General features: G+C 37.0%; 2 protein-coding genes, 2 long non-coding RNA genes and 4 pseudogenes across 4 annotated transcripts in view; 3 read left to right on the top strand and 5 right to left on the bottom strand.

Annotated features, from left to right (window-relative positions):
- LOC145090814 (cationic amino acid transporter 1 pseudogene) overlaps nt 1-1606 on the top strand; it is a 2394-nt pseudogene extending 788 nt beyond the window's left edge.
- A 6169-nt stretch (nt 1607-7775) lies between these two features.
- On the top strand, nt 7776-11929 carry LOC145090097 (uncharacterized). The gene is made up of 5 exons (XM_079028440.1): nt 7776-8427; nt 10819-10956; nt 11200-11338; nt 11429-11632; nt 11674-11929. The coding sequence occupies exons 1-5, from the start codon at nt 7776-7778 to the stop codon at nt 11927-11929; spliced, it is 1389 nt and encodes a 462-aa protein (XP_078884566.1).
- A 20861-nt stretch (nt 11930-32790) lies between these two features.
- LOC145090095 (receptor-like protein 32) lies at nt 32791-40199 on the bottom strand (annotated as a pseudogene).
- Nucleotides 40200-43406: 3207 nt separating this feature from the next.
- LOC145090094 (receptor-like protein 6) lies at nt 43407-44026 on the bottom strand (annotated as a pseudogene).
- Nucleotides 44027-46007: 1981 nt separating this feature from the next.
- On the bottom strand, nt 46008-46475 carry LOC145090093 (secreted RxLR effector protein 161 pseudogene; annotated as a pseudogene).
- A 7237-nt stretch (nt 46476-53712) lies between these two features.
- On the bottom strand, nt 53713-55104 carry LOC145090092 (receptor-like protein 7). The gene is made up of 2 exons (XM_079028439.1): nt 53902-55104; nt 53713-53781 (listed from the first exon to the last, which is right to left on the bottom strand). Exons 1-2 carry the CDS (start codon nt 55102-55104, stop codon nt 53713-53715), a joined length of 1272 nt encoding a protein of 423 aa, XP_078884565.1.
- A 1226-nt stretch (nt 55105-56330) lies between these two features.
- On the bottom strand, nt 56331-57210 carry LOC145090813 (uncharacterized). The gene is made up of 5 exons (XR_013701768.1): nt 57083-57210; nt 56956-57013; nt 56779-56874; nt 56564-56690; nt 56331-56446 (listed from the first exon to the last, which is right to left on the bottom strand). It is a non-coding gene; the product is annotated as an uncharacterized LOC145090813 (long non-coding RNA).
- Nucleotides 57211-70981: 13771 nt separating this feature from the next.
- Nucleotides 70982-72089, top strand: part of LOC145090812 (uncharacterized) — a 3699-nt gene continuing 2591 nt past the window's right edge. Inside the window, exon 1 of the long non-coding RNA XR_013701767.1 lies at nt 70982-71607. This is a non-coding gene — a long non-coding RNA (uncharacterized LOC145090812). The remainder of the gene's footprint in view (nt 71608-72089) is intronic.

Below are 72089 nucleotides of genomic sequence, written 5' to 3'. Positions count from 1 at the left end.
GCTCGTTTGCCTACCTAAGAGTTGAGCTTGGTGACTTTGTTGCTTATATTGCAGCTGGAAACATCTTATTTGAGTATGTTGTAGCTGGAGCCAGTGTATCGCGTTCTTGGACTTCTTATTTTGCAACTTTATGCAACTATAAGCCTAATGATTTTCGTATACACGTCCCTTCAATGGGAAAAGGTTTTGACTATTTAGACCCAATGGCTGCAGCTGTATCTACCATCATTTGTATCATTGCATCTTTCAGTGTCAAAGGATCATCAAGGTTCAATTCTGTAGCAACCATAATCCATATTGGTGTCCTTCTTTTCATACTTATAGCAGGAGCAACAAAGGCCGATCCAGCCAACTTTGATCCTTTTGCACCTTTTGGTATTCGGGGCATTTTTAAAGCGTCATCTGTGCTTTTCTTTGCATATGTTGGGTTTGATGGAGTGGCAACATTGGGAGAGGAAACCAAGAAGCCAGGGAGAGATATACCAATCGGCTTAGTTGGATCCATGTTAATTGTGATCACCACTTACTCACTTCTTGCCACTGTAATTTGCCTAATGCAACCCTACAATCAAATCGATGTCGATGCTCCGTTCACTATTGCATTTGAAGTTGTGGGAATGAATTGGGCAAAGATTTTAGTCGGGTTAGGCGCGTTAAAAGGAATGACTACTGTTCTTCTGGCAACTATCATAGCAGAATCCCGGTATTTCACTCATATAGCTAGGACCCACATGGCCCCACCCATTCTTGCTGTGATTCACAAAAAGCTAGGGACACCGGTGAATGCTGCCATCATCATGACTGCTGCAAACTGCCTTGTCGCGTTTTTCACAAGCCTTGATGTGTTGGCAAGTCTTCTTTCAATTTCTACCCTCTTCATTTTCTCGTTGGTGGCAATTGGGCTGTTAGTGAGACGATATTACTCAACAGGGGTGACATCTGATGAAGATAGAAACAAGCTGATTGTGTTGTTGATGCTGATTGTGAGTTCAGCGACTGGGATTGCATTACTTTGGGCATGGGGAGTAAACAGTTTGGGGGTGTATCTTATTGTTGTGGGAGTTTGGTTTTGTTCAACATTGGGTATCCGATTGATGGTGAAGCAAGCGAGGAGCCCAAAGCTGTGGGGGGCTCCAATGGTACCATGGCTGCCATCGGGTAGCATTGCATTGAACTTGTTCATGATGGGGTCAATAGATGGAGCTTCTTTCTTGAGGTTCATGGTGTGGACAATGGTCTTGCTTGCATATTATTTTCTAGTGGGATTGCATGCCACCTACGATGCATCAAAAGAGACTATCAAGATGCAGGATGATGACAGTGAAGTTGAAAGTGGAAATGCTGGAAGTAGAGCATCAACAACTTCTGAAGTTGTAGAACTCAACACAATAACAACCAGCCACACCTGAGATCTGATTCTTTTTTTATTTTTTTGTACAAAAAAGTTCTGGAATCAGGTCAGATTGCATCCATATTTTAGGACTTGCACTTGTTTTATCTATATGTTCGGTCGGTTAACAGAAAACACACAAATGTTTTACTTAGGAACAGTTGTACATTCTCCTGATTGTAGTCATCTTTTTGTATTAAAGAAATGATTGTGGAACGAGGCTTTGATCAAAGAAATTCTTTGTTTTTTATTTTTTATTTATTTTTTTTTTTTTTAGTTTTTAATATATGTAATGACATGAATCTATTCCTAAAATTTGGCTAGAAGGAAATAGAAAGAACCAAAGATGGACATGAGTCAAACACATACTTAGCAATATTGATAAATCTAAGGTTATTTTCCAATATGTATGTATCTTACATTTTGCATCCTATGGATCCTGAGCTCTCGTTCATCAACAATGGGATAAAACCACTTTGATCAAAGCGAAGATCAAACTCTATAACTCAACACCTAGACATTGGGGATTCGACCTATGAGGCTGGTTTGGGACAAATTTAGCACTATACGGGACACTACAAGAAATATGCCTTTTAGCAACGGAGCTTTTAGTAGGGACTTCATGCCATCATTAGATGTCCTTATACTCACTAATTATGATAATAAACGTATTGATTTTTATCCACTTTTAGCGAGGACATGTAAAACAAAACGAAGTTTATTATATTTCTGGTTGTCTATAAAGGCTTACAAAATCCTTTTATCTATGTGAGTTAAATTTGACAGATATTGCCAAATTTTAAAAATTAAAATCGACAATATTTTTCCCTAATTAAACTCTTAACTAAAGAAGGGAAAAACATATATTATGCAAATTGATATTCTATCATACAAACAAAATATAAATTATGGAAAATTGATATTCTATAATAAAAACATAATGAAACAAAATAAGGAAAATGGTTAAAATTGGGGAAAGTTGAAACTTAGGGTCTAAATGGGTGTTTTTCGCGACTGATGGACAATCCACCTTCTGACAATATAAAACGCACCTCCAAACTCTTAATGGATCAAAAGTTACGTCCATTTTAAGCTATAATGAAACAAAATAAGGAAAATGGTTGGAATTGAGGAAAGTTGAAACTTAGGGTCTAAAACGGGTGTTTTTTTGCGACCGTTGGACAATCCGCCTTGTGACAATATAAAATGGACCTCCAAACTCTTAATGGATCAAAAGTTAAGTTCATTTTAAGTTATGCCACTTTTGTCTCCTTTTTTATTTCCACCGTTTTCCCATATAGGCTTATCGCCAAATCTTTTATGTGCTCCGCATCATCTCCTTGCGAGTAAGTGGGAAATTATCCCTCCCTCCCTCCACCTAAGATTTGATTCTCTTTTTTCTCAACAAGTTCCAAGACCGCCGCCACCGTTGACAACCGCATCACCGTTGTGTCCTCCCTATCATGTGCCATGTGTCTCTTTCTCTTTAGTGAAAGACTACCAGATCTGCATCATATCGATTCCATAATTGTGTCCTCCCTCTCCCACCGCCATATCTACGCAAAATTTGTTCCACCATTGTCATGTCCTCCCTTCTCCTGGATCTGCTTCGCCATACTCTTTCTCTTTAATTAGTGGCATATTTTAGAGAGGGAAGTTCTGGAAACAAGATTCCACAAGGTGTTTGATGTAATCTCTCAATGAATATGCAATGTTTAAACTATGAATAATGTAAATTAAACTGTGAATGAGTGTATAAATTGATGTATTAAACTATGAATAGTGTTAATTACAATGTATTTTTATTTTATTTTATATATTATGAGTTGTGCATATATTGTGAATGGCATCTTAAATTTCATGAATGTTGAGTATTAAATTGTGAATGAGTGTATGAATACATGTATTAAACTGTGAAAAATAAGGATTTTCCCATTCTTACTAAAAAGGCAAAAAAGGATTTTAATACTTTTAATAGCAACATACTTATATTTTTAGCAATAATAGCAATATGTATATAACACATTATATCAACATACTAACATTTTCTTTAAATATAATAGCAATGCACTTATAGTTATTAACCCATAATAGCAACATGTACATGTAGATGTTGAAAGTAATAAAGGTTTAATCTCATATTTATTAGCTTAAAATGTGAAGTGTTTTGATAATAAAGGGTAAAATATGGTTAATATATATTTTGTGGGTGTTAAGTGAAATTACAGGAGAAACACGTGGGTCAGAAGATGGATCAGTTTGCGGGTTTGGGTTTGCTCCATATCCGAGTATCCGAAGCTTATATACGAAGGAAGTCTCTGTTCATTAGATCTTATCACTTTTCAGATCTAGAGTTAGGGTTTCTTGTTCAGAGTTTTCATCTAATACTCTCGTTTCTTTCTGATCTTGTTTGTTCATCTGTTACACTGAAGAATTGTTGTTCTATGGTTTAGGTATAGTGTTTCAGATGAATAGATTTGTTTTGATTGTTTAGATTAGGATTGAGTGATAAATCGAGAGAGTAGTATAGGTTCTTTGTAGTGAGGTTTCTTTTGTAAGTACCTGAAAACATTCTGTTTCTTAATCCTTAAATAATATAAGAAATGAAGATGTTGGGAGATCTATATTGTCTGTTTTTAACTTGGTTGCAGAGCAGTAAGGCTCGTGTTTCTTGATCATGACGCTTCAATTTGTTGGTTGTTCGTCTTCTTATGATTTCCGCGTTGACGATCTGTCGAAAAGGTATCTGTTGCTTTTTCAGCTTTGTTCATTTTTAGGGTTTTGTTATACTTCCCTACACTCGATCTGAAACTGCGAGTTTTCTTGGTTGATCTTGCAGATTAACAAGTTTTTTGTCCTGGCCGCTGTCTGCTGTTGCGATATTTGGATTAATCGATCAATCCCTCTAATCTGAAATAACTCTCTTGGGGTCGGGTTTCATCACCGATAAACCCTAGAGGGAACGGATTTAGGGAATCGATTCTAATAAACTTCTGTTGCCTATAGCGCTGTGAGGCTTTCTCATTCTCTTTACTCCTTTTTAGTTTTTAGTTGTGGGTGATTCTGGTATCTTGTGTACACCAGTTGTTTTTGGTTGTTTTCTTCAAGATTGTTCTTGTTTTTTAACCTTGTGATTGATTGTCTTGGGCCCCGACATACTGTGGTGACCATCTGGACTAAAAGTCAACACAGGGTTTGCTTCGTTTTTGTTTGTTTCTTTTGTGTTTTTTATGGCTAGTGGTTCACATGAAGTGTCACAACTAGAAATTTTTGTGCCTTGTAACTACAACACTTATGTCAATTATGAATCAAAAACATGAAAGCATGTATGATGCTTACTCTAAGACAACAAAATTTCAATCAAACACTGCAAATAGTCAACAAACAGTTGGAAACATTAGAAATCCTTGTTTAAGTCCATTTTGGATTAGGATTTCCTTATTGGGCCCAATGGACCAATAAGCTTCCAATTGGAATATCATAGGCTCTAATTGGACCCACTTTTAATTATTTTAATATTTTGGGCCATATTGGGCCTAGAATGAAATAAAATATTTAAAAGGACCATATTGGGCCATAACAAAACTAAATAGCCCTAATGGGCCATAAAAATTTATACTTTGATGTATATTGGACCTATATCTTGGATTTAATCACTCAAGGACCAAAACTCTCTCCTCTCTTCTCCATTCTCGGCCCAAGCCCAAAGGAAAAGAGGAGTTGACTTATTAGTGCCACCTCATTTTTACATGGAAGTTATCCATGCAAATAACCCAAATCTCCATGCAACCATCTTATCAATCCTCTCTCTTCTCTCCTCTCTTCTTGCTCTCAGCCGAATCCAAACACACACACACACACACACACACACTTCATTTAAAAATTTTCTCTCAAGAAACTCACTCCATTTCTCTCCAAATTTTCGAGATCTAAGTGGTGTTCAAGGAATTTCTTCCATAAAAATCATCATTCAATGATCTAACTCACTTCTTTCCATCAAAAATCATCTCTTAATCCATTCAAGTTCATGATCTTGCATCTTAGAACCCACCAAGTTCGAGATCCATCCAACGAACTTGCTAGGGCCGAAAATAGCACCAAACTTCCACAAATCTTCTTCAAAACCGAAACCACACCCAAGGTGAGCTTCATACCCCCTTCTTTTCGGTTTTTATGAGTTTTTATGGGGGGAGAATACAAGTAAATGTGTAGATCTATGTGTAAATGTATGCTATGTGTGATTTGATGCATGTATGTGTGTGATATCATGTGTTTGTGATGAATATATTATCCAAAAAGTGTGTAAAAACCGAGATCTAACACATGAGGAAGGAAATAAACATAACTTAAACTATTTTACTCTAATCAAGTCAAGAAAAATAGCTTATATGGTTAGGATGAACATGCTTGAACATAAAACCCATTTTTGGGCTTAAATTGTCAAAAATACAAAACTTAGGGTCCAAATCGACAAATTATAGTTTCTGGAGGGTCAAAAGGGTCCAAACAGTTTCTATAATAATTTTTCTGAACAAAAACACTTTTGAGGGACTTAAAACGTAAATTTAGAACATAATGGGCTAAATTTGGGCTTTTCGGCCCAATAAGCTTCAAAATGCGAGATTTCTAAATTTGAGGGGTTGAAAATGAAATTTTATGTAAAACAGGGGATTTGAAGTGTATTAAAACCATTTCAAAGGTCAAAAACGCTTTTCAAATTCAAAAAGGATCAAAATGTAAAAAATTTCTATTTTGGGCCAAAACTGTAAAAGTTGCGAAACTGGAGGGTTCTAACCGAGAAAACTTCATTCTGGAAGGACTAAAGTTGTTTACAAAATAAAATTGGGTTAAAAATGTCTTTTCAACAAGTTTATGATACAAAAGTGTCAAAATAATGTTTTAAGGACTAAAATGAAATTCTTTTATATAAAGGACTAAAAGTGCTATTATATAAAAGAAAGGTTGTGAAAAAGTAAAATCTTACTTTTAAACAAATTAATTCACTAAGACAAAATACAAGATCCACGACTACCGACGAAATGGAAAAACAAATACACTCTCAACAACAAATATCGTTACAAAACGAATTGATTCGGTCTCGAATCAATAACAAAACAAAAATCAATAAACCAAAGTATTTCAATAAACACGCGACAACTATGATGAGTCAACATACAAAATTTGGGCTTGAAAGTTTCAAATCGTGCTTGTTGGGCTTTGCTAGCCCAATAACATGATCTTTGGACCTGAAGGGAATACGCTTACGTGTTAATGGGCCTTCTATGACCCAATTCCATGTAAAAGGACTTCAATAGCTCTAATGTGTTACTGGGCCCTAATGGTCCATTAGTACTGCTAGTGAGGTCGAGAAGTCAAATGCGAGTTGGGCCAAGTGCTTTTCGCATTCCCGATAGCCTTGAATAACTTATGGAAATAAAGGGGGCTTCGTACCCTCCTTTCTCCTCGGTTGACCGGCTTATGAGAATTCAAGTAAACAGATTCGTGGCGTTAAACAAGAGAAGTCAGGGTGGTTGGATTATGTGAGTAGTACGGATGACGCCTTACGGATCGTTCATAACCTGTAGTTATAAACTAGTCATTTTCATTAATGCGTGATTCTAACAACTCACAACCCTTAATTAATCCAATGTCACCTGGGTAATCAAAAACATTCGTCGTATCGGTATAACAATGAACAAGTCATGTAATTTGCGTATTGGGAAAACATTGGGTTTTCCCGGAAAGTTCAACATTTTCACCTATGTGATGTATACAAGGTTCAACAATTGTACATGTTTTCAAAATCGACAAGCATATTTACGGATCTTCACACTTTTTATAAACAAATACTTTTTTTTCAGAAAATATCGGATTTTCTGGGTTTTTCAAACTTCACAAAAATCATTTTTCCATAACATTACTTATGAACTCACCAACATTTCATATGTTGACGTTTTCCAAAATAACTTGTATTCTCAGATAACAGGTAAGCCGAAGAATAAATATCAAGTTATGTCAGGGTGTTTTGCTTAGATTTCCTATCGTATGGTTTATGTTATGAAATTGTAATGTCTAAAACAATGTACCGTATGTAAACGATATCAGTTGTAACATTTCAATGCATGGTGATGAATTATGTTATGATTCATGTATATTCATTGTGATGGTATTCAATTTGAGTCACAAGAGCCCTCAGACGTTTCCGCCGTCCGGTTCGGGGGTGTGACATGAAGGGAGTGGTGCTCCTGGAGGGAGTAGTACTCCTAAAGATATTCCTGTCGATTTTGATGATCCCCTATATGTACATCCTTCTGATAATTCTGTAACTTCTATTATAACAATTAAGCTGTCTGGTAATGAAAATTATAGGGTGTGGCACAGTGCAATGACTAGGGGTCTAAAAGCTAGAAACAAATTAGGATTTATAGATGGTACTATTACTCTTGAAAGCACCGAAACTTCTAAAGCTTCTAAGTGGGAACGTGTTAATGTTGTTGTGTGTAATTGGATTTTAGGTTCAATTTCTGAAAGTATATATGCTAGTCATGTCTATTCTGATAAAGCTAAAGATATTTGGGATGAGTTGTTTGAAACTTACAATAAGGCTAATGGTTCTATAATCTTTAATATACATCAACAGATTAACACCTTAAAACAAAATGGATCTTCTCTTTCTGATTACTATAATAAACTAGATTCCTTGTGGAAAGAGTTTGATGGTTTGACTAGCCTAACTAAATGTGTTTGTGAAGCTGCAACTAAACTTAGTGATCATTCAAAATTAATGAAGTTAATGCAGTTTCTAAGTGGTCTTGATGATGTTTACAATCAAGTTAAAAGTCACATTCTTTTGATGGAACCTTTGCCTAGTGTTAAGTCAGCCTTCTCTATTCTGTCTAGAGAAGAGTCTCTTCAAAAGAATGGTTCCTTAAGTTCTATTGTCTCTTCTAAACCACAAATTTCAGGGTTTAATAGTAAAGTTAATGATTCTAAAAAAGGAAAAGGTCAAACTAGGTTTAGAAATCAGAATTTACATTGTAAACATTGCAATCTTAAAAGTCACACAATAGAGAGGTGTTATAAGTTGATAGGTTATCTGTAACATCCCGAAATATCAAGAGTAGAGTAGAAGGGCTAAAAGAGTAAATTGGGAAAGGGTGACTCGGCGAGTAGAGTCGCGACTGGGACGCGTGTTAAGTAGCCGACTCGGTGAGTCAGTGAGATGGACTCGGCGAGTAGGCACTGAGTGGAGAAAACCCTACTTCTCGGGGATGAGCCCTATATAAAGAACATGACAGCCCTCTCTCAGCCTCTTTATCACCCCCTTGAGCCCAGAAAACCCTAAAATCATGGAGAAGCCCCATTGTTGAGCAAATTGGAGCTTGAAGAGGTGGTTGTTGAAGAGATTCCAAAGAAGAAGAGGCTTGGATCAAAGGGCTTTACAAGGATTCAGGATAATCTTCTTCTAGAGCTTCCTTTTGAGGTATCTTTCCATTGTTTGAGCTGCTATTGTATAGATTCTTCATTTTGGGGGTGTTGAGATCATATCCTTTGGATGTATTGGGGTTTAGAGGCTAGATCTGAGGTTGCTACCTCAGATCTGGGATGGGGAAGAGTTGGAATGCATGAAAGTCCCTATGTTGAGTGTTGGATGAAGCTATCTTGTCCCAAACCTTAGCCCTAATGTGCAAAATGCATAGATCTCTTTGGATTCACGTAAAGTTTGCCACTTTACGTGATGGATGAGTTGTAGGAGGCTAGATCTATGTTTTGGAGCAATTGCATGGCCTGGAATGCTTCTGAATGGATTCAGATCGGTGGTACTCGGAGAGTCACATGGGTGTACTTGACGAGTTTCTTGAAGAAGAGCTGGAACTCGACGAGTTGGAAGAACAACTCGGCGAGTTGGATGAAGATGGCCTGGAACTCGGCGAGTTGTATGAACAACTCGACGAGTAGGTTGAAGATAGCCTTAGACTCGGCGAGTCTGTTCTTGGGCTCGGCGAGTCTTGTCGAAGAGTCCCAATATATTTTCTGGTCGAGTCGAGAATCGGTGAGTCAAGGGATGACTCGGTGAGTTGTGTGCGAGTGGAATCAGAGTTGTTGAACTCGACGAGTCTCGGGGTGACTCGGCAAGTTAGGCCGCGGATTGAGGGAAGTTCTGAGTATGGGGACTCGGCGAGTCATCGAGTTGACTCGGCGAGTAGAGTCAGTCAGGGGTTGACTTTGACCTTGTCTTTGACCAAGGGTTAACCAGTGACTTCCAGGGGTATTTTGGTAATTGTTGATTATTGTTTTGAGTTCAGTGCATTGGTGGTTGTCCAGTGGTGGTTGTCCAGTGGTGGAGATCGTATCAGTGATCGGAGCAGCTTGGGTTATCTGTTCAGTCGGCGGTTTCGAGGTGAGTTATCCTCACTATATCAACAGGGTCTAAGGCACCAAGGTCGGCCCTTATCGGATTGAGATCCGGGTAGTTGTTCCTATGTTGCTGCTTTGATATGTTTGCATCCTGTGAGTTAGGATGGTTTATGTTAGAGACCTGATAGAGTTCGGTATCCTGAGAGATAGGGAGATGCTATGCTAGTGACCTGTTAGGTCGGTATCCTGGTTAGGATGATGATATGCTATGTGATCTGTTGATCTGCTCATTGACTGTGAATTGTTATATGATTGTATGTATATGTGCACATGGTTGTTTGGAATGGAGTTGGGTTGAGGTGGGTCCTGCTGTGTGCTGTAAGCCAAGATACCCAGGGCGGACCGGTTGTCCCGAAGGCCCAGCGAGCGGTCCGGATAGGCTGTAGGCCCCGAACGGGTGGACCAGACATGCCGAAGGCTCGGAGAGTGGACCAGATAGACTGAAGGCCCGGTGTGGGCGGATCAGTCATACTGTAGACTCAGAGAATGGACCAGGTGGATTGAAGTCCCGGGAACGGGCGGACCAATCACACTGTAGACTCGAGGTATGTGGATAGACTCAGAAGGTGGACCAGGTGGACTGTAGGCCGGTGCGGCGGACCAGTCACACAGTAGACCCGAAGTGCATGGCTGTTCTGTGATCGGATATGTTATGGCATGCTATGCGTGTATGGTATTTGTGGTTGGTATTTTGGGGATATCTCACTATGCTTTCGGGCTTACAGTTGTGGTTTCATGTTTTTCAGGTTCTTCAGGAGACTGTGGCAAGGCAAAGGCGTGATCGTACCGCTCCTCATGATTTTATAGTGATGTGATTATGGGAACACATTAAATGATTTGTATTGAAAACCTTTCTGTAAAGATTTTAATGAAATCGAGCTGTTTTGAAAAATTTAAAATTGGTTGTAGTTTTTGGTCGTTACATTATCCAAAGGATTTTAAGCAAAAGAATGAAAATGTTATTCAAAATAAATATTTTTCTATAAATTATGCTTCTGTTGGTTCTAAAGGTAAAACTGTAACTTCTTCTGAGTCTGTTCATGATGGTGATGCTCACTATCTCACCAGTGAACAATATGCCAAATTTCTTCGTCTCATTAGTGAAAGTTCTACTATTGAGGATGTGTCTGCTACAGCAAATATGGCAGGTACATCTTTATTTTCATGCTACAATTCTGTTGTCAATTCCAGCAGTTTTCAAAGTTGGATTGTTGATTCTGAGGCAAATCAACATATGATAGCCTCTGAGTCGCATCTTCAAGATACACTGGACGTGTCTAGACTTAATCTTCTTGTAAAACATCCTAATGGTTCTTCTACTCCAATTAATAAAATAGGAAACTTACTTTTATCCTCTCACCTTACTTTATTTGATGTATTTGTTGTTTCAGAATTTAACGTGAATCTCTTGTTTGTACATAAACTATGCAAGGATAGTGGTTGTGAAGTTATATTCTCTGAACATAATTGTAAAATCCAGGATTCACTGTCAAAGGAGATGGTGGAAAGTGGTATAGAATCCGGGGGACTGTATTATCTTGATCATGTTCCCTCAGGTAATTCTGCTAGTATAACTAATAACTCTAAATTTTATGTTTCAAAATTAACTTGGCATAGTAGATTTGGTCATCCGGCTGATCAGGCTTTAAGTGTTTTAAAAGATCAGCTGAAACTTGGAAATGATTCTCTTCCTCCTTGTGATGTTTGCCATAGAGCAAAACAAACTAGAAAGTCTTTCTCTCATAGTCAACATGTTTCAACACAACTAGGTGAATTGATTCATTTAGATGTATGGGGACCCTATAGACTTGCTTCTGTTGAGGGGTTTAAATATTTTTTTTGACTATTGTGGATGATTATACTAGGGCAACTTGGGTTTTTCTTTTAAAATCTAAGAGTGAAGTGTTTGATGGTTTCAAGTCTTTTGTGAGTATTTTACTTTATCAGTTTGGTGTTAATATTAAGACTGTATGTTCTGATAATGGCACTGAGTTTGTAAATAATCAAATGAAGTTTTTTTGTATTGAACATGGTGTCATTCATCAAACGTCATGTGCTTATACTCCACAACAAAATGGAGTTGTAGAAAGAAAGCACAGACACATTCTTAATGTGGCATGATCTCTTATTTTTCAGTCAGGAATTCCTATTAGATATTGTCACACCCCAAAACCAAGAACGGCGGAAACGTTTGGGGGCGGAGGATGTCATGTACAGTATCACAACAATGAAAAGTAGTAAACAAGCAACAACATCATCCATTGCATTAATAATATAATTTTTAATACAAGTGTTCTATCAAATTATAATAGACACTAAAGAATAAATCAAAATGAAATATGCGTCTTGAACGAGCACCATCTTCCCTGAACCTTGCATCGGTACCTGTCTATGGTTGACCTGAGGATACAAGTTATTTTGAAAACGAGTATCAGCTTTAAAGCTGGTGAGATCATAAGTATTTTAGTGTCTTAAATTGTATGTAAGTATTTGTATGTATATGAACTGTAAGTATTGAAAATGTATATGAACTATAAATATTAAAAATGTATATGAACTATAAGTATGAAAATGTTTTGTATGATCCTAGGAAGCCCTATGTTTCCTACTAATCGTATCCTTCTACCAAGGCATCTAGTGTCTGTGTATGTGGCTCTTGTAAGAGTGTCTATTTTCCCAAATCTGACTATCATTATCCAAAAATATAGTTTTTACATTACCATGCGTCGTGTGAATGTTCACGAAGTGAATGTAATGTGAAAATGAAATAGTACTATGGTGTAGTGTCGAACTACAACCGTACTAATTACCTTAAGTCTAGGGTAATTCTTATAAGTACTGTAGTATTTGTGATAAATGACTACTTCTGTACTCCTATTGCCTTATTTGAGGGATAAGGCATAATGTGATGGCTAGATCCCAGGCTGGACGCTCCCCTGTCAAAGGGATTTTGGGACCTTTACACGACCCCTGCCTGTATGCAAGCCGTGAACATCCACATTACTATGATCATGTATACCCGCTATAACTATCACAATGTGTTGTGATTCATCGGTATAGTTAGATCCAGAACTTGTTCTATGCTATAGCACCTAGTGATGTCTGTCCTATCAATGTATATGTAACCGCACTCATGTAAACATATATATGTAAACGTACTCATGTAAGCGTAATCATGTAAACATGTCTATGTAATAATATAGTAATGTACTGTAATGTTCTGTGTGTGCTAGCTGTAACGTGTGTTCTCTCTCTATCTAGCATGTATAGTAATGTACTGTGTGTACTAGCTGTAATGTATGTTCTCTTTATCTAGAAAGTATTGACTCATGAATGAACTGACTCATTGTATGATATCGCGTTCTAGTATCTTCCTAAACTACCCATATGGTAGCTTACTAGTAATGTAACTGGTACGTATTAACATGGATGTATACCCTTGCTACCCAAGGGTATTGAATGAACTGGAAGAACCTTTATGATTATATATGTACTGGTGGTTGTCGAGGCCAACAAAATTAATAACCCTAATTATTACACACTAAAATAGTGTATAGTGGTAAAGGGATCGTATCCACGGAGATTGGTCCAACTTTATAACTCTATGAGAAATCTCTTTGTAAAAATACTTGTTAAATGACAATAAAAATAAAATGGGTGGTTTTGGTGTTTTGAAATACTTGAAACAAACTAGAATTAACTATGATTTAAATAGACAATTTCAACAAAAATAAGTGTTTGATGTAAAATTAATAAGGGAAAGATGGTTGACTTTAGACTTTCATTACTTGAACATTTGGTTAAATAATCATGAGAATACCAAGGTGCAATACTTGTGTTTGTAATCTAATTTGACTATAGCAATTTATAAGCATAACTTGCCTCAACTCTTCTTTTTGTGTTAAAATGACTAGAGAAGCTCATAGCACATTTCCTAAATCAAAGTCACAAAACTAATGAAGCATGTAATTTTGTGAAAATCAACTAGCATTGGGTTTTAAGAGTCACCAAATCCAAAGAGTAATCTATTGCTTTCATTACCACTATGGAGAAAATATTTTCTTAGTCAAAATGAAATGAAAACAAACATTTAAACTAATTGTTGCTTGCTAAATTGAAGACCCATTACTTAGTCAAGAATTTAACCAACAAAGATAACATTCATATATCAATATTCATGACTAGAGATATATAAACATGAAGAAAGTTTTCATAGAAAATATAATCATAAATATTCAACACAAGTTCATGGAGTTCTTCAAAATAACCAAAAGATTCAAGCAATTACATCCAAGTCAACCAAATGAAAATCTAGCCAAGCATGGCTAAGATTAAACAAAAACAAGAGGGATTAGAGATACCAAACATTGTCTTAGATTCAAGATGAAAGGAAATTACACTAATCTTCCAAATATTCTTCAAATCTTCCCAAAGCTTCGTAGAGAGAAAAAGTGGAATGTGTTCTTCAAGTTCCTCCTACAAATGAGCCTCCAATCTCCAGCTAAAGAGGGCTAATTTCCGGATTCCAAAAGAGACCAAAAGCTACCCACCAAACTTCCACAAATAGAGTCAACAAGTCAAAACCCGGAAACAACTCAGCACAATTCACGCAGACCGCGTATGGACCCATGCGGACCACGTGGGTTACGCTGAATGTGAAACTTGGGTCATTTAACATGCATTTAAGCCCAATCTTCATTTCTTCAAATTTAGCCCATAATCATAAATCTTTAAGACACATTTTCCATTCCAAAGCCTTCTAATGATTGACCCAATACTCCTCAAATTTCTTGTAGCTCGATTCTGCGCCGTCTCATCATCATCTTTGCCCATAAATTAGATCCAAATTGATTTCTTCTTTTACGCAAGCACCTAGCCCAATCACACCACTTCAAGTCCGCAAGCAAATCACATGCCTCCATGAGTCCCGCATCCTTCTAAGCCTCCAATAACAAATAGTCTTCGGAAAATCCTGCAATTAAGCTCAAAAGACTAGAAAGCACCCGGTGAAGGAGAAAAATGACAAAAAGAGAAAATATGCATGAAGATTGACTAAAATAAGATGAAATGTGCAAAAAAAACTATAAAAAGAAGTAAATAAAATGAAGCTATCAAATCACCCCAAGCTTAAACCTTACTTGTCCTCAAGTAAGATAAGACTAAAATGAACTTGGGACGAACTACCCTAGAAATAAAAAGAATGGATAGAACCATGGAACCTGTTCATCATTAGTCAACATGGTCAGAATTGATCTCGCTGCTATCTCACAACTTTTTCATCCGATGACAATGGAACCATAAACCACAGCCAGGACAACTCCTTTAGGTGAGTAAGGAGGGATGAGCAGTTGCAACCTCAATGAAACATGCATACAATGAAGAACATCTGTAGTAGGGAGAAAGCAACTGGATGGGCTCGGGTGGAGCTATTTTTTGGTGCACACTCTGATCTCACGTCTGCCGGTTTCTATCATGTGTAACTAGGTTTAATCGCTCGGGCACCGTTGTAGGAATCGGTTCACTTAGTGTTGGCCTAAACCTCCCGTAGTATCCGACTCGACAGTCTCCCTAACATCACCAATTCGCGAAAAACAACTCGATCTATATACAATAAAACATACCTAAATAAATGAATATCAAACGTCGGGTGACCAAAATGTTAGAAAATTTAGTTCAATAATTGAATCGGTCACCCTTCTCAGATTTCTGCAGCTGGGAATTTGCTTGCCCAAACTTTTTTTTTTTGAAGTAGAAAATCCCTTTGACTCAAAATTTGGTTCTCCAAGGTGTGTAAGTGGAACCGAAAGGGTAATGATATAATCCGAATGGCCTAAAGGTAAAAATGACCATGTGTGGAGCATAAAGATGTAATGTAAGCTCCTTTTCAAACTTGTGATTTTTTTTTTTTAACATGAAGATGTCCACATGCGGGCTAAAAGACTTCTCTAAAATCCTAAGAAAATCGCAAAAAGATATGGTGATGTAAAAAGACCAGATATGGATTCTAGTCGGGGACAAGCACTAGTGCTTCGTCCTAATGGTTCAAACATGATCAAGTGTGATCCTCTCGGCGGTAGTGACCACAAGGCTAAGAACATCCATTGCTATAGTATATCCTACAGTTGTTAGTATTGTATGCATAATTTTTTATGAAACTACCTGGCCATGATCACTTACCCCTTTAAGCTACCAGCATCTGATCCCAAGTATGAAATCCCAAGCTGCAGCTAGTGGTCCCGGTTCGATGGGTGAGATAGCAACATGTTCCTAGACCAATAATGATACAATAACTGTGAAGCTGTTCCATGGCATCCAAGAGAGGTGAGAATAAACAGACAACAAAAATGCATGAATGTTAATACCCTAAGCTAAATGTCATGCAAAAAATAAGAATAATAATAATAATAAATAAAAAATAAAACGAATAAAATAAAATCTTTTTGGAATTTTATAAAAGTAAAAACTAAAATGAATGAAATTTAAGGCTAAATGCTATGTAACCTAAGCTAAAATGCATGAGAAAGAAAAAAAACAAAAAGGGAATACCCCACCCCAAGCTTAGAAATAAGCATTGTCCTCAATGCTTGGGGCGAGGCGAAAGTACCTAAACCGGCGGATCGGGAGGAGGATACGGGTATTGGGGGTAGGGGTAAGGGTAAGGTGGAGGGGGATAAAGATGGGTGGGTGGGGGTATGGATAGGGAGGCGGAAGTGGGACGTTCTCGAAATGGTTTTGGGATTGGTGCCATCCCCACATATGGTGCGTTTGTTGGGACATGATTTGGTGTGAGACACAAAGCGCATCGAATCACTCGGCAAAATTGGGGGGAAGCGGGTAATACCCGGGAGGGGCTTGAGGCTGGGCGGGCTGTGGACCATGGGTGGGCTCATCGTCGGGCTCGTCATCCATAGGCATCTCGACATCATCTTGATCTTGGAGCACATCCTCATTGACTGACTGAGTGATGGTCCTCGCGAGTCTCCACTGAGTGTGATCGTGGAAGGTGAAGTTGGTGACTCGAGGGTCGGGAAGAACGAGATACCCAACCCCTTGAGGACAAAACCACGTGAAGTTGCTCCTGTTCCTGCGACGGATGTGGTGCATGTTTATGAGGGTGCGCTCATCCAAAAGATTTTTGCTGTCAACAGGCTGGAATTCATCAGGGAGCTCGATGTTAAGACCGCGAGCCAAAAGTGTGACAAATCCCCCAATGCAAATATCACCGGACGTCTTGGATCTCATGTGGGCGCATTTGTGGAAGAAGAATGAAGCAAAGTCCGGGATTGGCGGCCTTTCACGCCTTGTCATACACCAAAGGAAGAAGAGTTCATTTTTGGTGACCTGGCCGGCTTCTTTACAGGCAAAAACCATACACACCAGGATGCGATGGGCAATGCAGAGGCATGGGTGGATGATAGATGTTGCTTTATCCCGACCGGCACATGAGAAGATACCCCCAGTGATTTCCGTCCAAAATGTCTCGTGATTGAACTCAGCAGGTAGGACGTCGAAAATCGTGGATGTGTTTGAAGAAGGCAAGCCCAAGATGTCATTTATCGTTGCAAAATCGATGTACCTTCGGTCCTCTAGAAGCTGGAATGCGGCTTTCTTTTTTTCGCTGTCGTACCCGCTGTCGGCGAGAAACTCTCTAGTGGGGAGCTCGTAAGTGTGCACCATGAGGTTGAGAAGGTTTTCCCACCCAATGTTACGGAACAATTGGGTGACCCCTTCGAGAACCCCAAGTGATATAAGCGTGGGCTTGCACACGAATTTGGTAGATGCAACTTTTCGAGGCAAGCTCTTTGTGTAGTTTTCGGCTGCCTTGGCGTCCCGAAACCTTGGGACATCGGGAGCATCGCTTTGATCTCTTGCCGGGGCTTTGCCTCGGCTAGTAGCCGGACGCTTCCTAGAAGTAGACATGGACTTCCTGCACAAAAAAAATAACCACTACACGAACCACAATTTCAACAAACAATATGTCAACCCCAAATCACCAACTAACTTCCTATGGGCTTCTAAGGCAATTCAATAATCAAAGCAAGAAGGGATTCCTAAATTCATTGGATACAATAGCATATGAACGGACATGCATCTTGATCAATTAAACAAAGGAAAGAAAATACCCGTTTTTGTTGAAAGTTCAAAGTTTGCGCGCAAAAATTCGGGATTTGACAATCTTGCAGCTCTCCACTCCAAGATTTAAGCTTTTGTTTGATATCCCGAGAGAAGCAATTTACCGCGAAAACCCGACGAATCCGGAAATGGCTTGAAATTCCGGCGAAATTTTCCGGTGATCTTTGGGAAATATTTTTGGCGGGGTTTGTATCCTTGCCCGAGAGGAGTACAATGGTGGTGGCGGAATCGCGAGAGGTGGACGGAGTTGGTCGGAAATCGGCCGGAAAGTGGCGGTGGGAGAGTTGTGGCGCCCCGAGATACAGCAACAGATCGGACCGTTGTTTTAGTGGGGCTTGTAGAGCTCTGAATTTGGAGAAGAATGGCGGTGGTCTCGCGAAATTCCGATCGGCGGTTTGACAGGAAAGTGAGTTTTAGTGGTGGAGATGAAGGTTCTCTAATGGAGGTTAGGGAGAAGAAGAAGAAGAAGTGGGGAAGAAGAAAGGGCCGGCTGGGTATAAGGTAGGGTGATTGGCGGTCAAACCTGGTAAAAAAAATAGTCAACGCTGGTCAACAAGTCACGCGGACCGCGTATGTAGGCCAATAGCTATTCTGATTTATCCTTCATGACACGCGATCGAATCTGCCCACAAACGGTCTGTTTTAATAAACACGCGGAGGAGACATCGGGTACACGCGGACCGCGTGAGTTTCACTAGATGTCTTCTGTTTTCGTTTAATGGACGCGGACGATAGAGGGACCACATGCGGACCTCGTTAATAAACACGCGGACAAGGACTCGATCACATGCGGACCGCGTGGGTTGAGCTGAAACTCTTCTGTTTTCCTGATAATGGACGCAGACGATAGAGGGACCACACGCGGTCCTCGTTAATAAACACGCGGACAAGGACTCGATCACACGCGGACTGCGTGGGTTGAGCTGATATATTCCAACATTCTTTTTTCTCTTTCACCATTACGAACACCGGGCTCTTAATTCCAACATTCTTTTATCTCAATAAGGAAGGAGAAAAGATGTTAAATCCAAAAATGAACCAACCACGACATTTATTCGGAACTAGAAAAGTTGAAAACTTTTAGTTTTCCAAAAATGCCCTTCTTTAACGTCTTTGGCGAGACGTGCTCCCTTCTTGATTTCAGTACATCGGGGCATCCAATTGGATGACTTCTAAGATATTCGCATTAAAACCTTCATAGAAAGGTTTCAATCGATGCCCATTGACTTTAAAAACTTGCCCCGTTTCTTCACTTTGAATTTCAACTGCTCCATGTTCAAAAACTTTTAACACAACAAACGGACCTATCCATCTTGACCTCAATTTTCCTGGAAATAACTTCAATCGTGAATGGTAAAGTAAGACCCTATGCCCCGGTTCAAAATTCTTCCGGGTGATGGACTTGTCGTGGAAGAGCTTAGTTTTTTCCTTATAAATCCTTGCGTTTTCATAGGATTCGTTTCTCAATTCTTCTAGCTCTTGGAGTTGAAGTTTCCTATCCCTTCCCGCCTCGTCAATGTTGAAGTTGCATTGCTTGACCGCCCAAAATGCACGGTGCTCTAACTCGACGGGAAGATGACATGGCTTTCCAAAGACCAACCTAAACGGGGACATTCCTATCGGGGTCTTGTACGCAGTCCGATAGGCCCATAAGGCATCGTCAAGTCTAAAACTCCAATCCTCCCTTGTCGGATTCACTGTTTTCTCTAGAATACACTTCACTTCATGATTCGAAACCTCCGCTTGACCATTCGTTTGAGGGTGATAGGTTGTAGAGACACGATGGGTCACGTGGTACTTCTTCAATAGAGTCTCCATCATTTTGTTGCAAAAGTGCGTCCCTCTATCACTAATCAAAGCCCTAGGCACACCAAACCTCGCAAAAACATTAGACTTTAAAAACTCGATAACCGTTTTGGCATCGTCCGATCTTGTGGCTTTGGCTTCAACCCATTTAGAAACATAGTCAACCACGAGTAAAGTATAAACGTTGCCAAATGAGACGGGAAATGGGCCCATGAAATCAATCCCCCATACGTCAAAAATTTCAGAAACAAGGATTGGATTTTGGGGCATTTGGTTCTTATGCGAAATGTTTCCCGTCCTGTGGCACCGCTCACACCTTTTGCAAAACATATAACAATCGTGTGACATGGTTGGCCAAAATAATCCACACTCAAGGACTTTTCTCAAAGTCCGGCTAGGTCCGAAGTGTTCCCCACAAGCGAATTCATGACAAAATTGCAAAATGGATTGGTGCTCTTGTTGGGGTACACATCGCCTAATGATTTGATCGGGACAACGTTTCCACAAATAAGGCTCATCCCACACATAATATTTTGCATCACTTTTGAGCTTGTCTTTTTAAGCACGTGTGAATGTGTCGGGATACCTTTTTGTGACCAAAAAGTTAACGATATCGGCATACCAAGGAATAGATTGAGTAAGGGAAAAGAGATGCTCATCCGGAAACTCGTCCCGCAATGGGAGAGGAGTTTCATTTGAAGTGATCCGGCTTAGATGATCGGCAATGAGGTTCTCGCATCCGCTCTTGTCCCGGATTTCCAAGTCAAATTCTTGTAACAGCAGGATCCATCGAATGAGTCTCGGCTTTGCATCTTTCTTCGTCATCAAGTACTTGAGAGCTGCGTGATCCGAATACACTATGACCTTGGTATCGAGTAGGTATTGTCTGAATTTCTCCAAGGCAAACACTATGGCCCTCCCATTCTTTTGACCCAAAATGGCACCTATCGCATAGTTGCTTGCATCACACATGATCTCAAAGGGGAGATCCCAATTTGGTGCTTGCATGATGGGAGCGGATGTAAGAAACTCTTTGAGCTTGTCAAAAGCTTCTTTGCACACCTCATTGAACTCGAAATCGACCTCCTTTTGCAAGAGTTGGCACATTGGTCTTGTTATCTTTGAAAAATCCTTGATGAACCTTCGGTAGAAACCTGCATGGCCCAAAAAAAAACGAACTTCCCGAACACAAGTCGGGTAAGGTAAGCTTTGAATAACATCAATTTTGGCCTTATCTACCTCAATTCCTTTTTTAGACACAATGTGACCCAAAATGAGACCTTGACTCACCATGAAATGACACTTCTCAAAATTCAAAACCAAGTTTGTTTCAATGCATCTTTTTAAAATTTTTGTGAGATTGGTTAAACATTCTTGAAAAGAGTTGCCATATACCGTGAAATCATCTATAAAAACCTCAATTATGTTTTCAACATATTCCGAAAAGATACTAACCATACAACGTTGGAAAGTGGCCGGGGCATTACATAACCCGAATAGCATTCTTCGATATGCAAAAGTACCAAATGGACATGTAAATGTTGTCTTTTCTTGGTCCTCCGGTGCCACCGGGATTTGGTGAAAACCGGAATACCCGTCGAGACAACAATAATGAGATTTCCCGGCCAACCTTTCTAACATTTGGTCAATGAAAGGCAATGGGATATGATCTTTTCTTGTACTTGCATTGAGTTTGCGGTAGTCAATACATACTCTCCACCCATTTTGCACACGGGTGGGGACCATCATACCTTTGTTGTTCTCGACCACCGTGATTCCTGTCTTCTTTGGAACACTTGCACCGGGCTCACCCACTTGCTATCCGAGATTGGGTAGATCATCCCCGCGTCTAGGAGCTTCAAAATCTCTTTCTTGACCACTTCCATCATTGGCAGATTCAACCTTCTTTGTGCGTCCCGGCTTGGCTTGCATTCATCCTCCATTAGGATCTTGTGCATACAAGTGGAGGGATTCAATCCTTTAATATCCGCAATCGTCCAACCCATTGCTTCTTTATGTTCCCTCAACACCTTTAGGAGTTGTTCCTCTTTGCACTTGGTTAGGTGATTTGTAATGATGACCGGGAAAGTCTCATTGTCTCCCAAGTACGCGTACTTCAAATGTTGAGGGAGGACCTTCAATTCTAATTCGGGCGGTTGGACAAGGGAGGGTGGCAATCTCGTGTGAGCTTGAGGTAATTCAATCTGCTTCACACTAAATTGGGTGGTCTTCTTGATTTCCAAATTGTTGACTAATCTTTCAATTTCGGGGTCTAGTGAGTAAAGCTTCAATTTCTTGGCCAATTTTGCACAGTCAAACCCCTTGCTCAAGATCATCTCCAACATGTCATCATCACACAACTCGAACAACTCTTGGGTTATTGGTTCAATAATATCAACAAAACACAAAGAGGAAACATCACTAGGATATCTCATAGCGTCATAAATGTTGAAACTTATTGTTTCACCATCAAACTCCATTGTCAAGCTTCCCGCATATACATCAATCTTTGTTCTAGCTGTTTTCAAGAATGGTCGCCCAAGTAAGATTATACCTGATTTTGAGGATACTTGTTCATCTAGGTCAATCACATAGAAATCCGCCGGGAAGACCAATTGGTTTACTTGAACTAGGACATCTTCCAAAACACCTCTAGGAAAGACACTTGATTTATCCGCAAGAGATATTATGACACCGGTTTCGCTTAAGGGTCCGACATTCAATGATTCATACACCGAGTAAGGCATGACATTGATAGAGGCACCAAGATCAAGCATAGCACTACTGAAGGTGACATCTCCAATCTTGCAACGGACTGTGAACATTCCGGGATCTTTACACTTGGGTGGAAGCTTCCTTTGTAAAACCGCGGATGTGTTTTTGTTCATCGAGATTTTCTCATTCCCTTTCAACTTTCTCTTTTTGGTGCAAAGCTCCTTCAAGAACTTTGCATATCTCAGAATTTGTTTGATTGCGTCAAGTAAAGGGATGTTTACTTCCACCTTTCGGAAGGTGTCTAAGATCTCTTTCTCCTCCATATTCTTCTTTGAAGTTGCAAATCGGGAGGGGAACGGTGGTTGAGTGGCTATTGGTGTTACTAGAGGGGTAGTCTTCTTTGGGGCTCCCACTTGTGCATCGTTCTTGACTATAGGTACTTCAACGGGAATGATCTTTATTTCTTCCTCTTCTTCCCTTGGCTTCTTCTTTGAACTACTTTCTCCGGTTTGTTTGCCACTTCTCAAGGTCGCCACATTGACATTTGGGTTCTTTTCGGTTTGAGAAGGGAGTTTACCACGGGATTCCAACTTGCTTATGGACGTAACTATATCTCCCATTTGTGCTTCAAGGTTGGAAATACTAGTCCTTGTCTCTTTTTGGAATTGTTGGGTACTAGTGGCCAGAGATTTGACAATGTCTTCAAGAGACATTCCGGAGCTACTTGGTTGAGATTGAGGAGGTTGTTGATGATGATGTGGAGGGTGCGGTTTGGGTTGATAGTGTGGTTGTTGATGTTGGTAATGAGGTTATGGGGGTGGATAGGATGGTCTAACCAATGCATTTTGAGGCAATGGTCTTGGGTTGTAGCTCATGTTGGGATTTGGCTTCCAACTTGAATTATATGCATTTTGGTAACCTGATGGTTTTTTTGGTAGTTTTGGAACTCTCCCGTGGCATTCACATGCTCCGCATCTTCTTGAAGGATGGGACACATATCCGTAGGATTTCCCATTATTGCACATATTCCACAAACCATCACTTGTGGAGTTTGTCCCATGGCTAGCTTTTGGACAACGGAGGTTAGATCTTTGATTTGAGACTCGAGATTTGATGTTCCCACTTCATTTTATTTGTGTTGTGTCTCTTTTCATATCTTGGCGAGGGCCAAAATGTTGTGAATTCACGGCTATGGTGTTGAAAAGTTGTCTTGTTTGTTGTGGGGTTTTACTGAAGACATCTCCACCACTTGAGGCATCAACTAGTCTTCTCTCCATTGGCAACAATCCCTCGTAGAAGTGTTGAATGAGGAGTTGTTCCGGAATTTGGTGTTGTGGGCAACTATAGCACAAGTTGTTGAACCTCTCACAATAATCATGGAAAGTCTCATTTTGACCTTGGCGGATTCCACAAATCTCATTTCTAAGACTTGAGACTCTTGAAGCGGGATAAAACTTATCAAGGAAATCTCTTTCCATGTCGGTCCATGAATTGATCGACCCCGATGGAAGATAGAATAACCAATCTTTTGCTCTATCGGCTAATGAAAAGGGGAATGCCCTTAGCTTGATTTGGTCATCGGTTGACCCTTGTGGCTTCATGCTAGTGCAAATAATGTGGAACATCTTCAAATGCTTATGAGGGTCTTCATTCTCCAATCCATGAAAAGTTGGTAGGTGATGGACTAAATTTGACTTCAACTCCGAACCTCCTTCCAAAACCGGGTAATTGATACCGGTTGGAGTTTGTGTAACATCGGTCTCCATCATTTGCCTCAAGGTTCTCTCGGGAACTTCTCCTCCGTCCGCCATTGCAATTGGTTCAATAATGGGTGGATTTTGTTGTAGGGGTGGTGTTTCGGGAATTTCTTGGCGAGGGTTGGGGCTAGAATCGGGTTCTATATCACTTAATGAAGCGGTTTCAACATCCGGGTCCCCGTGGGGGTTAGAAGTTTGACCACGTTCAACTCGTTTTTCCTTCGCCAAACGCCTTGCTTCTTTTTCGATTTCTGGTTTGTAAATCAAGTCATCTGTACGCTGAGATCTGGGCATAGAGAAACAAATTGATTAAAAATAAACCAGTCCCCGGCAACGGCGCCAAAAATTTGGTGGTTGTCGAGGCCAACAAAATTAATAACCCTAATTATTACACACTAAAATAGTGTATAGTGGTAAAGGGATCGTATCCACGGAGATTGGTCCAACTTTATAACTCTATGACAAAATCTCTTTGTAAAAATACTTGTTAAATGACAATAAAAATAAAATGGGCGGTTTTGGTGTTTTGAAATACTTGAAACAAACTAGAATTAACTATGATTTAAATAGACAATTTCAACAAAAATAAGTGTTTGATGTAAAATCAATAAGGGAAAGATGGTTGACTTTAGACTTTCATTACTTGAACATTTGGTTAAATAATCATGAGAATACCAAGGTGCAATACTTGTGTTTGTAATCTAATTTGGCTATAGCAATTTATAAGCATAACTTGCCTCAACTCTTCTTTTTGTGTTAAAATGACTAGAGAAGCTCATAGCACATTTCCTAAATCAAAGTCACAAAACTAATGAAGCATGTAATTTTGTGAAAATCAACTAGCATTGGGTGTTAAGAGTCACCAAATCCAAAGAGTAATCTATTGCTTTCATTACCACTATGGAGAAAATATTTTCTTAGTCAAAATGAAATGAAAACAAACATTTAAACTAATTGTTGCTTGCTAAATTGAAGACCCATTACTTAGTCAAGAATTTAACCAACAAAGATAACATTCATATATCAATATTCATGACTAGAGATATATAAACATGAAGGAAGTTTTCATAGAAAATATAATCATAAATATTCAACACAAGTTCATGGAGGTCTTCAAAATAACCAAAAGATTCAAGCAATTACATCCAAGTCAACCAAATGAAAATCTAGCCAAGCATGGCTAAGATTAAATAAAAAACAAGAGAATTAGAGATACCAAACATTGTATTAGATTCAAGATGAAAGGAAATTACACTAATCTTCCAAATATTCTTCAAATCTTCCCAAAGCTTCATAGAGAGAAAAAGTGGAATGTGTTCTTCAAGTTCCTCCTACAAATGAGCCTCCAATCTCCAGCTAAAGAGGGCTAATTTCCGGATTCAAAAAGAGACCAAAAGCTACCCACCAAACTTCCACAAATAGAGTCAACAAGTCAAAACCCGGAAACAACTCAACACAATTCACGCGGACCGCGTATGGACCCACGCGGACCGCGTGGGTTACGCTGAATGTGAAACTTGGGCCATTTAACATGCATTTAAGCCCAATCTTCATTTCTTCAACTTTAGCCCACAATCATAAATCTTTAAGACACATTTTCCATTCCAAATCCTTCTAATGATTGACCCAATACTCCTCAAATTTCTTGTAGCTCGATTCTGCGCCGTCTCATCATCATCTTTGCCCATAAATTAGATCCAAATTGATTTCTTCTTTTATGCAAGCACCTAGCCCAATCACACCACTTCAAGTCCGCAAGCAAATCACATGCCTCCATGATTCCCGCATCCTTCTAAGCCTCCAATAACAAATAGTCTTCAGAAAATCCTGCAATTAAGCTCAAAAGACTAGAAAGCACCCGGTGAAGGAGAAAAATGACAAAAAGAGAAAATATGCATGAAGATTGACTAAAATAAGATGGAATGTGATAAAAAAAACTATAAAAATAAGTAAATAAAATGAAGCTATCATGTACACAGGATATATAACTAATATTTAAACGACCTTCGGACGGGTATCCGATATCCCACCAGACCACATCTCAAGCGCGAAAAGGAAATAGGGTGGATAGCCTTCCTAAGTCTTTTAAACATTTCTTATATAACTATACATATATAGGAATGAAATTGATAATATAGAAGCACAAAAAGAGTTTTATAAAACCTTTGAACATAATTATTATCTAAGAAAAGATCGACTTGATGTCAATCTATAGAACGGGTTGAAAGCATGGGTTTGATAAATCAGTTTAAGAATAAAGAAATGGTTGGAGGAAACACAATTGTAAATGAGTTTGAAATGAAACATACAGTGTAAAATAAGGAGTTTTAAACATATAAAACGTTTATGAATAACATGTGAAGAAAACTGTTTGGTAAGACGGCTAATGAGTAGCAAATCATTTAAATACTGCTTATTAATCACATGTGATTGATATAATAACTAGCATGATTCTACTTGTATCCCCCATAAAACATTTAAAACATTTAAATCATTGATTAAGGGGTATGAACTCACCTGTTGCGAGTGGATTGGAAGGAAGTGTCGGATAAGTGCTTGGTGTTAAGTGAAGATTTAGACACACACAAAGATCCTAATTACATATGACGACATATGTATATAAACAATTAGTCTTTAAACCACTAATAAACAAGTTTAAGACACTCTAGGGCATGCTAAACACCTTATACAAGTGTTATAAGTCTCAAGGGTTGCATCTAAGTGTTGTAGGGAAAGGCTAATGTGTTTGGGGTTCAAGGGTAAACTCCCTTGGAGTTTACGGTTTTCATGACCATTACCCAAGGAGTTTATGGCAGTAAACTCAAGGGTTTACGGTCGTAACTCTACACTTTATGACCATTTGTTGTTTTGAAGACTACTAAGCTATTCCAAGCATTCCTACTTCATGATTAAGCCTTAGGAAGTGTTGTGTGGCATCAAAACACTCCTAAATGGAGTTTACGGTCTAAGGACCATTTCTCCATGAGTTTACTACCTTAAACTCATGAGTTTACTACCTTAAACTCATGAGTTTACTACCTTAAACTCATAAGTTTGGTATTTGGGGGTTTTCAAGTCCTTAGCTCAATCATGGCAATAGTCTAGGTTAGATTTAGACATAAGGAACAAATCATGGGACATTTATGGGACTTTTACACATCTTTTGGGGTGTTTACGGTTTTGGGAGATCCCCAAACCGTAAACACCTATAAATGGTTGTTTTCTTGATCTTTTAGGTGATATACACATCAAGGATGGGTCTAGACAAGTCCCTAAGGCATTGTGAAGCATCTAGACACCCTAAAGCACCCTAAGGCACTAAATTTGGTGTTTACGGTTTTGGGAGCCTCCCAAAACCAACCGTGAACACCTTGTTCTTGGTGTTCTTGGGACTTTTCCTTGGTATAAACATGTATAGCAAGCTTTAAATGACTCTAGGATAGAAGTACTTACATTGTGGAGGCTTGAAATGAACCTAAAGTCCAAGAACACTAGTGTGTGTTCTTGGTGTTTTTGGAAAACTAATCAAAACACAAAAATGGATGGATTAAAGGATGTACAATCACTAGATTAAGTGATATACTAACTTGAAAGGGCTAGAAACACTTACTAGATTGAATATCTTGAATAAATTCTAGGATGATACTTGAGAGGATTTTTGGAGTTTACTCTTTTGGTAAATGGGGAGTAAACATGAAATGACTAGTTTGAGGAGTAAACTCATGCTTATGCATGAGTTCATGGTTTTTGGATGATTTTTCAACCCAAACATAAAAGTTTGGTCGTGAACTTCTAATACACGAGGTGTTTGCGGTTTTTAAATTTCAAAACCCGAGACGACACTTGCTTTCACCCGTTCGTTTAAAGAATAATATTAAAATAATCAAACGAACTTTAAATTTTCTAAAAATAAGTAATAATGAAATTGACCTATAAATCGAAGTGATTGACTTTTAGGGTTTGACCGAATGAAAATTTTGAGTTGTCATAGATATTTGGGAGATGTTGTGTTAACTTCTGTGTTTTTGATAAATAGAATGCCTACTTCTGTTTTAAAAGGCTCGTCTCCCTATTAACTTGTTTTTAAAAGGGCATCTAGTTTTGATCACTTAAGAGTTTTTGGTTGTCTTTGTTTTGCTGTTAAACAAAATATTTCTGACAAATTTTCAGAACGTGCTGAGAAATGTGTTTTATTAGGATATTCATCTGATAAAAAGGCTTACAAACTTTTGAGTCTGGATACTAATACTACTTTTGTATCCAGGGATGTGAAATTTTATGAATCTGTATTTTCTTACAAGTTAAAATCAACTATGGTTGATAAGACTACAAATAATTTTGGCCCTAGTGATCCATTTTCCTATGATGTATTTGACACTAATGAATATTTAAATGATTCAGTTAATCCTAATGAGCTGAGAGTAGAGTCTCAGTTGGATGATACTAATGCAGCCATTGGCATGGATGATGTAAACCTTAGTGGGTCTGTCAACCGTAGTGGCGAGGCAGTGGTGCCTCCTACTGCTGACTCAGTTCCTTCATCTTCAGTTGTGTCTAAGGAAAGTAGTTAGTCTTTATTAATCCCCTCTGTAGAACAGTCTTTAGGTGCTTCAATGTCTAGATGTGAGTCACATATGCCAGTTAGATTTGCTGATTATATTGTTGAAGGAAAATATAAATATGGTATAGAAAGATCAGTTAATTATTCTCTGCTTAATATTGAGACAAAATGTTTTATTTCAAATCTGAATAAATCTATTGAACCCAAAGATTACAATGAAGCCTTGTCTGATCCAAATTGGATTAAGGCAATGAATGAAGAAATGGAATCTCTTCATCGTAATCATACTTGGCAAATAACTGAGTTACCTAAAAATAGAAAACCAATTGGTTGTAAGTGGGTGTTCAAAATCAAATATAAATCAAATGGGGAAGTAGAGAGATACAAAGCTAGATTAGTTGCAAAAGGTTATAATCAACGAGAGGGTATTGATTTTGAGGAAACTTTTTCTCCTGTTGTAAAGATTGTTACTGTGCGTATTGTAATTTCATTATCTGTGCATAATTCTTGGCCTTTATATCAATTAGATATAAATAATGCTTTTTTGTATGGTGATCTCTCAAAAGATGTTTATATGTGTCTTCCTCCTGGATATTATTCTGCAAATGATTCTAGAGTTTGTAAACTTACAAAGTCGTTATATGGTTTGAAGCAAGCTCCTAGGAAATGGAATGAAAAACTTTGTGCATATTTGTTTTTATTTGGCTTTAAACAAAGCATAAGTGATTATTCTCTATTTGTTAGAAAATTTGAAAATTCAATAACTGTTTTGCTAGTTTATGTGGATGACATTATATTAACCGGTAATTGTGAGACTGGATTGAAAAAGGTTAAGGATTTTATGAAAACTCAATTTCTAATTAAGGATCTTGGTATTCTTAAGTACTGTTTGGGAATTGAGGTAGTAAGTTTTGATAATGGTTTGTGCTTGAATCAGAGAAAGTATTATTTAGAGTTATTGCATGAGTATGGTATGCTAGGGTGCAAACCTGTTAACACCCCTTTGGAAACAAATTTTATTGTCAATACAGGTGAAAATCAGAAAGGTAATGATTTATTAAACAATAAAACTGAATTTCAAAAACTTATTGGTAAACTCATATATCTTACAATTACTAGGCCTGATATTTCCTATGCAGTTCAGGCTCTTAGTTAGTTTATGCTCAAACCAAGGAAGTCTCATTTGAAAATTGCTTTCAGATTACTAAGATATCTAAAGTGTAGTCCTGGAAAAGGTGTAGCTATAAATAAATCTAATAAGTTTGAACTAAAAGGTTTTGTAGATGCATATTGGGCTAAGTGTTTAACTACAAGAAAGTCCGTATCAGGTTACATGGTGTATTTGAATGATTGTCTAATATCATGGAAGAGTAAGAAACAGTCTACCGTTTCTAGATCTTCTACTGAAGTTGAATATAGAGCACTTGGTTCAATTACTTGTGAAATAATTTGGGTTTTAAAATTTTTGTTAGAATTAGAGATCAAAGTTCTTATTCCAGTTTCTGTGTTCTGTGATAATGATTCAACAATTAAGTTAGCTCTTAATCCTGTGTTTCATGAGAGAACAAAGAATTTTGAGATTGATTTTCATTTTGTTAGGGAAAAAAATTCAAATGGAATTTTAAAATTGGTTAAGATTAGTTCTTCTGATCATAATGCAGATATTCTAACGAAATCTTTAAATAAAAAACAACATAATTTTTTATCTAAGAAAATGGGTCTTATTGATGTGTTTAAGAAGGAAAAATAATTATTTACATTGAGGGGGGATGTTGAAAGTAATAATGGTTCAATCTTATATTTATTAGCTTAAAATGTGAAGTGTTTTGATATTAAAGGGTAAAATATGGTCAATATATTTTTTTTTGGGTGTTAAGTGAAATTGCAGGAGAAACACGCGGGTCAGAAGATGGATCAGTTTGCGGGTTTGGGTTTGCTCCATATCCGACTATTTGAAGCTTATATACGAAGGAAGTCTCTGTTCATTAGATCTTATCACTTTTCAGATCTAGAGTTAGGGTTTCTTGTTCAGGGTTTTCATCTAATACTCTCGTTTCTTTTTAATCTTGTTTGTTCATCTGTTACACTGAAGAATTGTTGTTCTATGGTTTAGGCATAGTGTTTCAGATGAATAGATTTGTTTTGATTGTTTAGATTAGGATTGAGTGATAAATCGAGAGAGTAGTATAGGTTCTTTGTAGCGAGGTTTCTTTTGTAAGTACCTGAAAACCTTCTGTTTCTTAATCCTTAAATGATATAAGAAAGGAAGATGTTAGGAGATCTATATTGTCTATTTTTAACTCTTTACAAATAATAGTGATACATAACAACTAAACTACAATGCATGTGTTTAGGGGTGTAAGCAAGCTGAAATGAAACTAATCGCCACCGACACAATGCGGTGGGCAGAGATTAGTTTCCTTTTGGCGATTAGATTAGGACGCAAATTCCATGTTAGCTCCTTCTTAATTAAATTCTTTAGTAGACTTCACTAAGATCTCTGATTCGATGCCTAGACTTCACTTAAATTTTTTTGGTTTATTCCTTTTTTATTATTTTTGTCCTAATTCATGTGTATTTGTGTAAATGTTATAAATGGACATTTTGAATTGGCTCATATGATTTGGGTTTTAACAAAATTATATAAACACATACATCCATATAATACATCTCCTTGCGATAGCTTTGGCTGCATCTAAAATCCTTTTTTTGTTTTTTTTTTGGTAGTATTGAAGAAAGAAGTTCCTATTTTTGTTGTTTTGTTTTTTGTTATGTTATTTTGGAGTTGGAAACTTCATAAAAATATAGTAAAAAAATGGAACTAAATCAAGGCCTGCTCTCAAGCCCTAAAAATTGGAGCTTATACATATGCAAAAGTATTCACTCAAATTATGGGTCATAACATAAGTTCCCATGGATCAGAATCAATATAATACCATAATTTGACTATGTCCATCTGAACTATCTTCAATCAAGTGACAGCTACTTTTAGTAATGTTCCATATATACTTCATAACAGAGGTCGGCAGATGTATTTCTATATGGATTTTTCCACTTGTTTTGTAGTTATTTAAACTTATTTACTATATAATTGTTTTGTCAATAAAAATAAAAGTACTTTTAAAATTCGTCACTCTCGATCTATCCTTTGTTAAAATTTTCATTTTTCCATCCTTTTTGTGGATAACCATTGAATAAACCCTTACACCACTAGTCCACAAATGAACCCTCGTTTATTGGAATGTTCCTGAAGGAGCTTTTGGGAGATTTTAAGAAAAAAATCAAATTAAAAAAAGTTGTCTGATAAAACAGACTTTTAGTTTTACTTTTGAGTAACTTTTAAGAGTTATCAGTTTTATGAGGTATTAAGAAAAGCCTCACCATCGGCAAAACAATCCTTCACCATATATCATTATGTTTTATGGTGTACATTAAATAAAAAAGTTCAGGTATATGTACAAGGCATGATTATCGTGATAGTGTGCTTTAGGCTATGTTTAATACACAACAACTATCTTATAACTACATTTTCAGAAAACTACTTAGACTAGTGTTTCAACACGTTTATGAAGATTTTTTAAAATTCTTCCAAAATATGCTATTAATAGACAAACTCTATTTAAGATAATTGTATTTTCAACTGATTAATTTGTTTATGAAATGTAAGTCAACGTTTGTAAACATGTGTTTATACATAAATCCACAATCAAATGTATATATAGCCTTGGTGCTTCATCAATAAAAAAACATCATTATCAATATCCATCAAATTTTATTTTCAATAACTATATCTCTATATAATCAAAATCTTATAATACTCCATGCATGCTTTGGGACTGATTAACGTAGGCCGTTCATATATATCATATGTTTACCATTTTTTCATAATCAATACTTAAAGTCAAACTGAAGAAACTATTTTTACTTAATGTATAATTTGCCCCACTTTAAAAATATGAATTTATTAATGTGTTCTTTGAGATTTTCAAAGCTACAATAGTAACTTTTATTTAAGACAACATGACATATGCTATCACGAATCCAAGTAGGGTGCCACATCCATATCCCATCATCACTATTATCATTGTACATCCGCTCTCCTCATCTGCATCAGCTTCAGGTGGTGGAGAAATTGGATGTTCGCAGTGTTGGTGATTTGTTATCATCAATGTTATTTAATTATAATAGGATTACTTTGTTGACTAAAAATGATCTTGATAAATATTAAACAAGTAAGGAAGGTATGGAGTATATACTTTAAATAAGTATTAAAGTATACTGTCATTTAGGGGCGAAGCCCCTGAACGAACGGGGGTCCGGGGGCAGCGCCTCTGGGAGCGAGGTCCAAGGGGCAGAGCCCCTAGCTGGGGTCGAGCTGTATTAAAAATGCATCAGAAAATCCAAATTTTGAATATTTTACCCGGTTTTGACTTTGCATTAATCCTTATACAAAACCCGAATTTATAACAGTTTTTACTGTTGAGAAAAACTGTTATATGACATTTTTGACAGTTTTTCAGATAAGGAAGGTTTATAACCAATTTTTAGTCACTTTTCTAGTACTCACGAAATTACACCATCTCATTCTCTCTTTCTTTTCTCTCTGATTTTATCTGAGTCTTATCCAATTGAGGATTTGGGAGTACCACCCAAATACTTCGATTTGAAGTGATTATCATGATTCTCAGATTTCCAAGTGCCACTAAACCATATTTCTAACAAAAATCGAAGTAAACTGTGATCATGGAAAGTGGTGATTCTGTGAAGGAAATGACAAGTAAGTTTGAAAAACTGAACAAGTTTGAAGGGCAAGATTTTCGTAGATGGCAAAAGAAGATGAAGTTTCTCCTTACCACTCTGAAAGTGGTGTATGTTTTGAGTACACCCATGCCAGTCTTACCAGAATTTGTTGAAGATGAACCTTTGGAGGCAACAAAAAGAAGATCAAAGTGGGAAAATGATGATTACATATGTCGTGGTCATATTCTCAATGGTATGTCTGACTCTCTTTTTGATATCTATCAAAATTTCGAATCTGCAAAAGAACTATGAGATTCTCTTGAATCCAAGTATATGGCTGAAGATGCTTCTAGCAAGAAGTTTCTTGTCAGTAACTTTATGGGTTACAAGATGATTGACTTTAGGCCTGTTATGGAACAATACCATGAAATGTTAAGGATCCTGGGACAGTTTACTCAACACAATCTGAAAATGGATGAAGCCATTGCTGTGGCTGTGATCATTGATAAACTGCCCCCTTCCTGGAAGGATTTTAAACACAATCTGAAACATAACAAAGAAGAATTGAATTTAACTCAACTTGGAAGCCATTTACGGATTGAAGAGTCCTTAAGGACTCAAGAACTTGATAACAATCCAAAAGGCAAGAACCAAGTTGGTTCCTCTTCTATGAACATGGTGGATGGAGAAGGATCAAAGAATCAAAAGAAGTCTAATAGAAAAAGGAAGTTTAAAGGAAAGGATGACAAGTCTTCCAACAAGAAGGCTAAATTGGTGTGTTGGAATTGTAACAAACCGGGTCACTTCAAGAAAGATTGTCGTTTGCGTAAAGTGAACAAGGATGGTGCAGGACCAAGTGGATCCAAGGATCCAGAAAAGCAACAAGGTCAGAATTATGTTTTCATGCAGAAGTCTAACTATATTCAAAATTATATTTCTATGATTTCTGAAGCATTTTATGTGCAGGATGATAATGTTGCATGGTGGGTTGATTCGGGAGCAACAAGTCATGTTTGCAAAGATCAATATTGGTTCAAGGACTTTCAACCAATTGATGACGGATCTGTTGTGAAAATGGGAAATGTTGAAACTGAACCAATCAAGGGCATAGGATCTGTTTTAATTACTTTTACTTCTAGGAAATGTTTGTGTTTGAACAATGTTTTATATGTTCCAGGGATTCGTAAGAATCTCATGTGTGAAATTGTATTAAAGAATTGTGGTTACAAGCAAGTATTAGAAAGTGACAAGTATATCTTGTCAAGATATGCTTCTTTTATGGGATTTGGCTATATATGTAATGGAATGATTAGGCTTAATATTAATTATCCTTCTAGTGATAATTCTGTTTGCATGACTTCTAGTAGTACTAGCAATAATTTTCATAAATCTGAATTATGGCATGCTAGACTAGGACACATTCATTACAAGAGATTAAAAGACATGTCTAAAATGAGTTTAATTCCTGCTTTTGATATGCAACATAATGAAAAATGTAAAACATGCATGCTAACTAAAATCACTAGACAACCTTTCAAAGATGTTGTTAGGGAAAGCAAGGTGTTAGATCTTATACATAGTGATTTATGTGATTTCCATGCAACACCTTCCCTTGGAAACAAGAAGTATGTTATTACTTTTATTGATGATGCATCTAGATATTGTTATATCTATTTGCTACATTCTAAGGATGAAGAACTTGATAAATTTGAAATTTATAAACAACAAGTTGAGCTTCATAAAATTGAATTAATAAAAGTATTGCGTACTGATAGAGGTGGTGAATATTATGATCCAGTTTATTTTGAATCAACTGGAATAATACATCAAACCACAGCTCTATATACACCACAACAAACTGGTGTAGCTAAAAGGAAGAATAGGACTTTGAAAGAAATGGTTAATTCCATGTTGTCATATTCTGGTTTAAGTGAAGGGTTTTGGGGTGAGGCAATGTTAACTGCATGTTACAACTTGAATAGAACTCCAAATAAAAGGAGTACGAATACTCCTTATGAACTTTGGTATAAAAAGGTACCAAATTTGAGTTATCTCAAAGTTTGGGGTTGTAGAGCAATTGTAAGGCTCACTGAACCCAAAAGGAAAACATTAGGTGAAAGAGGTATATATTGTATCTTTATTGGATATGCTGAGCATTCCAAAGCATATAGATTCTATGTTTTAGAATCTAATGACTCTGTGTCTGTAAACACAGTGATAGAGTCAAGAGATGCTATCTTTGATGAAGAAAGATTTACATCTATACCTAGACCAAGGGACATGATTCATCAATCTTCCAGCAAGAGTACTACTCAAGCTGAAGATGTTTCTGGTGGTGCAAGTTCTGTACCTGAACCTAGGAAAAGCACCAGAGCTAGAAAAGCTAAGTCTTTCGGATCTGATTTTCAACTGTATTTAGTTGAAGGAACAAGGAATGAGACTATTTCTCAACATCAATATTGTTTTAATATTGAAGAGGATCCAAAGACTTTCAGTGAAGCTATGGCTTCTAGGGATGTTCATTTCTGGAAAGAGGCAATTCATGATGAGATTGATTCTATCATGCATAACAATACTTAGGTATTGGCTAATTTACCTCCTGGTTGCAAGGTATTAGGATGTAAATGGATCCTCAAAAGAAAAATGAAGGTGGATGGCACAATTGATAAATATAAAGCACGATTGGTTATCCAAGGCTTTAGATAAAAGGAAGGCATTGATTTCTTTGATACTTATGCTCCTGTTCCTAGAATTTCTACTATTAGATTATTATTAGCTCTTGCAGCTATACATAATTTTGTGATTCACCAAATAGATGTGAAAACTGCATTCTTGAATGGTGACTTGGATGAGGAAATATACATGAAACAACCTGAAGGGTTTGTGATTCCTGGAAATGAACACAAAGTGTGCAAGTTGAAGAAATCATTATATGGTTTGAAACAAGCACCAAAACAATGGCATCAAAAGTTTGATGATGTGTCTTGTCTAATGGTTTTGCATTAAACCAAGCTGACAAGTGTGTATATAGCAAATTTGATACTTCTGGTAAAGGAGTCATGATTTGCTTATATGTAGATGATATGTTGATTTTTGGTATTGATTTAGAAGAAGTTGATAAAACCAAGAAATTCTTATCATCTAGTTTTGATATGAAATACATGGGGGAGGCTGAGGTAATTCTTGGTATAAGAATTAGAAAAGGAAACAATGGGATTTCAATTTCTCAATCTCATTATATTGAGAAGATCTTGAAAAAGTTTAACTTTGAGAATTGTTCTCCTGTTAGCACTCCTATAGATCCTAGTCTTAAGCTTCTACCAAATAAAGGATCTCCAGTGTCTCAACTTAAATACTCAAGGTCTATTGGTTGCATAATGTATGCCATGATTAGTACTAGGCCTGATATAGCATATGTTGTGGGAAGGCTTAGTAGATATACTAGTAATCCTAGTTCACATCATTGGCAAGCTGTGAGTAGAGTATTCAAGTACTTGAAAGGGACCATTAATTATGGTTTAACTTATAGTGAATATCCTTCTGTTTTGGAAGGTTATTCAGATGCTAGCTGGATTAACAACTTAGAGGATCACTCCTCTACAAGTGGTTGGGTGTTTCTTCTTGGAGGAGGTGCCATTTCTTGGGCATCTAAGAAGCAGACTTGTATTACTAACTCAACCATGGAGTCTGAGTTTGTTGCATTGTCTGCTGCTGGTAAAGAAGCTGAATGGCTAAGGAATTTGATTTATGAAATTCCATTATGGCCTAAACCGATATCTACCATTTCTATCAGATGTGATAGTGCTGCTACCTTGGCTAAGGCTTATAGTCAAGTGTATAATGGGAAATCTAGACATTTCGGTGTTAGACATAGCATGATTCGTGAGCTCATCATGACTGGTGTGATATCTGTGGAGTTTGTAAGAACTTAATTTAATTTAGCCGATCATCTAAAAAAAGGCTTAGCAAGAGATCTTGTGCACAAGGCGGATGTAGGGATGGGTTTAAAGTCCACTTAAAATCTTTTATATTGAGATACCCAATTCCCATCTAATGTAATATTAGATGTTGAATTCAATGTGGAAAGCTTGATATTTGAAGATTGGAACACATTATTATCATTATCCCAAGGTATGTGTTCAGTACTGCAAGTTAAGGAGGTTGAATTTATATTCTTAATAGTTCTTTTGAAAAATTGCATTTGCAGGTGCAAGAATAAAAGAACTACCTATATAAGCATGAAGTTTAGATGCTTCAAGAAGTTAGGACTTGGCTTTGATATGCTTATTGAAGGATGGGACACAAGCTAGTAAAATATAGTGTCAAGTTAGAACTTATGAGAATGTAAACTGTTGTGTGTATTATCTTCATGTATTCACTATGGATAAAAAGGGTTCAATCCTTAGTGATACCCTGATATTCGAATATTTGGATTATATAATATACTAATGTGAAATTCAATCGTCATGATATTTCATTTATGCATCAGTTTTGTTGGTGTTATGTTTCATTTTAAGTTAATCAAGATTACACTTAAATGGGGGAGGTTTGTTGGTGATTTGTTATCATCAATGTTATTTAAGTGTAATAGGATTAATTTGTTGACTAAAAATGATCTTGACAAAATATTAAACAAGTAAGGAAGGTGTGGAGTATACACTTGTTTAAGTTTGATCAAGTATTAAAGTATACTGTCATTTAGGGGCGAAGCCCCTGAATGAACAGGGGTCCGGAGGCAGCGTCCCTGGGAGCGGGGTCCAAGGGGCGGCAGCCCCTGGCTGGGGTCGAGCTGTATTGAAAATGCATCAGAAAATCCAAATTTTGAATATTTGACCTGGTTTTGACTTTGCATTAATCCTTATACAAAACCTAGATTTATAACAGTTTTTACTGTTGAGAAAAACTATTATATGACAGTTTTGACAGTTTTTCAGATAAAGAAGGTTTATAACCAATTTTTAGTCACTTTTCTGGTACTCATGAAATTACACCATCTCATTCTCTCTTTCTTTTCTCTCTGATTTTATCTGAGTCTTATCCAATTGAGGATTTTTGGACTACCACCCAAATACTTCGATTTGAAAGTGATTATGACGATTCTCAGATTTGCAAGTGCCACGAAACCATATTTCTAACACGCAACGCTCGGGCAGCGGAAGCCCACATAGTCCTAAATTCCCTCCAAAAGAGTTCCCTTGGAATGTGTTGAATTGTTTTCCTTAAGGAATACGTCCCACAAGATGATTTTGTGAGAGGTTTAAGACTTCAAGATTAGTGATTTTTGCAAGACTCTGAGGGATTTCTCCTGTGAGTTGATTCCAAGAGAGGTCCAACGATTCAATCTCCCAGAGACTCCCTAGAGCATGTGGGATTCAAACATTGAGATTGTTGTGGGATAAGTTGAGTACTATAAGCGAGTTAAGAGTGCCAACAATGTCTGGAATCTCTCCTACAATTTTGTTATTGGATAGATCGATTATCATGTAGTCAACCAAAAGTTCTAGAAATGGAAGTTGCTGACCTTTCATCACAATAATGACAGAGTAATACACTCCAATGAGCTTATAATATTCTAGTTTCGACCCCATCCTTACACTGCTCATGGCATTGAAATGTTGAAAAGGGAGATGGCCTACAAACTGATTATTTGATAAGTCGAGAACTCATAGAAGTGGAAATGGGAGTTTAATTGTTGAAGACGTTTCAATCGGACCATGAAAATTGTTTGATTTAAGAACAAGAACCTGCAGCCCTGGAAGATCTTATAACCATCCACGGAATGTGCCATACAAATGGTTGTTTCCCAAATCAAGTATAATCAAATCTCTGCATTTGGACAAAGAAGTGGGCACCTCCCCTTCAAATTGATTTTCGTTCAAAATAAACCACCTTAACAGTTCAAAATAAACCACCTTAACAGTTCATAATCCCCCCATGTATTTGGAATGGTACCATGAAAAAGATAAAAATATTGGTCCCCAAATATATCAAAAGAAGAGAAGTGATATTTCCTTAGCATTGTGGAATCACTCCATTAAAGCTATTATTGGACATATCAAGAAATTGCAGATTGCTCATGTTATAAATGGATGTAGGGAATGGTCCTTGAGTTATGTTGGATTGCAGGAACAGTTCATATAATCCATCCCATTGAAATTGTGGCAATCCTGTTATCGAGTTATTTGAGAGATCCAAAATAGTCAATTGGTTTTCTCCAATCTCCCCTGCCCAATCAGGAATGCTACCCCGTATTTCATTGCTATATATATATATATATATATATATATATATATATATATATATATATATATATATAAGATTTTTCATAGCTCGTAACGACTTAGGAAACACAATTAGGTTGCAAAATGGTAAATCTAAGTACCAAAAACATGGGTTCACATAGCTCGTAGAATTGTCGGCGACAACAGATAAGCCACTATGAGAGAGATCGAGTAATTGAAGATTTGGTAGGCTTGAGAACAATGTTTCAAAATTCCATCCACCTTTGAAATTATTTGGTTGAAGGTCAAGAAAAGTGAGGTTGGTGAGTTGGATAAATAAGGATGGATTGGAGCCTTGATTAATCTCACCATCTAATTTATTATCATCAAGGACTAATATTTCTAGTGATCGAAAAGCCAAATGGTAGGCTTCCAGTAAACAAGTTAGAACTAAGAAAAATGTTTTTTTTTTTAAATCAAGGTAAGAGTAAACAACAAAGAAGGCAATTTTCCACTAAGCGTGTTACTAAATGAAGAGTAGTTAGGTGTGTAACGTGTTAGAAATTTGGGTATAGAAAGGTTTGGAAATTATGAGAATTGTGATTATCACTTTCAAATCGAAGTATTTGGGTGGTACTCCCAAATCCTCAATTGGATAAGACTCAGACAGACAAGAACAAAGAATGTTTGATGATATTTTCGTATGTACCAGAAATAAGACCAAAACCAACTTTTGGATCTTTATTTGAAAACTGTCATATGATAGTTTTAAACTGTCATAAAACTATAAAAACTGTCATAAAAACGGATATATGGATAAGGATCAAACCAATGGTCAATTATCTTAAAAAACATGTAACGACCATAAAATTCCAACCAATTTTAAACTTTTAACAACAACCCGATTTCATAAAGTTATCACAAAAAGGTTTTCAATACAATTATTTCAGAGTCTTCCCAGAACCACATAAAAAAACATAATCATGAGGAGCGGTACGATCACGCCTTTGCCTTGCCACGGTCTCCTGAAGAACTTGAAAAACATTAAACCACAACTGTAAGACCGAAAGCTTAGTGAGGTACCCCCAAAATACCAACCACATATACCATACACGCACGACACGCCATATCATAACAGAACACAGAACAACCATGCACTTCGGGTCTACTGTGTGACTGGTCCGCCGCACCGGCCTTCAGTCCACCTGGTCCACCCTCCGTGTCTAACCACATACAACGAGTCTACAGTGTGATTGGTCCCCCCGCACCGGGCCTTCAATCCACCTGGTCCATTCTCTGAGTCTACAGTATGACTGGTCCACCGCACTGGGCCTTCAGTCGGCCTGGTCCACTCTCCGAGCCTCGGCATGTCTGGTCCGCCCTCTTGGGGCCTACAGCCTATCCGGACCGCTTGCTGGGCCTTTGGGATAACCGGTCCGCCCTGGGTATGTTGGCCTACAACATAAAGTAGGACCCGCCTCAACCCAACCCCAGTCCAACAACCATGTGCACATAAACATTCAATCATATAACAAATCACCTTTAAACAAACCGATCTAACAGATCACATAGCATAACATCATCCTAACCAGGATACCGACCTAACCGGTCACTAGCATAGCATCATCCTATATACCAGGATACCGACCTTAACTAGGTCTCTAACATATACCATCCTAAACAGGATGCAAACATAGCAAAGCAATAACATAACAACGATACCCGGATCACAATCCGATAAAGGGTCGGCCTTGGTGCCGTAGACCCTGTCGATATAGTGAGGATAACTCACCTCGCAACTGCCGACTGAAAAGATAAGCCCAAGCTGCTCCGACCACTGACACGATCTCCACCACTAGCCAACACCAAAACACTGAAATCAAAACAAATGCCAACAATTACCAAAATGCCCCTGGAAGTCAACTGGTCAACCCTTGGTCAAAGTCAAAGTCAAAGTCATCCTCCTGATTGACTCTACTCGCCGAGTCAATCCGATGAATCGTCGAGTCCCCATGCTCAGAACTTCCCTAATCCGCGACTCAACTCGCCGAGTCACCCCGAGACTCACGGAGTTCCACAACTCTGAGTCCTTTCTCACTCAACTCACTGAGTCATCCCTTGACTCACCGGTTCACGGCTCAACCAGAAGAAGGTTAGGACCTCTCGATCAGACTCACCGAGTCCAAGACTATCTTCAACCAACTCGCCGAGTTGTTCTTCCAACTCCTCGAGTTCCTGCCCATCTTCAAGCAACTCGCCGAGTACACCTTTGTGACTCGCTGAGTACCCTTAGATCTGAAACCATATAGAGGCTTTCCAAGCCATGCAGAAGCTCTAAACTATAGATCTACCCTTCTACAAGCCATCCATCACGTAAAGTGGCAAACTTTACGTGAATCCAAAGAGATCTAAGCATAATATACTCTAGGGCTAGGGTTTGGGACAAAAGAACTTCACCAACAACTCTTGAGCATAGACTTTATGGCTTTCTGGATCATTAACAACCTAGATCTGAGGTAGCAACCTCAGATCTTCCACCAAACTTAAGATGGACCTCATTTATGCCCCCAAAAACCCCATAAATGATAGATCTAGATGCACAAAAGCTCAAACAGAAGATTATTACCTCAAATGAAAGCTCTAACCGATGAATAAGCTAAATCTCTGCAAAGCCCCTTGCTCCAACCTTCTTGTTCTTCAATCCCCCTCCAAGATTTCCTCCTCCAAGGCTCTAAATGCTCTCTAACTCTCTCTCAATCGAAAGCTAGGGTTTCTGGACATCAAGGGAGAGTAAGAAGCTGGGGAGAGGGTATTATGTTCTTTATATAGGGCTCAACCTTCGAAATTAGGGTTTTCTCCACTCAGCACCAACTCGCCGAGTCCAGCCGCCGACTCGCCGAGTTGGCCATTTAACACGCGACCAGAGTCGCGACCCTACTCGCCGAGTCCACTCGTGGACTCGCCGAGTTTCTCTTCCACATTTACACTTTGAACCCTGAACTTGTACTCCTGAACTCGGGATGTTACAAAACAATTTTCTGATGCATTTTTAATATAGTAACATACCCTTGGACCCCGCCAAGGGCTGCTGCCCCTTGGACCCCCTCCCCCCCCTCCCAGGGGCGCTACCCCCAGACCCCGTTCGTTCAGGGGCTTCGCCCCTAAATGACAGTGTACTTTAAAACTTGATCAAACTTAAACAAGTGTGTACTCCACACCTTCCTTACTTTTTTAATATTTATCAAGATTACTTTTGGTCAACAAAGTAATCCCATTACACTTAAATAACATTGATGATAACAAATCACCAACATAACTTTAACTAAGGATTTGGGAAACGGCCCATACAAACCATAGTAAGAGAGACCCAAAGCATTCAAGGATGTGAGATGCCCAATTGAGTCAAATGTTTCTACAGATAAATTGGTGGATGAGAGACTCAACCACTCGAGAGGGATATTAAGGCTCTTGTTAACTTTGGGTCATGGACTACTGAGGTAGTTATTTTCCGACAAGTCAAGTTATTCCAAATATGGAAGATTGAACATCAGGTAATTTCCCTTGCAAACTGGTGTTTTTAAGATCGATTGTTTTTAGAGAAGAAGAGATATTAAGATAAGTGGGTAAAGCCCAACCTACATCAACACCAGACATGACAAGCTCTATCAAATGAGCTCTATCAGATGAGTAGAATTTTGTAACAGATTGTTCAAAATATAATGTTGAATTTGCAGTTCGACATTCTTAGAGAGATCAAGAGAAACCAATTTGGAAAGAAATGAGATTTCCCTAGGAATATCACCCTTAAGCCCACATGAAGCGATGTTGAGACGTGTGAGACTATTAGAAAAGTCACGTGGAAGTTAGGAATCAGTAAAAACATTGTAAGCAAGGTTGAGTTTTTGGAGATGAGGAAGATTAAAGAGGGAGGTGTTAGGGTGGATGGTACCTTGTAACATATATACCACAACTTAGGTCGATACTGATAACGTCACCGGTGAAATGGTTGCAGGTGATACCATCCCAGATGCAACAATTAGTACTTGTGCTCCATTTCATCTTAATTGGATGAAAATCAGAACCAAGCAGAATACATTCTAACTCAGATTGAGGATCATCATTTGGGAAATTAATGGAGGAAAGGTTTTGTTTAAAGAAAAGCAATGCAAGGCTTTGTTGACGAGAGCATTTTTTAGTGGTATTGAAAGAAGAGGTGGAAGCAAAACACATGAAAAAAAAAGAAAAGGGGAATGGAAAGGGAGAGAAACAAATTTGAATTACTCATTCTTTTGAATTGATATGAACATTTACACTTGCCACACAGATGATATATTTCAAATAGATTGAACTCAAAAACATTTTATAATGTTATGCTTGCACCAGACTTGAATGTGAAGGCCTAAAATAATGGTCCCGTGATATCAATTATTGTTGTCAACGCAATAAACAAAAAATTATGGAATGGAAGAAACTTCTAGAAAAAAAGGTTTAACATAGATTGATTTCCTTGTGCCTAATCTGTGATTTTTGTGTTGTATGTTTTCTATGAAACTGCATTATGATAAACTGGTTTTAAACTGCTAAAGAGTAGAAATAAGGAAGAATAAACTTACATATAATGCACCATTACTAAAAAGTAACTAAGACCATGAGTCCAATATTAAATTGATATTTATTAATTTATTATTACTAATAATAAGTTTTTAGAAGTATGAGATCTTATAGAATGTTTGACTGTATTACACATAGTTTAGATTTGTTGGTTGTGTCGGTATCTATTTGTGATCCAATCATCCAATAAAAATGAGGAAGCAAAGACCAAGTCTTGGGGGATTAGGTTTAATATTTTTATGAATACGTGTAAGTTACAAACTTTGAATTGATTAATGAGAATCAAGAATATTGACGAAGTTGACTGATATTGTAAACTTAATTTAAGGCCAAACCGGTTTAACGTCATCATCTCCAATTCTCCATTGCCATCAACAACAAGAATAACTAGTTTCCATATACACAATACAAGTGTGGCCTAACCATAATTTCAAAGCAAGAGTACCTAACTTTGAGGCCATTTTCATCTGTCTTTTATTATTAGATAGAGAACGAATGGATTATGAAAATCTAAAGTTTGATGCAGAGGAACTATATATTCGTTTCTGATTTTCAAATTAATATTGGCAGATACGAAAAGTATCTATGATAGAAAACAGATTCTTCTTACGTGGAAGATTGGTATGAGTTTCAGAATACCAAGAAGATCCAAAAAACTTACTTTTTTTTGAACCGGCAAACTGTAATAACTTAAAGTTAGAAGTTGTTTATGTCAACTTCTGCAGTATTTCAAACTTTGATGAGAAACAATCAAAGAATCTTTTTTAATAAAGTTGATTGGGATTTCAATTCTTTCTGATATGCCCTTAATTCGATCGGTAATATTTTTGTGTTTCAAACTTTTCAATCGATTAATTAGATACAAGATCATCAACGAAGTGCCTTTAATGAGGATGTAACAAACTCTAGTGTATCGTTAACTGAAACACCACATAACATGAATACAAATTAGAAAAGGCTATGAATGAATGGAATGCAGATTAGTACAAAGGAAAAATCTCAAGCAATTAACAGAACTAAAGAGAAAAATAAAACACAGACAATGCCAAACACGCAAGTCTTTATTAGAGAAAGCTACACAAACTCTAATTATTTGTGATTCCTTTGCTCCTGACATACCCAACATGGCATCTAAATATATATATGTATACAACCCAACACGATTGTATATAGCTAGGAATCTAGATTTAATTTAAATCATATATTTATCTAGAATAGACCCTCTATATATGGAATAGATAATTATCTCATATTTAAATTAAACTGATAACTTGACTGCACTCCAAACTATTATGCCGAACCTGATCCACGCCTCAAGCCACAAACGGACTCAGATAATTCGCCAACAATTATCCCTCTGAATTTCTAAGTAGAGAGTAATTCATGCACACCAAGTAACGGTCTCATTTCCAAAAACTTTATGCGCGCTAAGGCCTTCGTTAGGGGATCCGCCACTTGCTCATTTCCTTTCACATATTCAATTTCGACTTGCTCGTTTTCCACATGCTCTCGTATGAAGTGGAAACGTGTGTGAATATGCTTGCTCCTTCCATGAAACACCAGTTTTTAGACAATGCAATAGCCGAGTTGTTATCTATGAGAATTAACACCTTTCGTTTCTCTAATCCTGCCACCTCTGCAAGAAACTCCCTTAGCTAAACCGCTTGACATGCAGCCGAGGTAGCTGCCATGAATTCGGCTTCACATGAAGATAGAGCAACCATTTCTTGTTTTTGCGAACACCATGTGATTGGAGATTTTCCAAGAAATAATATATGACCGGTAGTGCTTCGACCATCATCCACGTCTACATTATGACTACTGTCACTATAAACCAAAAGTTTCAACTCATCACTTATCTCATATTTTATTCCAAGCAAGATTGTTCCACGTAGGTAACGAAGAATTTGCTTGATTGCGTGCGTATGTGATTCTCTCGGATTTTGCATATAACGACTTACTACTCCGAGCGAGTAAGATAAGTCTGGACGAGTATGTAGAAGGTAGCGCAAACAACCCACTATCCTTCTATAGTGAGTGGCTTCAACTTCAGGTTCATTCTCGGCTTTTGACAATTTTAATCCCGGTTCCAATGGACATTGTGTCGCATTACAATCTTCCATGCTCGCTTCTTTTAAGATCTTCATGGCATAGTTTTCTTGCTAGATCATCACACAATCCCTTTCTTGAGATACTTCGATGCCCAAGTAATAAGTTAACAACCAAGTTAACAACCCAAGGTCTGACATTTCAAATTTTGACGACATCATTCTTTTGAATTGACTTGTAATTTCCTGACACGTTCCCGTTACGAATAAATCATCCACATACACGGCCACGATGACGAATTCGCCTTTAGACACCTTTTTATAAACTGCCGATTCTTGCAAACATCGTTTAAAACCTATTCCTTGTAAGATGCTATCGCGTTTTATGTTCCACACCCTTGGTGCTTGTCGTAAGCCATACAATGCTTTCGCTAACTTGTAAACTTTTCCTCTCTCTCCCGGATTTTCGAAACCTTTGGGTTGACTCACGTAATCTTCTTCTTTCAAATCACCATGTAAGAAGGCCGTTTTCACGTCTAAGTGGTAAATCTTCCATCCCTTCCCGGCTGCGAGAGCAATTAAGAGTCGAATTGTCTCGAGACGAGCTACCGGCGCAAAGACTTCATCAAAATCAATGTCAGATTCTTGTACATAGCCTTTTGCAACTAGTCGCGCCTTGTACCTTGATATGGATCTGTCCGCATTTCTTTTGATTTTATATAACCACTTTAGGCCGATTGGTTTAACATTCTTGGGTAGAGGCACTAGTTTCCACGTGTTATTCTTCTCGATTGATTCAATCTTGGTTTTCATTGCCTTATGCCATTCAGGTACCACAATGGCTTCATTAAAGTTCCTTGGTTCCTCATCATAAGTCAACATTAAACCGTAAATGTTTAACTCATAATCGTTTAAACGGATTGGTAAAACAGAGACACAATTTGATCGACGTACCGGGGCTATTTCGTCTTCACTGTGGTTGTCAAAGTTGTTGTGAATTTCGCTCCAATCATGCCCGCTATTTTCTTCGTGGTTTTCTTGTCTTGGGCTGCTCACATCAGCCTGTTGGGTCTGATTAGAGGGATGATTATGTCCAACTATCTACTGGGTTTAATTGGTTAGATCTTGAGTTCTCGACCCAATGCACATTAAATGTTCTTGATTCCATATTTGATGCAACTGTGCACGAGGTGGTTTCTGAATTCCACTTCCATGCTGATTTTTCATCATAAATTACATTGTAACTTATAATTATTTTATTTTCATCAGGGTTGTAAAGTCGTACACCTCCTGAACCTGGTTCTTTTCCGAAATAGACCAACGATCTTGATCTATCATCGAGTTTTTTAAATACTTTGAAACAATTCTTTCATAAGTGATACACCCAAACACTTTTAAATCTCGGAGGTTTGGTTTATAACCATAGAATTTTTCAAATGGTGTGACTCCTACCAATGCTCGCGTAGGGGTTCGGTTTATAATAAAAGTTGCATGTCGTGCGGCTTCTCCCCAAAATTGGTTTGGGACCTCTGTCGCTTTCATGAGGCAACGTGTCATCTCGATTAGGGTCCGGTTTCAACGTTCTACAATGCCATTTTGTTAGGGTGAGTATGGAGCTGTTAACATTCTAGCAACACCTTCTTCGCTCCAAAAACGATTAAAATCGTTAGATGTAAATTCACCACCTCTATCTGTGTGAAATGTCTTAATCTCTTTACCCGTTCGATTTTCGATTGACATTTTAAATCTCTTGATTACATCCGACGCATTGTTCTTGTGCTTCAACAAAAAGGACCACATGTATCTAGAAAAGTCATCAATAAGAACTAATATATAATTATTACCTGCTTGAGTTGGGGTTCGATTGGTCGCAAATGTCTCCATGTAACATCTCAAGAACATCTTTTGACTCATAATTAGACTTCTTTGGGAACAAGTGTTTGTTTTACTTGCCTATCACACAAATTTCACATATATGATCTTCGTGCTTTATTGCTGGTACTCCGATGGCTAAGTTGTGCATCATATTCACTGCACCAAAGTTAATATGGCCAAGATGCGCGTGCCATAACCAAGACTCATCATCAAATTTTGCTTGCAAACAATAAGGCTTTCCAACTTTTAGTCGTGTTTCGTAGAGACGATTTTCTCTTCGTGGGACCTTCATAAGCAACCTTCCACATGTGTCTTTCATTGTTAGATAATCACCATGGAGTCGTATGTCACATCCAAATAATGTTGTTTGGCCAAGACTTATTACATTGCTTCGAAGTGATGGAATGTAGTAAATGTCTTTCATCAATTTTTGTTCTCCATTTTTACCTTCAAAGAAAATTGATCCCTTTCCTTCTATACGCACGCACGAGCCATCTCCAAACCTTACTCTACCAGTTATTCGCTTATTTAATTCAGAAAAATATGAGTATTTACCGGTCATGTGATTGCTTGCACCATTGTCGAGATACCAAACATCGTCTTCATCTTGGTTAGGCTCGACTTTGGGAGGAACATATTTGTTTTCATTTAGAAAAATCATCTCTTCCTTCATCATAAAAAATGTCCCTTCCGCATGGTTTACACCTCCTTCTCGTGCATCGTTTAGGTTTGCTTCATGGTTCTTAATTCGATCCGGGTATTTCGAAACAAAGTGACCGTATTTATCGCAACGGTAACACTTAATGTTTGAGAGGTCTCTTTTCTGATTACTATTGCTCTTTTTCTTTTCATCTTCCCGGTATTTTGATGAGTCCCTTTCGTCATACTTTTGGGTGTTACCCCGACCCCGACCACGTCCACGGCCTCGTCCCCCACGGTATGCTCCACGCCCTTTCCCAAGGCCCGAGTGTTGGTTTCTTATTGTATTTTCAGTTCTGGAGTAAAACAACTTTTCACCGGACTCGAGTGCTTTGTCAGAGTCTTTTATTCGTTCTTTGTATGCTTTCAACCTTCCAACAAAGTCTTCAAAGGAAGTTGTTTTGAGGTCCAGAACTTGTTCGAGTGCTGCCACGATGTGAATGAAGTGTTTAGGAAGACTTGTGAGGAATTTCTTTACTAGCTTCTCCTGGAAATTGTTTCTGCAAGTGTCGCTGAAACATATGCAATACCAGATAACTTTGAAGAAAAGTCATCTATTGAACTCGTGTCCTTCATCCTCAAGCTTTCGAATTCCGAAGTCAATGTTTGTAAGCGTGCTTCCTTTACTCGTTCTGCCCCTAAGTTACGAGTTTTGATTGCTTCCCACATCTCCTTCCTAGTTTTCAGGTTACCGATTTGCAAGATTACATCCTCCGATACTGATTGAAACAACAATCCTTTCACGATGTTGTTCCTTTTGACATCCGTTGAGCCCGGATCAATCACGTCCCACACACCATGAATACCAAGTAAAACCTCCATCCGCATGCGCCAAATTATGTAGTTTATTGAGGTCAATTGAGGGAATTGAAACGATAAGGAATGCGATTCTTTTGGTTGCGGGTTTGAGGTCTCGCCCCCTGTCATATTCGATTGCTTTGATTGAATCAACCACAACACCAATTAGATTCGTCTTCTTCTGATTCTGAAATTGCCTCCACGCTCTGATACCAATTCAAGCAATTAACAGAACTAAAGAGAAAAATAAAACACAAACAATGCCAAACACGCAAGTCTTTATTAGAGAAAGCTACACAAAAGCTCTAATTATTTGTGATTCCTTTGCTCCTGACATACCCAACATGGCATCTAAATATATATATGTATACAACCCAACACAATTGTATATAGCTAGGAATCTAGATTTAATTTAAATCATATAATTATCTAGAATAGACCCTCTATATATGGAATAGATAATTATCTCATATTTAAATTAAACTGATAACTTGGACTGCACTCCAAACTATTATGCTGAACCCGATCCACGCCTCAAGCCACAAACGGACTCGGAGAATTCGCCAACAAAATCAACATAAACCCCACAAACACAGAAGACAATAAAGATCTGATATATCTGACCAAAATACTAATCTCAAACAACAATAATTAGATATAACAAAACTTGCAAATAACCAATTAATGACTTGCTAAAATCACGCACATGAGCATGATCAAATCACAAAATGTTTCCTACACCAAATCTTAGAAACTTGTAAAGAACCAATGATAACTAATTAAGATAGTAAGATCCCATTACAACCATCTCAAATTATGACCACAGACTTGCACCTGACATCTCATCTTTTAGGGAGGACGAAAAACTTCAATGGAAGAGCCATTGAAAGACTCAAGGTTCGTTAAGTCTCCATATTATGATTTTTTTAGTTCTACAACAAAAATTAGTATTTTGGGTATCATATATTAAAAATAAGCATAATTAAAAATGTTTATCCATAAATAACTTTGGACTGTGATTGAAACTAAGTTAGTTTGGGTTAACTGAAGGATATAATAGTGCTCTGTTATGTATGTTTGGGCTTCACCATGACCTACTTTTGGAGATCTTTATCATGAAAAGAGGGCGTATGTTGCAAATTGCAATGATCTTGTGGGCCAATCAGAATCTGACTTATCAAAATGATTGGGTTGTTTTTGCATATTTGTTTCATTTGTCTAAATTTTGTTTTTGTTTTTTTTAATATTGTAAACATCTGAAAAATATTATTGTCTAAATTCTTTCTTTTTAATATTTTAAACATTTGAAAAAATGATTATAATGAATTTAAAATTATAAAAATAATTAGAATACCCATAAATCCATCTTCTTTTCTAAGAATGCATCTCTGAAACACAAATTGAAATCACAAACAACACAAGAGGGAAACACTAGTAACCGCCGCTGCTACCATAGTCGCTTCGTCGTAAGCGGTGATAGCAATTTTATCTGGTATTCCACCACTTGCTCTCTTTTCACCTGTTGGATATCATTATCAATTTCATGGTTGATGCTTGTTTCAAATTTTTACTTCATTGAAATTAGTTCTAAATCTAGGATGTGTTTAGTTACGGAAAAACAGTTTTCATTTTTTGTTTTTTTGTTTTCCTTTTCGATTTTTGTTTTCCGTTTTCATTTTTTATTGAAAAATTTAGAAAACGCGTTTAGTTAAACTTATTCATTTTTCATTTTCAGTTTTAGAAAATTAGAAAACGTGTTTACATGTGTATTTTTCTATCGGTTTTCATCTTTAGAAAACGGTAGCGGTGGTAGGGTGTGGGTGGTGGCGGTGACGGTAACGGGTCGGTGGCGGTGGTGGTGATGACAGGCGATGGTGGTGGTGGCGGCAATTGTGTCAGTGGTGGTGATGGCGGCGGCAACGGTGGTGGTGGTGCTAGTGACGGGTTAGTGGTGGTGGTGGTGGTGATGGTGATGGTAGGTCGGTGATTGTCGTGGTGGTGTTGGGGGGTGGGGGTGTGAGTGTGTGTTTGTGTGTATATGTGTTTGTGAGGGTAGGTGGAGGTTTGTGTATGTGTGGGTGTGCGTGTCTGTGAGGGTGGGGGTAGGTGTGAGTTTGTGTTTTTGTGAGGGTGGGGTAGGTGTGGGTTTGTGTGTGTGTAAGTGTGTGTTTGTGGGGGTGTTGGTGGGTATGTGTGTGAGTGTGTTTGTGTGTGCGTGGGTGCGTTGGTGGATATGTATGTGTGTGTGTTTGTGGGTGGGTGTGTGTGGGTGGGTATGTATGTGTGGGTTGGTGTGTGTGTATGTGGGTATGTATGTGAGTGGGTGGGTGGGTATGTATGTGTGTGTTTGTGGGTTGGTGTGTGTGTATGTGTGTGTGCGAGTGGGTGTGTTTGTGGGTGGGTGTGTGTGGATGGGTATGTATGTGTGGGTTGGTGTGTGTGTATGTGGGTATGTATGTGTGTGGGTGGGTGGGTATGTATGTGTGTGTGTTTGTGGGTTGGTGTGTGTGTGGGTGTTTGTGGGTTGGTGTGTGTATATGTGTGTGCGGGTGGGTGTGTGTGGGGTGGGTATGTATGTGTGTGTGTGTGTGTGTGTGTGTGGGGGGGGGGGGGGGGGTTTGGAGGGTGGTAATGTGGGGTAGGTAGAGGTGGATGAGGTTGGAGTGGATGTGTTTATATTTTAGAAAAATATTGGAATTAGAAAAATGTGGAAAGCAATGATTATCAGTTTTTCAAAAAATTTCAACTTCTTTGTAATTTTAGAAAACGGAAAATTTTCATTTTCCGTGAAAATTTTAGAAAAATAGACGAACTAAATGCGTTTTCAAAATTCTCATTTTTCTTGGAAATTTTTTTCCAGAAAACGACACATTTTTCCGCAACTAAACGCACCCTTATTAGCCCCAAATTAACATCGTGTACATTATAATCATATATATAAATCGTTTGGAAAATTAAGAAATAAATTGATCAAACGTCGGAATGAGAAGTTCAATTGTTAGATAATCAAAGTTTTATCTAACAATTACATAAATGTAAGAAGATTTTGATCATTGCTTTACTAATTTAAGATGACAATACGTGTAATCTAGTAACTACACATTTATCTTGCTATCTCTTCTGTGTCTTTAAATGAAGAATCAAGTTTGTTAGACAAACATTTGACGATTATCCCCTCTCATATCTCAAGGATGGCCCTTTTGACAAATATCTCTGTCAGCATGTATATTAATCTGACTCAAAGCCTATGAAAGGTCATGTTAGCTGTATTAGTAGCTAAACAACCATTCTAATGATTGTTTTATGACATAATTAAGTTCTTACATCTATTAATAATATTTTATTCTGAATAATCTAGTTAATAAACAAACTACCATTCAAAGGCCTGTTGACGAGAGCATTTTTTAGTGGCACTAAAGGAAGAGCTAGGAAGAAGCAAAAGAAATGAAGAAAAAGAAAAAGGAAAGGGAAAAAGAGATAAACACGTTTAAATTACTCATCGTCTTTAATTGTTATATAAACATTTACACTTGCTCAAATATATACTCATGGTGCGTGATATGTCAAGTAGTTTGCTTAGGAGTTGCTTTCAGACACCATTCACACTTTGTTCCTCACCCACCTCATGGTCTCAACATCCAATAGTGTGTGGTCTAATTCTTCTTCTAAACTAAAGATATGGGTGGCACAAGTCGACATCAAATATATGTTATGATTGTTTACATTGTTTGATATATCAATGTTAGAGAAGTTTTTTGTGTGTTGTTTGGTCGTCCAATATGCGTTTTCCTTTCCATAATTGATAAGGTTCATTATCCACATTGACATAAAAATACTAATGATATATTTTTGTATTTAGAACCTTTAGTACATCACTAGGAAATATATTCTAACAGAAAATTCATACATAAATCCAGACAAGCTTGATATATATACAACATTATTTAGAAATATACAAATCAACAACTGCATAATCCAAAAGTTCCCAGTGCTTCCATAGATTCTCAACCTGCATCAGAGAGAATTAGATTAGGAAAACAGAGTTAAGTCATTTAGCACATTTTGGATGAACAAAAGAACATGTAAAATAAAGACCTGTCAGAATCTACGTTCATTTTCCAATATATACGTATCTTCTCTTTTTTTTCCTTGTTCGGATCATGTGCTCTCCTGCATCAGCAATCACATTGAACCATTTTGGTCGTCCGGTAGACAACATGACATAACCCATGACTAATCCAAGTATGGTCCCACACCCATACCCCATCATCACCACTCTCCATGTAAATCCGCTCTCTTCATCTCCATCTCCATTGACTTGAAGTTGTGGTGTGAGTGGATGCTCACACTTGTTGGGTAATGGAATACCACAAAGTTCTGGATTCCCTCCAAATGAAGACGCCGTAAATGTAGTGAATTGTGTTCCTGTTGGAATATGTCCCACAAGATGGTTGTGGGAGAGATTTAAGAATGCAAGAAATGTCAAGCCTGCAAGGCTTCGGGGGATCTCTCCTGTGAGTTGATTACAAGAGAGGTCTAAGGATTCAATCTCGGAGAGATTCCCTAAAACAGATGGAATTTGGCCTGTGAGGCTGTTGTGGGATAGGTCAAGCACTATGAGAGAAGCAAGACAACCGATGACGCCCAAAATCTCCCCTTCAAAGCGGTTGTTTGATAGATCGACAATTACATAGTCAACCGAAATTTTTAGAAAGTGTAGGTCCCTGCCTTTCACCATAATAGTGACCGAGTAATACTTTCCACCTGCGGATAAATATGTGGGTGTTGTTCTATTCTTTACCACGTTTTTCATGGCATTGAAATTTTGCAAATACGTCCGTGGGAGATGGCCTTCAAACTCATTATGAGATAAGTCGAGGACTCGCATACCTGGAAATGCGCTTTTATAAGTAGCAGGGGTTTCAATGGGACCATGGAACTTGTTTGATTTAAGGACAAGAGCCTGCAGTGTTGGAAGATCACCTAACCAATGAGGGAATGTGCCGTTTAATTTGTTGTTTCCAAGATCTAATACCATCAAGGATTGACATTTGGACAAGGAACTTGGGATCTCTCCTTGTAATTGATTTCCATTCAATATAAGCCCTTGTAATTCTCCACACTCCTTGTACACATCTGGAATGATGCCATGAAAACTATTATTCCCCATATCTACCATCACAAGAGAGGAGATGATATTTCTTAAGCATTTTGGAATCACTCCACTAAATCTATTATTGGATATATCCAACATCTCTAGTTTTCTCAGGTTGCAAATTGATGGAGGAAACAGTCCTTGAATCTGGTTGGACTGCAGACTCAGATATTCCATTCCATCCCATTGAAACTGTGGCAAGCCTGTTATGGAGTTATGTGAGAGATCCATTTGCTCCTATCTCCCTTGCCCAATCTGGAATGCGGCCATGTATGTCATTGTTTGATAGATCTAAATCAATAAGATTTTTCATGCCTCGTAAGGACTCCGGGAATAAAGCTAGTTTGCAAGCTGCCAAATCTAAGTAACGAAAATTAGGGTTGACATAGCTGGAAGAACCGTTGTTAGTGACAACAGACAAGCCACTGTTACCGAGATCAAGTGTTTGAAGGTTTGGTAGGCTTGACAACAATGTATCCAAATCCCACAAACCTGTGAAGTTATTGAATGAAAGGTCAAGATAAGTGAGATTGACGAGTTGTTTAAACGATGGTTGAGTGGAGCCTCCTTTAATCTCCCCATTAAATTGATTCTGCCGGAGGGATAATCTCTTTAATGATCGATGGCTGAAGAACTCTGATGGTAAGCCTCCACTAAACATGTTACCATCAAGAAAAATGTCTTCTAGCAAGGGAAAAGTAAACAAGAAAGATGGCAACATTCCAGTAAGCTTATAATTATATGATAAATCAAAACTGGTAATGTCTCTCAGGTTAACTAGAGATTTGGGGAGGGACCCTACCAAACCGCAGCGAGAGATATCCAACCACTTGAGAGGGGTGTTAAGGCTCGTGTTAACTTTTGGCAATGGACCGTTTATTAAGTAATTGAATGACAAGTCAAGTTTTTCCAAATATTGAAGATTGAAGATGTACGTTATCAGGTAACTTCCCTTGCAAGCTAGTGCTACCAAGATCACACTACTACAAAAAGAGCAAAAATAACCGGTTAAAAAGCCTAATCGAATCCGGGTTTGTTATGGCCGGGTTATATTTGAAAAGACATATAGAACCCGGTTTTCTACCGGGTCATATTTGTAATATAAAACCCGGTCTCCATACATAGAACAACGTCTTTTACTGAGCCAAAATCAATTTTCCACCAACATATTACCCGGTTCTATAATAATAAACAACCGGGTCCTTTACCCTTTTCCAAAAAAAATTTAGTACACAATAAATAATCATATTTTCATTCACATGGCACCCTAAGCATCCAAATATTGGATACATTCAAGATAAAACGAAATATTAAATTTAAATTGAATAGTTGCTCATAACAATAATAAAGTTCAAACAGTAATGCAAATATAAGTTAACTAGTTAAGCAATTGTTGCAGCTGGAAAAAAAAAACTTGAACAGCAATAAAAAAAAAACAGCATTGATGGTTCCAATCAAAGTGAGTCTTCCAATCACAACGAGTCCAACTTTCACCATTGTTCCTTTTGTTTTGCCATAACTAAACATTAAAGAAGAACCTGGTTAGAACATTATGTGCACATTAGGTATTCTTAGTCTATAACACATTGGTCAAGGTTAAACTAAAAGTTCGATGCTGTAAGTATTAAAAACTAACCAGATATGTCTTTCTAGAAAACCACATCTTTCATATATTTGTTCAGGAATTGTGTTGCCCACTTCACAACAATTGAAAACAAGGTGGTTTCCAAAAAAGGAGTGGTGTCCTTCCAAGGGGTAGTAGTCTATATAAAAATATAAATTACAATTGTTATATAAAAAAATAGAGTCTATAGTCATATACAAAAATGATAAATATATTTAAGTACTTACTCTACTCAAGAATCCGTGTTGTTCAACCATCACAAAATCCATCATCCATTTCATTACATAATAGCCGCATTCCCAATCGCCGGGTTGTTGGTTGCACTAAATTGTAATCACAAATATACACTAATCAAACAAGTGAAATACAAAATCTATATTTTTGGGTTTAGTGACATGAATTACCTCAGCGAGCGTCCAACTGATTGGATTTGATGTGTATTTCCCATACCTTGCAAAAGCTCTGAAAAATAAAAATTAGTGTTGTGATAAAAATAATAGAAAAGAATGTCACGTTTATGAAATTTCTTACGTGTCAACATGTTTCTTCAGTAGGTAATAGGTATCCACAGGCTTTTGTACAGGACTCCTAATTGAATCAATATGTACCCGGTGCCATTATGAGGGTAGATCACGAACAAGACCCAATGCTCACTTGTAATGTTTGAAGTATTAGTATAAACAATAAATATAGAGAAAGTTTAACAATGATTATATATATCAACATTAAGTACCTTTGCATATATGGATCAATGAGAAATTGTTTTCCTTGATGAATCTGCATCACATCAACAATGTAATTTATGACAGCTTCTGGGTTTTCTTGGCAACTTTCCCCAAGAATCTTATGTGGGTTTAGGAAAGAACATTTGTTCTTCACACGTGCAATGGAATGTAGATTCCTAAAAATAAGACAAAATGTGTTACAAGCATATAATATCTACAGACAACCTAGAAACAAAAGATTGGAGCAACTAACAATAATAAAGTTAAGTGTACTTACATCTCCCAAACGGTTAGAATGGTAACATCAAGTGTTCTTTTGTTCAACAATTGAAGAATTTCATCATGTGCTACCCAAAACTCAAACTTGTCAGTTTCTAGAATGCCATCATCAGCTACAACATGAATTAGTGGGTTGTTCTTCAATCGCTCACGTACTAATTCAATTGGCTTCGATTTGTTCATTGGAGTGAGTGTGTTCTTTCTTGTACAACCCCCTACACTGGTTTGTGGCAAACTTGGAGTCGAATTTTGTTGCTTTCTTCCTTGAATCTATATCCACAAACCATTTTCATTAAACACATTGGAAATAAATTATGCATATACATAGTAACTAAAAAATCAAGGATAAAAAATATGTACATGAGTCAGAATAATAGCATTTCGTGGCCATTGAATTATTTGGCCAACTGCATTTTGAAGATTACTGACTTCATCAGTCACTACAGGAATAGGAAGACTCTGAAAGTCTTTGTTGATTTGGTCTATTAACACTTTCATGTGATTTTCACGCAAAGGGAGTGAGTGTATTAACCCATCCCCATACGGAAAGACCAAGCCAGTAGCACAATTCTGATCCAGTGCTCCATATGGTAACACCAATTTACACTAAGTGGGGTTCTGCAAGCAGGTTTTGTATATAAATAACTCAAATTTTAAATAACTAATTCAAAATTAAAATACATTATCAAGATTTAAGCTCATGCAAAGAGGTATACACAATTACCGTTATAGCAGCCAAGGTTGGCATCGAGTCAGAACTACTATTATGAACTCTCAGGCTCACATTGTCCATGACTTGCTTCCCAAAGTCATGTATCACTGCCTTTAACTCTGCCACTTGTTTTGTAATGTCGTCCAACTTGGCGCGCAACTCATCCATAGATTCTTTGGCGTGCATTTTCCTCTTCTTTTTATCTATCCCGTGCATGGCTTTTCTCAAGCCAACAGTGTAACCAACTGCCCTAGTTCGACAGGGATGCTCTCTTCCTAACACTGCTGTCAACGAATCTTCTCCAGGTTCAGGGACCCAATCTCCTCGGGATATCTGACTTTCGACCTCTGCCTGTTAACATAGGCAATGCGATTATTAGAATAAAATCCAACATTAACATTTGAATGGAACAAAGATATCTAGGAATTACTGGTACAAAACATTGATGTATGCTTAAGTTGTTAGTTGAGAGATAGATAATTCCTATTGATCTAGAGTTCTATATTTTATGGTTAGTTTACTTTTATCTTACCATGATTTCTTAATGTACTGGAATTCAATTATTACAATAGAAATGATAACAAAATTTAAAATGAAAAATTATCTTACAAGCTTAGTCACTGTTGCTTGCATGCCAGGTGGTGCATAATATGATCCAGACTCATTTTTAGATAGCCTACCCATGACAAAATCTTTTGAACGCTGGCTTTTTATCTTGCACAATTCTGATGCTAACTCTTCTGACAACCCTCCGGATGCAATCTCTTGTTCCCATTTAGCTTGTCTACCCCGATACCCATGTGGACCTAACTGTGCTGGATTTTTTTGAAGCTTTGCATTTGCTCTCGCTTTCTCACTTATTATTTGCAAACAGAGGTACCACAATTAAAACATGGAAAGAACTAGATGAACTAAAGTCCAACAAACCTGAAATTCCTTTGAAGATCTCTCTTTTTGAAGGTTTTCCATGTATCAGGGTCTAGATATGGGTAGATTGGAATTGGATCTCTTCCATTGGCCATGAAATCACGTATTAGCCTCTTCTTGTAGGATTTCCATGCAGTATTACAAATTTTAAGCACATCACCTCTGCGTTTGTTATTTTGAATATTCCAACGTCTCTGTTTATCTCAAAGCAAAGATTTTAACTGTTAATAACATATTTTGACTAAATGAAAACACATATAATAGGTCTTAGATATCATACTTTAATAGTTAACCACAGCATCTCAAGTTCATCCTGCGGCACTTTCTTCCATGTTTGATAATTGATAGAAATCATCGATCGCGTGAGGACTCCACACTCATTGGCGAACTTAATTTGTTTATCCCCATAATGCAGACCAAAATGATTGAAATCAATTTCTTGTGGCTCTTGACTGTCAATTAGTTGTGTGGCTATTTTCTTTTTTCTCTCTTGTGGTGGCGGTGGCTGTTGTGGTAGATCATCCATTGTATACCTCAATAGTTTATTGGCTATCGTGGTGATGAAGCTAAGCATTAACATTGTTTGTGAGTATAACTTGGTGGTTTTGAATTTTACAGGAGCTTCAAAACCGCATAATGGGGTCAAATGGCAGGATATCGAAAATTAATGGCGGTAATTTTATCCATTACACAACGTGGTTGATTTATGGTAGAAACTAATTTGTTTAAAAATAAATAATGAAGGTTAATTTGCATTATGGAAACAAAACTTTGGTTAATTATAACCTGTGATGGAAAATGGTAACATATAACTACATAAGGTTAATTTCCAATTAATATAATCTTGTTTTTTATTTCCCCATGGTTAATGTATAAGATTAATTTCGATTGGTATAAACTTTTTTTTATTAATATCCATGTGATTATATACCCTTTTGCGTAAAGTTAATATCAAATTTGACTAAATCAACATAAGATTTGTTAATTACGGATTTTTTTTTTTTTTTTTTTTTTTTTTTTTTTTTTACACTTTTCAATTCCAAACGTCCCTTTATTGGGGTATTATTTATTTATTTATTTTTTTGAACAGCCACATATATTGGGGTATTATTTATTATTTATTATTTATGTCATATGATTATATTTAAAAAATTTAATATAATGAAATATAATAACAATAATTTCTAGTTATAACTGTTGTTATCGTGATTTTATTAAAAAAATTAATTTAAGAATATTCCACTTAGAGGTTAATAATGAATTTATTTTGTTGTTGAAGATGGTTTAATTCAGAGCTTAAGAACAATCATATTTCATAAAAATATTTCAATACAAACCAAATTTAAAAGGGTTTTTTGGACCTAAACAATAAAACTGGAAAGCCTAACTAATTTCAAATTTCTACAAACAAATCCAATAAGCAGCGCATCCTGTCAATCCTGTTATCTCGTAGTTGGTCGACCTGCAATAAAGCAAACTATATTAATATGTTGATCATAATGGAAAATTTTCATTGAATTTTGTTTGTTTCAAATCAAATAACTTGGTTGTTACCTTTTAATATTGTGTCATCATTCCCATAATCCTTCATCGTGGTCAGATCTTAAGTAAGTGGTATCATCAATATTATCATTCGACGAAGGGATACCAATGGAAAACGGAGGTAGCTCGTCAAAATGATCATAATCTTCTTCATCTGTGACATTATCAACACCAAGTATACGCCGTTTACCATGCAAGACGATGTGTCATCCCAAATCCTTTGGATCATCGACAAAAAATACTTGGGTGGCTTGTTTGGCTAAAATGAATGGCTCGGATACATAGCCATTTGTTGAAAGGTCGACAATAGTGAAACCATCGTTGTCAACTTTAACACCTTGTTGGTTGTCGACCCATCTGCACTTGAATAAAGGTATAATGATGGAATCATATTTTAATTCCCAAATTTCTTGAATGACACCATAGTAAGAGTCTTTGGCGATCCTGCACCTTGCATCATGATCAGCCCCGCTAAATAACATCGTAGAGGCTATTAACATCACACCACTGTTTTGAAATGTACTTTTCCCATCTTGTCGATTGGTGTAAAATGTATAGTCGTTAATATCGTAGCCTTGGTACGTTGCCACAAGATGTTGCAGACCATTCCCCAATTGTACTACTACTTCATCCATACCTTCTTCGCAATAACTTGTTTTCACTTTATTTTTCAGCCATTTTGCAAAAGTTTTGTTACGCTCGGTAGTCAACCATCTTTCACCCTTATTTCTGTGCATCCTCTGTAGCACTCTTTTGTGCTCATTTATGTATGGAGCAATGACTGTCATGTGTTGTAACACTGTAAAATGTGCAAGCTGAAATTCCTCACGGTCTGGGACGAGTCTTTTCGATCCAATTGTCCCGATCCCTACAAGTCTACCCGCGTGTCGAGATCTTGGAATTCCAATATTCTTGACACCTTGAAGATAGTTTGTACAGAATTCAATCGCCTCCTCTGAAGCATATCCTTCAACAATACTACCTTTTGGTCGATATTGGTTCCTTACATACCCTTTTAAGACACTCATATATCTCTCGAATGGATACATATATCCAAAGTTGGAAACTTTACCCTTAAAATGACATTTTCAGTGTATATGTGAACTATGAAGCTCATATGTAACATCTGTCTCTCGAGGTATTAACTGATTATGCAAATTAATATTGGTTTTGAACTAATGTTGGGCAATGGCCCCTTTTGGAATGGACGTTTGAGGATTGGGCCAAGGAGTGGGCTGCCCATAAGCTGTATGCGGGGCGTAGTAATCACATTGGATGCGCGGGACTTAGGGGCGTACGCGCAGCGTACCATGAGGTACGCCCAGTGAACGCGGGCATATGTCAAACCCTAATTTTCAGGGTTTAAGACATATATAAACCCCATTATAGCCTCCCATTTGGCCTCCTCACCTTTCCCTCACTCCCAGAAAACCCTAGTTCGTCCCTTACTCCATTGCTTTGTGTGCTTGACCTCTTGAGTTTATTTTGGTGAAAAAGGGCTTGGAAGAAGTGTAGCAAGGTTGAAGGAAGAAGCACTTGAGTATCTTGAGCTCAAGGGTCTAGAACAAGCTCACCTTTTGGTACTCAAAGGAGGTATAAAGCTCCTACCTTTCCTTCTTGAATAATAGATCTAGGGTTTTGAAAATTTGGACCTTTTAAATCCAAAGATTTGATCTTGAGCATGCAACTCCGTTTTTGAACTTAGGGTTGCCACCCTTGAAGCTCAATGTGTTCCAGGCTTCGGTCTGATGACACGGGGTAAGCCCGATGCAGATTATGTGATAATGATATGTATGTGTCGGGGTAAGCCCGATGCCTAATGCTGTCGGATGTCGGGTTGAGCCCGATGTCGGATAGGAGTCCGATGTCGGGTTAGCCAATGTCGGGATTCGTCCCGATGCAGTTGGGAGTACTCCTAGAGTTATGTTATTTGTTATATGTGCTTTGTATGGTATGTGGTAGTTTTGGGGAGCTCACTAAGCTTTATGCTTACGGTTTTTATGGTTATGGTTTTAGGTACTTTCGCTTCGAAAGGTAAGGGCCCGACTGTATCACAACGCATCCACCCACGTTTCCACATCATGATAATTTTGGGATTCTACTCTGATAATTGTTTACTTATAAAAGTACTATTGAATATTTGGATAAGCAATTATTGAATGTTGACTTAAAGATAACTAATGTTTTGGTTGAATTAAAAATGAAATTTTTTCATCATAATTTTGGGATGTTGCAAAGTTAGTTTAATTTGAACTTAAGAACAATCATTTTTCAAAAAAAAAAAACATTTCAATACAAACCAAATTTAAAAGGGTTTTTGGTCCTAAATAATTAAACTAAAAGCCTAACTACATTAAATCTTCTCCAAACAAATCCAATGAGCAAGAACAACTTCTTATCTCGTTGTTGTTCAACCTGTAATAAAACAAATTGTATTAATATGTTGATCATAATAGCAACTTTACAATGAATTTTGTTTGTTACGAATCAAATAACTAGGTTGTTACCTTTTAAAAGTGTATTATGTCATCATTCCCATAATCCTTCGTCGTGGTCAAATCTTAAGTAGTATCATCAACATTATCATCCGAAGATGGGATACCAATGGAAAATGGAGGTAGCTCATCAAAATGATCGTATTCTTCTTCATCTGTGACATCATCAACACCGAGTATACGTCGTTTACCGTGCAAGACAATGTGTCATCCTGAATCTTTCGGATCCTCAACAAAGAATACTTGGGTGGCTTGCTTGGCTAAAATGAATGGCTCAGATGCATAACTATTTGTTGAAAGGTCGACAATAGTGAAACCATCGTTGTCAACTTTAACACCCCGTTGGTTGTCAACCCATCTGCACTTGAACATGGGTACAATGATGGAATCATATTTCAATTCCCAAATTTCTTGAATGACACCATAGTAAGAGTCTTTAGCAATCTTGCACCTTTCCTCATGATTAGCCCCACTGAATTTCATTGTAGAGGCTATTAGTGTCACTCCATTATTTTGAAATGTACTTTTACCATCTTGTCGATTGGTGTAAAATGTATACCCGTTGATATCATAGCCTTGGTACGTTGCCACAAGGTTTTGCGGACCATTTCCCAAACTCACTACTACTTCATCCATACTTTCTCTGTCATAACTTGCTTTCACTTTATTTTTCAGCCATTTTGCAAAAGGTTTTGTTATGCTCGATAGTCAACCATCTTTCGCCCTTATTTCTATGCTTCGTCTGTAGCATTCTTTTGTGCTCATTTATGTATGGAGCAATGATTGTCATGTGTTGTAACACTGTAAAATGTGCAAGATGAAATTCCTCACGATCTGGAACGAGCCTTTTCAATCCAATTGTCCCGGTCCCTACAAGTCTACCCGCATGTCGAGATCTCGGAATGCCAATATTCTTGACACCTTGAAGATACTCTGTACAAAATTCAATCGCCTCTTCTGAAGTATATCCTTCAATAATACTACCCTCTGGTCGATTTTGGTTCCTTATATACCCTTTTAAGACACTCATATATCTCTCGAATGGATACATGTATCGTAGGAAAACTGGACCGCAAACCTTTATTTCTCTTACGATATGAGATATCAGGTGAACCATTACATCAAAAAAAGAAAGTGGAAAGTACATCTCGAGCTGGCATAAAGTCATGATAATATCACTTTGCCATGAATCCAACTCTTCGTGACTAATAACTTTTGAATGAATCATGTTTAAAAACAAGCAAAGCTTTATGATCGTGTGTCGAATACGGTCTGGAAGTATTCCACAAATTGCAATGGGAATCATATGTGTCAACAAAACATAACAATCATGGGATTTCATACCTACCAATTTTAAGTCATTCATCGACACCAACTTCTTAATGTTAGCAGAATAGCCAGATGGAACCTTCATACTATGCAAGCATTGGCAAAAATTTTCTTTTTCATCCTTGGACATGGTATAACATGTTGGAGGCAAATACGTACGTCTCCCAACATTCTCAACTGGAGCAAGCTCGGGTCTAATTCCCATTGCTACCATGTCTCTTCGAACGCTAGCTCCATCTTTAGACTTCCCTTTAAGGTTCAACAATAACCCTAACAAACTTTCACAAACATTTTTCTCTATATGCATGATATCAAGACAATGTCGGACTTGCAAGTGCTTCCAGTATGGTAAATCCTAAAATATATACCTCTTCTTCCAAATACTATTGGTAACAGATCTACTTTTACCTTTTACTTTACCGAACACAATGTTTAGATTTTCAAGTCGGGAAAATAAAATTTCTCCATTTAATGGTTTTCTTGCCTTTTTTTCTCGATTCTACCATTGAAGACCTTTTTTTCTCTACGATACTGGTGTTTATGTGGAAGAAATCTTCGATGACCCATGTATACAGTTTTCTTGTAGTTTTTTAACCACAATGAATGTATGTCGTCTTCACAAATAGGGCATGCCTTTTTCCCTTTTGTATTGTATCCTGATAAATTCCCGTATGCCGGGAAATCACTTATGGTGCAAAAAATCATAGCTCTGAGTTGGAAATTATGCCCTATATATGCATCATACACTTCAACGCCTGAATTCCATAATATTTTCATATCATCTATTAATGGAGCCAAATACACATCGATGTCGTTTCCAGGTTGTTTTGGGCCTTGAATTAGCAATGACATCATAATATATTTTCGTTTCATGCATAACCAAGGTGGGAGATTGTAGATACAGAGTAGTACTGGCCATGTACTGTGACGACTACTCAGACTTCCAAATGGATTAAATCCATCTGAACTAAGTCCGAATCGAATATTTGTAATCTCTTGACCAAATTCTTCAAAATCATTGTTGATATTCCTCCATTGAGGAGAATCAACCACATGTCTGATCTTATCGTCGATTTTACGCTCAGCATGCCATCTCAACAACTTTGCATCTTTGGCATTCGCAAATAACTGTTTCAATCTTGGTATGATTGGAAAATACCATAATAATTTAGCAGGTGGGCCTTTTTTGGTCACTTTAATATTTTCTTCTTCCATCTGGGCTTTCCTCTTATACTGCGAAGTACCACATATAATACACTTATCTAGGTCCGCATGTTGGTTTCTATATAACATGCAATCATTTGGACATGCATGTATTCTTTCGATTTCCAATCCCATTGGACAAATTAATTTTTTTTGCTTGGTATAATGAAACAGGCAGCTCGTTATCTTTGGGAAGCATTTCATGCAAAATCTTAAGTAGACTTGTGAAGCTTGTATCACTCCAACCATTGGTTGCTTTTATGTTAAACAATTTGAGCACAGCTGAAAGTTTGGTAAATTTTCTACACCCAGTATACAATGGTTTTCCTGACTCGTCAAACAGTTGTTGAAATTCGTCATAATATTCCTTCTCAGGAACAATATTATCTTCACAATCATGCAACATATCAGACACATTATCACGATCCTCATTCCAATCATTTTCGTTGTTAATTTCTGAGAAACTTGTGTTCTGATCGAGCAATGTCTCACCATGTCGTGACCAACACGTATAGTTACTCATAAACCCACGAGTTATCAGATGTTCTTCTATTTTTGTAGAATCAGTGTACATATGACAATTTTGACAATCGATACAAGGACACCATATGTAACCTTCTCCCTTTTTCACCCGATTTTCCTCTGCAACTTTCAGAAAATCGGCCAAACATGCCAAGTATCTAACTTCTGAACGTTTCATCCCATACATCCAATAAGTACGATCCATCTATAATTCAAAATATATATATTTTAATAAAATCACTATACTGGAGAAAAAGTATTAATATAATTGACTATACGAGACAAAATATTTAAAAAACAGTCTTAAAATAAGAATCCTGAAAATTAAACTCTATTACATTAATTTTGGATAAGTAAACATCTAAAAGCATATGCAATGTACATGATACTAACTAAATTACTAAATGGATGTTGCAAATATATGATGGATTTCCTAAAAAGTGATAAAAAATATACTTATTTTCACAATTTAGATTAAACAATTAATATATTTTTTTTCTTTTATCAATTCAATCAAATTTTAAATTAAATACCACTTAAATATTTCAAGAAAAAAAAAATAACAATGTAAACAATAAAACAAAATATGTGACACATATCACGTACCATGATAACATATATATATATATATATATATATATATATATATATATATATATATATATATATATATATATATATATATATATATATAATTTAATAATTAAAAACATAAAGTTTATTTTATTCATTTTATAATGGTTAGATATCATTATTCTAATTAGTTTCCCTCTCTCACATTGATTTTTCCTTCCCGCCACTCTGTATTAGGTACCTAAAATATTAAATAAAATCTAGAATAATTAGAATGATTGCTTAAAAGTGGTAAAAAATGTTACCTTACTTGTGCAGATTAGATCGAGCTAGAAAAGTGTGTTTTGTGGTTCAATTCATTTCTGCCGGCATTCCTGCTATATAAAAGAATAGAAATATTTTAACAAAACTACTCGATCTCAGGAGTTAAATGCAAACTTATAAAATAAATATATAACATAAATAAAAGAGTTATCACAATACCTTAAGAAAGTGATGATGAATCGATATTGTGAAAATAGTGCAAAGTGGTGATCCTGTGCTATAAAAACTAGAACTCTTTTAACAAAATATAACTTACAAATGCAAACTTTTCAAATAAAAATGTAACATAATTAAAATAGTAATCATAATACCTTTAGAAATTGAAGTAAAATTTGATGGTGAACCAGTAACGTGCAAAGAATGAAAAGACGTAATGGTGAAAGAAAAGAATATAAAATTTGTAGTTTATTGAAACCAGGTGAAGTATATGGATTTATACATAATCAATTGAGATTAATTAGGGATTTAAATAACCAGCTGTCATTGGTGATAAAACTTAATCTCATAAAACAAGTTGTTGCTCATTCATCCGTAAAAAAAGTCTGGCTGTTAAGTGGGGCCTATGAATTCGAGAAAAAGGTCGTCCAAAGAGTATAAAACCCGGTTATTTATTTTAAACCGGGTCATAAATGAAAAGCCCCCTATTTCCCTATTAATAAAACCCGTTTTTTTCAAAACCGTGTCCTTTCTAAAGGGTCCCATTTACTTTTTTGTAGTAGAAGTGATTTTAGAGAAGAAGAGATATTAAGAAAAGTGGGTAAAACCCAACCTATATATATGAACCTGAGGTATCAAGAGCTCTCTCAAATGACTTGAATTTTGCAGCAGATTCTTCAAAACATCAGGTTGCATCTGCAGTCCATCATTTGCAGAGAGATCAAGGGAAACCAATTTACGAAGATGTAATATTTCCCAAGAAATTTCACCGATAAACCCACAATAAGAGAAGTTGAGATGTGTGAGGCGATATGAAAAGTCACGTGGAAGTTGGGAAGCAGTAAAATTATTGTATTCAAGGTTGAGCCCTTGTAGATCGATGAGGAAGATCAAAGAGGGTGGTGTTAGGGTGGAGGGTACCACAACTCAAGTCAATGCCGATAACATCACCTGTGTCGTGGTTGCATGTGATACCACTCCAATTGCAACAGTCTGTATTCTTGTTCCAGTTCATCATAATTGGATAATAATAATAATCAGAACCAAGCCAGTCTTGACACCTGTAGTTGTAGCTGTATGTATGGTTGATGGAGGAAAGGTTTTGCTTAAAGAGAAGCAAACCAACGGCCTGTTGAGGAGAGCATTTGTGACTGGCATTGAAAGAAGAAGAAACAAAGAAATGAAAAAAAATAAATTAAGACAAGGGAAAAGGAGATAAGCATGTTTGAATTACTCATTGTCTTTAGCTGCTACAAACATTTACACATCCTCAAATATATATACTCATGCTAATATTACAAGTAGTTTGTTTAGGCGTTGCTTACTTTATGCCTTTCCCCCCTCATGATCTAGTCGACTTCCAATAGTGTGGTCCAATTCTTCTTCTAAACGTAACATAAGACATGTGTACAACAGTCGTTTGATTTGTAGGTCCCCGATTTTTAATTTTCTCTTTCCAACTTGTAATTGACTTGATTAAAAGAATCGTTCCATGAAACTCCTTCCAAGTTCCAAATAAAGTTAATTGGGATTTGAATGTTCATAGTCCATTATAATACTTCATAACAAAACACTTTTATAATAATTTTTAGGCTTCCAACATCTTTGAATAGTAGGTGAGATCTTTAGTTATACGTTCATATAAACCAACTCACAAACTTGCGTTTATTTCTGAACACAAGAGTTGGGTTATACAAGCTTTTTGATTGGTAGGACTTTGGTTTAAATTTTCTTGTCTAATTATGCAAAATTCCTAACCTGTTATTGTTGTAACGGTTGACAAGAATCTTACCATAGTGATACTGGAGTTGTTTATTTTCTGAATATGTGTGTTTAATTTTTTTCCTATGTTTAACTAAACTTCAACAGAGTCCAAAGCAAATAATTAAAGATTAAAAGTTCACTGAAGAGCTCATGTTTTATCCCATATGGAAGACATCAAAATATTGATTCCTAACTGTGAAGTGGCAAATTTTGACACTGGAAGTGTAAGAAGTTGAATAGAGTGGACAACATTGTTAAACAGAACTGGTATAGACAATTATATGAATATATATGTTAAATAAGATATTCGGTTCGGTTTGGTCAGGGATTATCAAAACGGAAAACCATGTTGGGTTCCAAACCGAATTCAATTTTTAAAATTCAATTTCCATCAGGTTTCATAATCGGCTCGGGTCCAACCCAAAATATTTAACAAACTCTTATCTATTTTTTGATTCATTGGTGCATGAGAATGGAAGACTTGGGTTGTCTATGTCTTGAAATTTGATGGGTAGGCCCTTGATTGAATTTTAAGTTCTTGCCACTCGTGCAAAAGTTTCAAACTTCAGTTCTATGTGACATAAACAACACTACTGATGAAGCCTCTTTCAATCAAGTTGGTTCCAGTCCTTCAAAATAATGCATTATAACCGAATACTTGCAAAGTAATTTTGGGGTTATCCAAGTCTTTGAACCGGAGATATGGTCTCTAGTGTTTATTGTCGTTATAGCCTTATTTCGACTTTTCAACACAAGATATACATAGATAATTATATCTACATAAAGAAACCCTAAATAAAAATACAAAATTAGGAAATCTCGGGACTCGGGAGGGCATCTCACTATTCCTCGAGGTCAAAGCCCTATTGGTACAAACACCTTGTTGATTCGACTTTTCAAAACATTTGGTTCTAATGAAAAATATATACATCCCAATAACTTACCACTTTGTCCATACACAAAAATATTAAGCATTTTGTTAATGGCCATTGTGAAAAAAGTAAACAATTTCTTGATTTGTATTTATGAATCATTTTAAAACTATTATTAGGTATTACTTTGGATCAATGAGTTTGGTCCATATGTTCTTTTTTCTTTTAGTTTTCATTAATAAGGAACATTTAGTGTTGAAGAGGGTCCTCGACTTTAATTATTTTGTCACTTTTTAACCTTTTCATTAATAAGAAACATCTAGTGTTTGATATGATCATCGACTTCAATTATTTTGCTACATTGTGCAAAATTTCCAGTCAACTTGTGTAACAAAAAACTAGGGTGATGCTTTTCCCAATGAAGTTGATTGAAATTTAAGTGGGGGATTAGGATAATGATGGAATATGTTTTTCAACCTGTGTTCTTATAAAATGTGTTCTTATTAAAGATAAAAAGTAAAAGAAAAAAAATTATTTGATAAGACAATAGAAGATAAAATAAAAATTGATTTGATACAATAATAGAAGATAAAATAAAAATTATTATATAGTAACATCCAAACAAGACATTGGGTCTCCATCAAGTGCAAATTATATTAGTGATATTCGCAAGAAAACATTTAAATTTTTTGAGTTTTACAGTTTTACCCCATAATTTTTATGTAACTTTTTAATTTTTATATTTTTTTGGTACCTTTTTCACATGTTTCTCTGTTTCCCTAAAGTTAGACTTCAATAAAACCTTTAAGTCTGAAAAGCTTTTACGGTTTTTACCTTAAGTACATTTCTTTTGTATTATCACATAATTCTAATAGAACTTTTTATTTTTTACTCATTTTACTTTTTTTTTCTTGTTCACATTGACTTGACAATATTTGTTGCCTTGTCAAGCATCTTATAAAACGAAATGGAAAGAATGGTGAGAGCAGGGCCGCCCAATACCTAGGCGAGATGGGCTAACGCCCAGGGCAGCAAAGATTTGGGGCATTATTTGAGTTCAGTTATTAATAATTATTAGTTTGATTTCTATCGAGAGGGTAAAATGGGCGCGGAAAACTCAAGAATTGGGAGTGTGCATATCTTCAGTCGCCTGGAAAAACGAAACGTCAATTGACGCCTAGAAAAACAGCGATATGCTACCGATTAGAGAACTCCAGAATCGATTTCGAATGCTATTATTAGTTATCATGTCAATGCCGATCTCTCAGATAAGAACTGATTACCTAGCTTTCTAATCTGATATTCTGATTTCATAATTTCTCACTTATCAGTCAGTACATAGCTCTAAGTCTTTTATCGGTTGATTTTTTATTTCTGAATCTTCCAATTTCAATAATTTCAAGTTCTGATTTATCTGATTCCTTACTCTACACACGAAATATGTTGTCACGTGGTGCAGATGTTTGGGGTGGTAGTAGTCGTAGGGTCCGGTGGTTTATCTATGAGTGATACAATTTAATTCATGGTGGTTTACTGGACCCAGATTCTGGAGTTATAGGATCAAAAGAGAGAAGACCGGAGGGTTTTGCTGATATTTGTGGATCCACATGGTCATAGTTGTAGCTGCTCTAAGGTATATGGACCCAACAATTCTAAAATCATATCATTACTCCCTACCGATAACCTAATCACGGTGATCGTTTGAAAACTCTATTGTTGTATGTCTTTTATCCGGAAATTATAGGAGATACCCATTCCTGCATCTAATAAATTTAATGGGGAATAACCATAAAGATATGGGGCGTGTTCGGCACGGAGCGTTTGGGAGCTTTTAGCGTTTGACAAAACGTTCCGTTCTGAACAGAAAGCCCCGTTTGGCACTACAAGTTTCTACCGTTTAGTTTAAATAAAACGCTCCAAATCTAAATGCTACTTCATGTAGCGTCTAACAAAACGTTACAAGCTACAAGCTACCTGCTACAAGCCCACCCGTTACCAGCTAATTTTGTCGAACACACCCATGAAGATAATGGATTTATGTGGGCAGAATAATGACTATGGTTTTGTGGTAAAATGATTAAATCCAAAAGAAATTATGAAAAGTACTTAAAGTAC

Source organism: Lactuca serriola, chromosome 2, assembly GCF_051521515.1.
Source record: "Lactuca serriola cultivar US96UC23 chromosome 2, Lser_US96UC23_V15, whole genome shotgun sequence".
Classification (NCBI taxonomy): Eukaryota; Viridiplantae; Streptophyta; class Magnoliopsida; order Asterales; family Asteraceae; genus Lactuca; species Lactuca serriola.
This window is presented reverse-complemented; position numbering and strand designations above follow the sequence as displayed.

Excerpts from the sequence above, each read along its gene's own strand:
- LOC145090097 (XM_079028440.1), top strand. The coding sequence starts at position 7,776 with ATGACTAGGGGTCTAAAAGCTAGAAACAAATTAGGATTTATAGATGGT. Across the intron at positions 11,339-11,428 it reads GGTATAGAATCCGGGGGACT|ATTTGGTCATCCGGCTGATC; the intron begins GTATTATCTTGA and ends TTGGCATAGTAG. Across the intron at positions 11,633-11,673 it reads AGACTTGCTTCTGTTGAGGG|GGCAACTTGGGTTTTTCTTT; the intron begins GTTTAAATATTT and ends TGATTATACTAG.
- LOC145090092 (XM_079028439.1), bottom strand. The coding sequence starts at position 55,104 with ATGGAATATCTGAGTCTGCAGTCCAACCAGATTCAAGGACTGTTTCCT. Across the intron at positions 53,782-53,901 it reads GGAAAAAAAAGAGAAGATAC|GTTGAGAATCTATGGAAGCA; the intron begins GTATATATTGGA and ends TCTCTGATGCAG.